This window comes from Macaca thibetana, chromosome 20, assembly GCF_024542745.1.
Source record: "Macaca thibetana thibetana isolate TM-01 chromosome 20, ASM2454274v1, whole genome shotgun sequence".
In the NCBI taxonomy this organism is placed as follows: domain Eukaryota; kingdom Metazoa; phylum Chordata; class Mammalia; order Primates; family Cercopithecidae; genus Macaca; species Macaca thibetana.
Window position 1 is genome coordinate 22,761,733 of NC_065597.1, and position 72,089 is coordinate 22,833,821.

The 72,089-nt window shown below is 41.8% G+C and overlaps 1 long non-coding RNA gene across 1 annotated transcript; it reads right to left on the reverse strand.

Moving 5' to 3' along the window:
• Positions 1 to 17,925: 17,925 nt before the first annotated feature.
• Positions 17,926 to 48,180, reverse strand: LOC126943996 (uncharacterized). The gene is made up of 3 exons (XR_007721925.1): positions 47,487 to 48,180; positions 46,597 to 46,675; positions 17,926 to 19,780 (listed from the first exon to the last, which is right to left on the reverse strand). It is a non-coding gene; the product is annotated as an uncharacterized LOC126943996 (long non-coding RNA).
• Positions 48,181 to 72,089: the final 23,909 nt, after the last annotated feature.

Sequence of the window (72,089 nt, forward strand, 5' to 3'; positions counted from 1 at the left end):
GTGACCATGGATGGAATTGTACTGAAAGTTCTTTCACCGTGGTTTGTTTAACAAAATCTACTGAGTAACACTTCATACGGGGTATGGAGGAGACAAATGTGATTGGATAGAATGATATTTTTTCCCTTTCTTCTTCTTACCATATATATACTTTTAGGAGTACCCATTATTGCTACTATCTGCTACCAAAATGTCGGTGACCAAACTGTAGAAATGAAGAAGGAAAACAGACAGCTTGTCTAACGTTCTTGCTCTGAAACTCCCAAGAGATGAGATTCCATCTCTAAGCAGGAGGCCAGGGACTCCTCTCTCAGTGCAGGAGGCGGCAGGATATTTTTACTGCATTTGCGACCAGGGGTCACAGAGAGGGGCAAGGAGCTGGATTCCCAGAATGGAATCGAATCTAGCTCTCTCCGAAGGAAATCCAGGGTTTGGAAAACTCCCAAGGAGCAATAATTCAACTGAACTAACCTGATGAACCGTTTTCAAATGAGTATGGAGAAATACAGTCAAACATTGAACAGCTTCCTAGAATTGAAGCAACTGGGCAAAGGTGCCTTTTATTAGACCTTTGCAGTACACCCAGAGAACCGGTTAGAGAGCCAGGCTCAGCTCCATCTGGAAGAGAGAAAGACTGGATTTTATTCCCCAGTAGAAGGTTCTCTAGAGCAGTGTGTACGTTTTTCACTTCCTTATAATTATTTATTCAAAACTGAAATATCAGCACATCAAAGTCAACTCCATGCATTGAGTACCTACTCTCTGCCCATCATCTCCTGGGGCTTTTCTCTATCTTATCTCATGGAATCCTCCCCAGATGCTTCAAGGAAAAGATATGACTCCCCATTTTTTAGAAGAGGAAGTCTCCGAGAGGACAGACACATTTTGAAGGCCCGATAGATTTTAAAAAGCAGATCTGGATTCAAATCCAGACAGCTGAGTTCCAAATCTGAAACTTTCTTCAACCCATACTGCTATGACCAGACCCCTTCTAAGGGATGTCAGGCAGCCTAGGGGGTCCCATGAGATTTAGAAATAAAGGGATAAATTGTCCTTTCCTCACCCATTTTCAAGCAAAAATGCTAGGGGAGCAGCTGTGTATTAAAAAGGAGTTGGGGCGGAAATACTGATAATAAAGATAGTGAACTTTCGTTGAGTTACCGGTCAAACATTGTGATAACTGTTTGGTCTGAACCACATTCCTATGAGCTGGCTCTATTACTGTTTCTATTTTTTTATTTGGGGGAATTAAGTTTCAAAGGTTAATTAATTATTTAAACTCAAACAACTAGTACTTCTTGGAATAGATCCTAAATTGGTCTGACTCTCAAATCAGTGTTTTAAAAATACTACTGTAAACTGCTTTCTTGGAATATGGCCATGTGAGTTAGGCGTGGCAGCTATTGTGGTGGTGTTATGGTGGTGGGAACAGCAGTGATGGTGTTGTTTTCATTGTTCTTGGCAGTGGTGATACTAATAATGATAAGTAATTGGTGAAGGTGGTGGTCCTCGTAGTGGTGTGATGGTGTTGGTGGTGGTAGCAGTGGTGCTGGTGGTGGTGGTGTGGGTGGTGATAATAGTGATAATGGTGGTAGCAATGGTTTAGCAGTGATGGCAGTGTTGGTAGTGGTAGTGACAGCTATGGTGGTGGTGGTGGTGTGGCAGCAGGGCCAGAAGTAATGATGGTGGTGGTGGTGGTAGTGGTGGTGATGGAGATGATGTTGATGGGAGGTGTGGGAAGGGCATGGTGATGATGGTGTTGGTGGTGGTGATGGTGGAGGTGGGGGTGGGGTGATGGTGGAGGTGGTGATGGTGGGGAGGGGGTGGGGTAATGGTGACAGTAGTGGTGATGATGATGGTGATAGTAGTAGTGATGGTGGTGGTGGTGGTAGTGGTGGTGATGGAGATGGTGTTGATGGGAGGTGTGGGAAGGGCATGGTGATGATGGTGTTGGTGGTGGTGATGGTGGAGGTGGGGGTGGGGTGATGGTGGAGGTGGTGATGGTGGGGAGGGGGTGGGGTAATGGTGACAGTAGTGGTGATGTTGATGGTGATAGTGATGGTGGTGGTGGTGGTAGTGGTGGTGATGGAGATGGTGTTGGTGGGAAGTGTGGGAAGGGCATGGTGATGATGGTGTTGGTGGTGGTGATGGTGGAGGTGGGGATGGGGTGATGGTGGTGGAGGTGGTGATGGGAGGAGGGGGTGGGGTGATGGTGATAGTAGTGGTGATGGTGATAGTAGTGATGGTGGTGGTGGTGGTAGTGGTGGTGATGGAGATGGTGTTGATGGGAGGTGTGGGAAGGGCATGGTGATGATGGTGTTGGTGGTGGTGATGGTGGAGGTAGGGGTGGGGTGATGGTGGAGGTGGTGATGGTGGGGAGGGGGTGGGGTAATGGTGACAGTAGTGGTGATGATGATGGTGATAGTGATGGTGGTGGTGGTGGTAGTGGTGGTGATGGAGATGGTGTTGGTGGGAAGTGTGGGAAGGGCATGGTGATGATGGTGTTGGTGGTGGTGATGGTGGAGGTGGGGATGGTGGTGGAGGTGGTGATGGGAGGAGGGGGTGGGGTGATGGTGACAGTAGTGGTGATGGTGATAGTAGTGATGGTGGTGGTGGTGGTAGTGGTGGTGATGGAGATGGTATTGGTGGGAGGTGTGGGAAGGGCATGGTGATGATGGTGGTGGTGGTGGTGATGGTGGAGGTGGGGATGCGGTGATGGTGGTGGAGGTGGTGATGGTGGGGAGGGAGTGGTAATGGTGGCAGCAGTGGTGATGATGATGGTGATGGTGGTGGTGGTGGGAGAGGGATGATGATCATGATGGTGATGGTGGTGGTGGTAATGGTGGTGGTGGTGATAGAGGCGATGGTAAGGGAGGGGATGGCAACTGTGGTGGTAGTGGTGTGGTGGTGGTGGAGTGCTGGTGGAAATAGCAGGGTTGTTGCTGGTGGTGGTGATGGTAATGATGATGGTAGTGGTGGTGGTAGTGGTGGAGGTGGTGGTGGTGGTGAGGGTGGGGGTGGGGTGGTGGTTCCCATGACAGTAGAAGTGATAACAGTGATGAGGTGGTGATGATATTGATTATGGAGGTGGTAGCTGTGGGGGTCTTGGTGGTGGTGAATTCAACCTTCCATATAATATCTTCTTTTGAGAAATTCTGAAAAAAGAACACTTCTGTTTTCTCTGTGCCTTTAAAAGTCAATTCATTTGTTTTTTTCCATAGGCTTCAGGAAAGAGGCACTGGCCTTTACTTCTCCACCTCGCTTCACTTCCATGTTGTTGACAAATGTTGTAGTTGCCCAGGATCAGAGGGAGAGACAGACCCTGTGACCACTTCCCCAAAGGCGGCCTTTGGCCACTCCGTGCACTGGAGCACATGACCCTCTGCCTCGCCCCTGCCACATTAACCAGGTGACTGTCTGCCAAGGCCCAGCCCAGTCCAAAGGGAATTGGGATTCAGCGTCCCAAACAAGGCACTGATTAGCTGGTAATCAGGGAGCGATTAGCAGGTCAGGTCACCTGCAGTTCATTGCCCATTGTTCCCTGCAAAGTCCTGGGATATTTGCCACACGGGCTGGCCAGTCTGAATGTCTGAGGATTCCGATGCCTGCAGCTCTGCTGTGTAGATCTGTGATTAGGAACAAATCCTCTGTTCTCTCAGCCCATCCCCCGAAGGAGGCAGTGCGGTGGGTGAATCCCCTTCTCTATTCACACACAAAGGATTTGGGAGAAGAATGGCCTGCTTAGGAGCTCAACAGTGACAGAGAGGTGAGGTCCCAATAATGCACTGAAGAACTGAAAGCAAATTAGCACATTCCTCTTCCTGAACCATGATGACTGAGAGTGGAGGAGCCCAGCAAGTCCACGTCCAGATTGGGATTCTACTGTGATCTTGAGATGTGACCTCAGACAAGATTTTTAACCTCTGAGCTTGTTTACCTCGATTTTAAGAGGGTTAATAATAACACTCGCCTCTTCAGCCTTTGAAGTTCAGATTTAGAAAATGAACATAAAGCAGTTAATACAGTCTCTGTAGCGTGTGACCAATATGGGCTATCACCATTATCATCAGTTATAGTAATATCAATATTTAAAATATCATAATTATTTGAAATACTTTATTTAAAATATGCCTCTGTAACATCACTTCTAAATGAGAGATAGCCCCTTTGTAGGAGGCCCTGATAAGGAGGAGATGAGATAATTCTTGTAAAGCTTTCATCACAGGACCTAGCATGTAATTAGCACTCAATAAATCATAGTAATAATGGTGATCACCGTCATCATTGTTTGTACTAAGTTGAATGCAAAAAACTATTTTGTAGCATTTTTCACTATATTGTAGCATGTGATCATGAAAATTTAGACAAAGCATTTTTTTTTAAGCTAAAAGGAGATTAATGAAATTATTCATGGCACATTCACACCATTGCACACTGTTCAGCTTTATAGTCTATGTGCCCTTCCACCACCTAAAGATCTTGCTAAAACTATCATTTGACAAATCTGGGGTCAGCACAAGATTACACATTTCCAGTGCACTCTCAAGTGATTCCAGGGCTACCAGTCCATGGACCCCACTTTAAATAAACAGGATGTACACTTTTACAATAAAAAATGTGTATACACATTTATACAGAAATACAGAAAAAAATTCCTAGGCTATACTCAAGATGGGGGACTGTGTTTTTCACCCCCTTCACTAAACTGTACTATCTTTCCCAGAAATTTAATAACAAACATCTAAAGAAAACATTTAAAAATGCAATAAACTTTATTGATGCAAGTTCTTCCCTTCTCTTAAAGTTTGTCACACTGCCAGGTTTTCCAGCACATCCTTTGCCAGGTCTGCATGCCTGATGCCATGATTTTCTCCTAGAGCCACACTAGGCCTTTTCAGCATCCTAACCACAAGGAAATCACATTAATGTGTGCTCATTCTGGAGGCTTCAGCTCTCCAAGGAGCAGGTGGGCCTCAGCTCAGATATAGCTGCTGGCCAGAGTTCAGGGCCCAGAGCCGTGCAGGCCAGCCAGGTGCAAGATGGACAGTTATTAACTCAGAGAAGCCCAGAGAATTTCTAAAGTCTGATTCTGGCTGCACTTGGAAAGGGCATTCCAGTTAACATGGTGGGATGCTTTCTACACTTTAAAGGAGCTCAAGGAAGTCCCTTGTACAAAAGAGATGGCTCCACTAGCCCTTCCTCTAAGGGGTGGCCTGAGAGCAGACACTTGTGATCTAAGGGTAGGCGGGCATAAGGTCTTTTCTTCCATTTGAGTCCCCTCAACAGAGACTGGGATACTTACTTGGGTACTTGAGCCCAGTATTGATCTTATTCTCATCAGACTATTTCTGTCACTGAGAGGTTGACAGAAGTCTGAATGAGCATCCAGAGACAGAATTAGATAGAACCTCAGTTGAATTTTGACCTTGCCATTTAATAGCTAAACTACCTTAGGCCTAAACAGTGACTCTGTTTCCTCTTGTGGAAAGTGGAAGTGGCAATGCTCTGGTCTCTCCAGGATTCAAAATTATGGAGCTAAAGATCCCAGTTTCTAGTTAGGTAAAAGCGGGCTTGCAAACGCCAATACTAGTAGTTATTATTTTTATTCGGTGTTCACCATCCTTTGCACCTTAACATACTCCTTGTACCTGCCTAGATGAGCCCCCACCCACTGCCCACCTGAGATCCCTGGTATGGAGTCCCATACCAGGTAAGTAAGTTCAACTTACTTGAACATAAGTTCAAGTACGTTATTAGAATGCTTCTCCAATTTAGTTATGCACAGAATCCATCCCTCTGTGTATCAGGCAGTGGCTAGAGGAAAACAGATACCTACAAAACCTGGGTGGTGGGAGGAGAGTTTACTAAAGGGGTATGTAACTGAGGTGAGGGCAGGACTTGAGGAATAAATAACAAACAGTAGCATGGATAGGGGTTGAGGAGGTACATTCCCACCCAGCTTCTGGCTTTCAGTAGAGAGAACAGCCAACTTGTCAAGAAGGGGGATACCAAGGAATAAATAGCCCGACCTCTGTCTTCCCACCCTCCTGTGTCCTCCTCATGCTTTTGCCAAGATCTTGGCTTGGCTTCTCCTCTGATTGATTTCACCCAACTTTCTGATATTGGCAGGCAGCTATCTTATGTGCCCATGTTACACTTTCATGATAAAGCTGCATTTCCTGAGGGGACACCAATGGATACCCCTCTGCCTGCCATGCAGCTGAGAGGCTAAATGTATGAAAAGCAACACCATGCAAGTCATTTTGAAACTGCTCTGGAACCCTCACGGGGCCCTCCGTTCTAGACATCCAGTCCCACTAGTGATCTGACTATGAAACCCACTAAGAGACTTCCAGAAGAAGATGACCTTTAGAAGGAGAAAACTTTTTTCCACGCTTCCATGGAACAAGAAGATGCCGTCCCTTTGGTGGAGCCCAAAGGGAAGCCATGTAGTTGGCAAGAGAAACTGTTGCTATCATCTATGAAAGGTGCTTCCCAGGGTTCCAGAGGAGGGTGCAGAAGGGGAACAGTGAGTCTGGAGAGACAGACGGAACATTCCTGCAATGCTGTCAATCCATATCTGACCCTCAATTCATGAAACCTTCCAGACAACCCCCCCTGACAGATCCCGCTCTTCTTAAATCTCTCACACACCTTTCTTTTAGCATTTAACATTCGTAACCTCAAATGAATGATTTCTACACGTGAGTCATTTCCTGAGTAGACTGTCAGATCCTTGAAGGCAGGAAGGCAATGTAATACAGTGGGGAATATCCTGTGTCTTCAAATAGTTATGAAGATTAGAAAGGCAATCTAAGCAATATCCTTAGCATATTACCAGGTGCACATAAAAAGTGATGAATAGACAGATTTATGACTATTCATTATTTTTTTATTCTTCCTATCCTTCACCATGCTGAAGATACACCACTATTACACACACCTCCAAAAAGAAAACTCATCATTTCTTATGTATCTTCTATGGGTCATTTACTATGGAGAAGTTCAAGTACGTTATTAGAATGCTTCTCCAATTTAGTTATGCACAGAATCCACTGAAAGTACAGAAAAAAATCTGATATTTTTAGTATGATGTTTCTAAAAAATATTTGGAAAGTAAAATTCTGTTTTACCTCCCAATGCTTATTGCTGCTAAGAAACTATAAAACAAAATAAATTAATACATTTAATGCAAACAAAGCTATATACATTTTGCTTAAATGCAACAGATGATATAGTTTTGATGAAACTGATTCAAAACTTACTACACCAAAGCAGTATTGAACGCTGCTGTACAGGTACATTTCCATTCACCATGCCTACACGTGGTTTGATGACTCACGTGTCCCGTCATTGCTCCCCATTTACACTGGGCACCATGATGTTATTTGGCATTGATTTGACAGAAGTGCATCATTTTAACTTTATTTCCCTTTTATTCTTTTTTCACTAGTACAGCCAATCAAATTAGTATTAGATCTTGCAAACTTTGTTTGCAACCGGCATTAAAATACAATGGCAGTTCTTTAACGGGTCTTCCGGATATTGCAGAAAATGCTTCGTCAATTTTACTTTGGATTATCATTGCAATGAGAGCACATGGTTCAAAAGTTCCAGCAGCAGAGGCGGTTTTCCCACCCTGCCCCTGGAATACGGCATGTGGTTCAGGCATTTTGAATCACAGCTTGTTTCAGGTGGGTATTGTTATCTGTTTTCTATTGGAGGACATTTAGGCTTGGGGGTGCGGCGGGGTGTTCAGTCACTTACCCAGGTTCACTCACCCAAAAGTTTGAGTTTCTACATCCAGTCTTTTGACTGATTGGTCTCATCTTTGATTATTATTGAAGATTAATGCTACATTGACACAGACTGATGATGAGAGATGAAGGGGATGTTGAAGAGATAGAAAGCAAATAGAGAATGAAACATGCTTGACCAGAGATGGTAACATAAACCCTGTCCATGGTGCCCTGTTGTCTTGGGTGCTGCTGTGTTTAGGTCAGGAGCAGTGGGAAGTCTGGAGCCATATGGGAGCCACACAGCCACACAGATGAGGCAGACTTCTAAGTGGGGCCACTCTTGGCTTGTCCATGTTGAGCTCAGCAGCAATCAGACCTTGATGAGTTGAAATACTGAAAAGGAAAGTTCTAGGTTGCTCGTCATCATTTAATCTATGCACCTAGTCCTTGGCATTTCCTATTTCCTGCTTTGGGCTGAAGCTGGACATTCTTTCCCAGAATCCTTTGTGTCAGTCAATCCTTTTGGGATTCAAAGAGTTGTGGGAATGGTGACCTTAGTTCACATCCACATTCCACTGGGAGAGCACAAAGCTGGGGCCCTCTCTGCTTCCAGGAAGTAAAAGAGGCTGTGAAAGAAATGTTGTCAACCAATGTTCTTACTACAGAAAGCCAGGAGAGGTGCTGTTCATCCTTCCAGCTCCAAGTGATGAGAATTTAGGAAATAAATAAATTAGGTAACTTATAGGCACATGTGATAAACTCTCTCTCACCAGGATCTGATAGACTAGTAGTTAATACAATTTTTGCATAGCTTGCATTTCCTGATAATACAGATGGATCTGCTATTAAAATTCCACTTTCCTTGTAGCAAAGTTAACTTTTTGTTATTCTAGAATGGCAAATTGAGTCAGTGAAGTTTCGGGAATCACACACACATCAGGTAATGCCATAACAAAAGTCCTTTTTGCCTGCAGTATATTTTCAGGACAATGAAACCATTCAATCATTGCCCAGAATGATAATTATCTTTTTGGACACATGACCTCATATTCTGAATCTATTAAGCACACAAAATCTGAAAATGAGTGGTATTAGTGATTCTATTGAAATGGATGCAAGGGAACTGAAACAAAATAAAGCCAGCTTTAGTTCTGTAATCCCCGAAAAAAATACGTGCTAAGAGGATGGGTGACTTAGGACACTTAGACAAGAAAAACCATCATGGAAAAATAAAACAGTAGATGCACATGTCTTTTGCCTTACTAGATGTCTGCACTTCATTGCTTCAGGGCACATCAGCTTGGGGTAGAGGTGGGGAGGCAGTTGACTCAGGTGTGGGTAACAATTGTGATGGCCTATGACCGAATTCCACAGTAAAGTGATTGGTACCCCAACCTCTCCTCTGCTCTTTCTGTTTTTTGTAATCATCCTAGATAGACATTAACATTTTCTGCAGAAGCCAACTGACAGAAAGATCAGCTACATCAGAAACAGCTGCTTCCAGTAGTGTCACCTTCATTCTAGGGGCAACTTCATCCAGAGTCTTAGAACACCATTTTTTAAAGACCCAGGTGCAAGTCACACCAAGGTGGGGTGTATTAGAAGATGTGAGGCCTTCCAGTGTAACTTTCACAAACCTTCTTCACTGACACAGACCCATTGGTGATCCAGGTAAGAATACAGGTTACTGGCATCTCTCCAACATAAGTCAGCACTCTGCCTTTCTCCAACATTCTCTGCAGAGAAACGTGAATCTAAATTCATACTATATTCTTCATATGAATCTCCATGTCCATGTCCTGGTCCTCACATTCCATGGCTCCAAAGGTCATTGTTTTTCTTTCTCCTTGAAGGACTAGAAGTGGATTATCAGGCAAATTGAAACCCTGGGCAATTCCCAGAAGTTCTAAGGTGAGAATGCTGATAAAGTGTCTCTACTGTCCATCTTTTACCCCTCTCATGCCCCTTACCTCACCCCCCTGGAGACCTAGATTAAAAATACTTCAGAGCAGGAAACCTGGTTGATGGATTGATCAATCAACCAACAAGTATTTATTGAGAGCACCTAATTCTTGCTCAGCAAATGCTGACAGGAGCAGATGGTGCAGTGACAGGTAACAGAGGACTCTTCAAAGTCAGGTAGAGGACTTGAAACTGAGGCTCAACTCACCGTGTCTTCATTCAAGAGACAGCAGTTGAACACCTACACACAAGCTGCACAGCATGCTTGGAAATGGGAATAAAAAGGGCAGATAGACTTCTATCCCATGGAGTTTATAGTTTATCAGGGTAATAATTCTTTTAAGCACTTAAAAGTTAATGTGCACTACGACTGGAAAACAGACTGCTTAGGCAGCTTACGGTGGTCAAGAAAGTGGGGACATATAAAGTTGTTTTAGCTTTTTGAGGCCTGGAAGGATACAACCACACAGTGACTGGGTAATGTGATTTTGGGAGCAAGATAGATTGAAGACTGGAGAGTGAGTAGCATCCTCCCAAAATTCACGTCCTCCCAGAACCTCAGAATGTGAGATTAAGTGTAAATAGGGTCTTTGCAGATTTAATGAAATTAAGATGAAGTCATATTGATTTAGGGTGGGTAATAAATCCATATATCCAATGACTAGTGTCCTTGTAAAGACACAAGACACAGACAGAGGTAAGAAGGGCAGATATCAGAGTGATATGGCTACAAGCCAAGGAATGCCAAGAATTTCTGGCCACCAGCAGCTGCTTGGAGAGTTGCATGGAATGTATTGTTTCCTAGAAACTTTGGATGGAGCATGGCCCTGCCAACACCTTGATATCAGACTTTCAGCCTCTAGAGCTACAGGAGAATAAACTTCTGTTGTTCTAAACCACCCAATTTGTAATAATATGTTATAGCAGCCTTGAGAAATGAATGTAAGACACAACTGACTGGAGTGAAGAAGATTCCTGGTTAAAGCATATGTGAGTGCTACCGTGAAAAATGAAGGCCAAGGTGAGAAATAATGGCAGGTTTCTATTTGTATGGTTGTGTACAAGATAATAGCTGAAGGCCCTAATGAAATAAACAGAATATGTCTTTTACAGCTTGTTTTATAATAAACAAACCACCTAAAGAGCCTGAAGAGACAAAGATTAAACTTCTCAAGCCATGTCTCCGTTTATGGAACAGAACAAAAAAGAGTAAGCAAGGGAGAAAGCGAACGAGTTACTGACAATATTCCATTGAACTCAGTAGATACTTATCAAGCCTTGCCTATTTCATACCTCTAAGGAATGCACAGTGCGAGTTGGGGGTAAAACTGGAGAATTTCAATCCAAGGGATATAGGCAAAGATTGAAGTAAGCTGAATGAATAGAAACAGTGAAGACAAAAAGAAACAAATGTCCCAGTCTAAGGATGATTAGGATGTCTTTGCAGAGAAGATGACATCTGTAGGGAGGATGAAAGGATCCTTTAGGGTTGGACAGAAGGCAGAAGGGCAGAAGAGAGAAGAAAGCCCAGAGTATACCATCGTATCTCAACACTCCTTGAATAGTCGCTATGTCTAATCTGGTGCCTTGTATAGCACAAAAAGGCACACAGAAATGGTGGAGTGAATAAATGAATGAACTAATGAAATGACCCAGAAGCCAAGAGAGGACAGCACTTTCTTAAGGAAGAGGGGATAATGAACATTGTAAAAAGCCAGAGAGAGGCTGAGAAAGACAAGTATGAATGTCAAGAAACGAATAGGTCAATAGAACATTGAAGAAATAGGAGCTTAGGAGAAGTCAGAGGCAATTCTTAGCAGTTGAGAAGAAAGGAGTGAGCCACGAGGAAGAAAACTTGTGCTGATGAAGGCTCAAGGAGTACGGCTGAAAAAAAAATATGGGAGAGAGGTTAATAAAGAGTGTTTGTGAATTAACGCTGGAACAGAAATTAAATACCACATGTTCTCATTTGTAAGTGGGAGCTAAACATTGAGTACACATGAACACAAAGAAGGGAACAATGGATACCAGGGCCCACTTGAGGGTGGAGAGCAGGAGAAGGATGAGGATCAAGAAACTAACCATTGAGTACCATGCTCATTACATGGATGACAAAATAATTTATATGCCAAAACCCTGCAACATGCAATTTACCCATGTAACAAACCTGTACTTGTATCCCCCAAACCTAAAATAAAAGTTGGAAAGGAAAAAAAGAGTGTTAGAGAGGAAGATTGTGTCTGAAGGTAAAGGATAAGGAAATTTGAGGATGCTGGAGACAGGAGTCATACAGTTTCTCAGGAGCCAGGGGTGGAAGAATAAATGAAATAACCAACATGTATTGAGCACCTACTATATGCCAGGCACTAAACTAGCTATTTTCAAATATCTTTCTGTTTAAGTAATCTGGAAGCTACACTTCATGGGAAGTGTTAGTTTTAGAAAGAATAATGGATTTGTCTCTAATGATGGGAGTAGAGGAGACAAATTAATTTTATAAGCAGATGCGTTGAAAGAGGTATCTTTTCACTCATCAAGTATCTACTGGGGACACCCTCCGTGCTGGACACTGTATAAAGGGCCTCAGATATATCACCTAATGGGAACCTTAGAGCACCTCTAGAATGTTCTATCATGGTTCTCATCTTAGAGACAAGGATTTCATAGATAAGCTCTGTGAAATCTTTGCCAAATTATTTCAACATGCAGGTAATTACTGGTAAAATGATTCAAAGCTGAGTATGTCTGCACAAACAACTACATATGTCTCAGCCTCAGTTTCTACATCTGTATAACTTTTCCTCCCTTGGTTGTTGTGAGCTTGAAGCAAGGAGAAAGTGCTCACTAAAGGACAGTTCTTGTTTTTAATCTTACTTTATTCCTTTGGAATGAGGCCATTGGGTCCTCACTACACCCTCACCCCTCTACCAACATTCCCCATTCTTTTCAGGATTGAAGACGTCCTGGAGCCCCCAAACAGGTGTCAGCAGCATCACCACGTCAGATCAATCCGTAAGCTTGGGCAGGAGATGTCCCAGAAAAGAAGCCATGTTGGGAAGGCAAGCTAAATACACAACATGACCCAAAAGCAAAGGGCGTCTCTGAAAGGGATAATGCAGACCGAGACAATAGTTTCACAGATCAATAGGAAACCTTTAAAGGTCCACTGATGAGCTAGACTGCAGGGGTGCTCCTCTTCTATAAAAGGAAAATAAAAAGGATCAATAAGAAATGAAAACTGATATTAGATGACTGTGATTTACTTTCTGCTACCAAGGGATCTTCTCCAAGCTGGGTCTCTGGTCAGACTTGTTCATTCCCTTCCAATCCCCTATGATGAGATCCCAGGGTGGTGGAGTAAGATAAATAGACATGGAAACAGTCCCCAAAAATGGCTGCAGTAAGGCCATACAGCATACCTAACATATCTACTGGTTAGCATAAAAACAAGTAAGTTGTCTGAATGCAACGTGTTGGGTGTAGGAGGAAAATTGTATGCCTTAAACCTCAACCCATCACCCCTCACTCTTCAATCTGTACTTATGTCTGTGTATCAGCAGTGTGGCGAATTCTAACTAGTTTTCTGGTGCATTTTAAGGATTCATCTACCAACTCTGTGATCTTGGGCAAATGCTTTACCTCTCTGACTCTCAGTTTTCTCATCTATAATTATGTCAACATTATCAAGATAAAATAATAGAAATGATTATTGTCACCTTCCTCATCCCTATCATTATCACCCCATCACTGCCCCAAAAACTAGTGTCAAAATGGCTGAATGCCCACGCGGCTTTATAGGAGGAGATTTAAGAGCCAGAAAGACCAAATTTATTAGTGAGGTTGTCTTGAGCAAGCTGTGAATCTTGTCTGATCTTCATGCAATTCATCATGGACTTGGACAACATCTTTTCTGGTTATTACGAAGACTGGAGAAGACACGTACATCCCTTAGCACAGTGTCTCCTACATAACGAGGACTCAGTATGGGTCCTTAGTCTTTGCCGTAACTCTAGTCTGTGACAGTGTTAGACTAACTTCTTGGTGAGCCCATACTGACCACTGGGAGTCCAAGTTGACTCTGAGAAAACCAAAAGAAAGGCAAATAAAAGGATCTATTTGTGGGAGGGAGAGGGGATGGAAAGCCACATAGTCTGGTTCAGCACGAGATTGAGCGGGGTCTGGGCAGTTTCAGCCCCCCTGGAGAGAGAACATCCCACCACTGCTACCTCTCCTCCTTTCTCCTGCTCTAGTGCAGAGCACACGGCTTCGCCCCTCAGCTGATTGGGTGCCTGTGGGCAGTGCAAAGAGATGTAGGGCTTCTCCTTCCAGCACACAGCACTGGCTACTGGGGGGTTTCTGTCTCCCCCACCCAACCACCTCCACCCTCACCTTGCTGCTGGAATTCTGGGCTCCCTGCATTCATGGTGCAGGATAGCAGGGGCCATGGATCAAGATGACTCCCCTCCTGCCATATGTACTGATTCATTCAGCACTAACTGAGCCCCAGCTGTGTGTGCACATCTTGCTGGACAGCAGAGGACACGAGGCAAATGAAACAAAGTCCTTACCCTGAGGCCATACTACACTGAGCAGTAATCTCGGACATCACAAACTCTCCCCTCCTGGTTTCGTGTTCTGCAGTATCTTCTTTCCCATGTTATACTTGGATTTTACCCCTTCCTCTTGTCTATGTTGCTCAGTGGCCAGTTTTCCCCAGTGGAGGCTGGGGACATTCTCTTTCTACATCCCTGTTTATCTCTACTCTGAATAAGTCAATATGCAAAAGTCTGGGTGTCCAACTCATCCCTCCCAGAAGGGATTCTCTTTAGCCTGACAGCCTATTATACTTGTTGTGGGTGGCCTACAGTGTGTCTGGTGAGGCATACTCAGACTGTAAAAAAGAAAAAAAAATGGGCAGGCCAGACCCCTTTTTTCCCTACTATCTGACTAATAAGAGATTCTTTCACTATAATATTTCTTCTGCTATTCTAATTGTTCTTACCACACTCATTGCCTGATTCCTCTGGGTTCTCTTATATCTCCATTTTGAATTCTCTTGTAGGCACTGTGTCTTCAGTAAGTGTTTGCATTTTGAACATAAAGAAAACCTCTGTGTGTCCATTGCTTTCTCCTCCACTTTTCTTTTCTTGACACGCTAATTAGAAGTGGGAAAGGGACTGACATCTGTTGAATGCCTCTATGTGCTAGATGTTATAAAACACTTCCATGGATCTATCTCATGTAGGAGAAATTAGCCTCATTTTAACAGCGAGGGAACTGAGGAGAGAAAGCTTCAACCATGTGTTCTAGCTCACACAGAAGAACATGAAAAGCCTCCAAGACTTCATGCTATCTGTCCCTTGAAATGTACACATGTGGCTGACATATGCAAACACATGCAAACCCAGGCAGTGTGCCCATGTGACATTCATTATAGAAAGTGTTTCTTTAATCATCTCTCATTCCTGACTCCCACTGAGGTCCTCATAATGGGTTTAGAATTACTGTCTTCTAAGTGATTCTGTGTGCAAAGTTGTACAATGAAAAGGGTACAAATTTGAGCAAATCTAGGGCAGAGAGTAGACCCAGAATGGCTGAAATCAAATCCCAATTCTTATTATTTGGGTGACCTCGGGTTATGGGGATAACAGGAACACCTTCCTCATAGGGGTCTTTCCTCCTTACTGCCTCCTCCTGAGGACTGAGGGTGAGGATTATTTAGGTAGGTGTGTGTAAATCACATAAATCCTTGTTTAGCCCATGGTAAAGCTATCCAAATGGACAATGTTGATTTTATTATCTGTAGTCTTGTTGGCCTTTCCACTTGTTAGCCGTAAGACCCTTGGATACCTCTCTTGACATCTCCGAACTTCATTTTTCCTGTTGGTAACACAGGGGTAATACTTCCCACATCAAACCTTTGCTGGGGACCTCTGATCAGATAAGCCATGTAAAGACACTAACTCAGGGACTTGGTTGTAGCAAGCGCTTTCTTGCTTAATACATGCCAGTTCCCTTTTCTCCGAGAGAGCTCAGAGCACTGCTATTCACTTAGGATCAATGGAAGAAGCAAGAAGAAGAAAACAAAGGAAAAAACAAACACTGGGGGCTACATCACGCTGAAGACCAGCTTCCTGAGGGCAGTTCCTACCAAAGAGTCGTCTGTCCTGAGTAATCAACTGGAGTCCCCCCCACCCCTTTCCCAGGTGGTCCCCCAAACTGGTTGGTGGGTAGTGCTGCAGATGTGGCTTCCTTATGGGCGATGGTGTTGATGGAAAAGATAATTCACGCCTGCGTTGAGCTCTCTCTGAGTCACTCCAGAGCCCAGTGATGAAGGAAGAAAACACCCGTGATCAGTACCACATTTCCAGATTTCATTATAATTTTTAATTCTTCAATGTTGTTTTGAAGAGCAGCATCAAGCATGCATAAGTTTTTGGAGACAGAGAAAAATGTAAGCAGCCACCCTTTGAGTTTGGACTTGAGGACACCCCAGATCCTCTGAGAGATCTGTCTCCTTCCAGAAGCAGTGAGGTGCACTGTTGCTGTGACATGAGAGAGTCCTGCCCCCATGCTCTCTGGAGACTGAGGCTCTCCCTGTTTTATGCAGTTGGGCTCTCTGGACATCATGTGCTTGAGTTCTGCATCTTTTCCCAAATTCTACTCTATTCACTCTTATAATCACCAAGTTCTGTCGATATTATTACTCAAATGTCTACTTGTCTCTTTATGACTACCACCCTTTGCCAAGCAAGCTCCCCTGTAGGAGATCAACGACAACAATCACCAGGCCTCCCAGCAGCCAGATGGAGCTATTCAAAATGTAATGTGAGCTGGGCACAGTGTTGGTGCACACCTGTCGTCCCAATTACTAGGGAGGTTAAGACACGATGATCCCTTGAGTCCAGAAGTTCAAGGCCAGCCTGAGCAACGTAGCAAGACCCCATCTCTTTAAAAACATTTTTTAAAGTCAAAATGTAATGCGAAACTCACTCCTCCCTGTCGATCACCTTCATTATCTTCCCATTGCTTCCCAGGCATCAAGTCTCTGCCCATCTTATAAAACCATCTGTGTTCTCATCCTCCCTCACTCCAATTCAGCTTTCCAGGCTTCTTTGTTTCCCCACATATGCAAATATTTTGTATATTCATGATCTCTTCATCTAAAACATTCCTGGAGCCTGGACAGCTCCTCCCCAAGCCCTTCATGGGCTGGTTATTTTAATTCACACATATCTTGGCTTACCTGTCTCCTACCCAGAAGCCTTCCTTGAGAAGGCTACCTCAGGATACTGCTTTTTCAATTGCCAATTGCTATTCCAATTCTCTCATAGTCACATTATTTCTATCTGCAATGTGATTATGAATGAATTTGATTATTTGCTAGATTTTAGTCTATCTTCCCCACATCACTGAAAGCTCTGTGATGTTTTGTTCGCTTCTGAATACCCATTACAGATGGCACATAGTAGGCACTTAATAAACGTGTGTTGAATGACTGTACAAATGACTGCTGTGAAGTCATTTGGTAGGCAGGCCGTTCTTTTCCCTGTTTGTATAAGGGTGAGGGTGGCTTTGTACACCCATGTGTGCATTTTTGAGAATGGAGGAAGGATATTCCGCAGCTTGGATTGTTCCCTGCTAAAACCCTTCAAGGGCTCCCCATTGCCCCTTGGCTCAGCTCAGTTTGCAAAGCTGTCCAGGAACTGATTCTGCTTTCTTTCCTCCCCCTTTTCTCCCATTTCATTTTTCTACTCCTTCATTTGTGGCCTGTGTATAAGTATATGGATGCCCACTTGGGCTGGCCCCTTCTGTTCTGAATTCTCTACCTTGCTGACACCAGGATCATTTCATGTGAACCCCCCTCCAGAGAGCCTTGTCTGAGCCTCCATTTCATCCTTTTGGGTGAGCTGGGTACCCTCTTTTTGTGCTCCCTGCACTTTCCCCCTTAACCCATAGTCTCCCAAATGGGACAACTCGAACTTCTTTTGAGTAATTTGGAAAAAAAATTAATATATTTATTTTTTAAAATTTATACTTTTGTTCACTTTACAAGTTGCATAAAATACTAGCATGCCATTGCACATGTATTCATTTTAAAAGTGGGACTATAAAGGTATGTAGAGAGTATAGGTTCAAAAATGTATTACAAGGGTTCGTGATCAAAAAGGTTTGGAGAGCATGATGACGTTATACTTTTCATACTGCATGGCATTTGTCTGGATTTTGTCTGTCTATTCAAGATCTTTCAAGGAACTCTTGCGAGAAGAAACAGCATACACAGCCGCAGGTCCTTGAAGGTGATATGGGGATGGTTTTAGATGGTGCACAAAAGGAAGGAGGCTAATGCCTGCTGAGAACTCATTGCCCTTTGAATTCTCTTTTATTCTTCCTCATTTAAATAATGGGGGCTAAAAGTCTCAGCTGTGTGTCAATATGTTTCTAATATCTCTGGGTACCACTTGCTAGTTTCCCTTTATAATAGGGAGAGCAACCTTTAGGCTCAAGCCCTTGAAAATGCCTCTTATCGATATAACCAAAACCCAACAATTCAGCTTTACTTTCATTGCTCCTTTCCATTTGTGGTCAGTAATACTGCTATGATATTTAAAACAATGTATAATTTTTCTCTTGCTAACCATGCAGAGTTTCTTAAAATAAATTTATTTATAAAGAGTGAGTAAATTTTTTAAAATAAGCAAATTATAATACAGGTGAAACTAGATGTTTCAATCTCACGTCAGTTTGTGTAACACAAGGGCGACATAGTCAACATGACCTTTGAAACATAAAGACCCTGTAAGATTGTTTACTCTGGCCATGGCTAAATGTGTGACTATTGCAAAGTTCTTCTCTGAATCTATTGTAAAAGGGATAAAAATACTTACTCAATAGAGTGTTTTGAAGATGAGCATTAATATATTTAAAGACACTTCCCAATGCCTGCACATGATAATAGATATATGTTTATGCAATGAGCAAGTGCATGAGTAAGAATGGAATAAATCTGGGTAAATAAGTCAAGGAACCTGGATCCTCCTTAAAAGTCCCAACCTTCCTAGCTGGAACGAGTCAGACTCTGGAGAGCCCCATTCTCTCCTTCACTAGAGTCCCATTTTCACAGTCATTTGACATTTACCCAGGAGACCTGAGAAAGTTAATGAGTTTTGCCTAGTCCCTTAATTCTCCTTTGGAGTGATTAGTGTGAACAGAGAATGGAATGTGCATGAGACATGGATTGATTTTGTGGCTCTGCTGGAATTCTATTAGAACTTCACTCTCCATTTGAGTAGTCTCTACATAAAACTTCTGCCTTGGAAGCTGATGAGCTCCCCATACAAAGAAGTATTCAAGACTAAAAGAGATGAACACGTGACCCAAGCCCTGACTTTCTGCTTCTCTAAGAAACATTATGTTCATCATCCTGAAAACAAAGACACATTTAAGGGCATCTTGAACCAAGTCTTGAAAGCCTATTTCTAGAAGCTGTGTGTAGGCTATGCAGACATGACTTCACAGGCCAGTGTGCAGTTGCATCCCTATCTAGCACTTAACAGACACAGCTATTTTACTTTTATTTCAAATTGAAAGCCATGTTTTTAAGAAGTCAAACCACCTAAGACCTTCTAAAAGAAAGCAAATGAACTTTTTCTCTCCACATTGTTTCTCATTTTTTTAGTAGTCTATCCAGCTTCTTTCAATGAGAGCTGGATTCCAAAAGGCAAATGTGAAAACTTCCAGGGTTCCCAAGAAACAGTGTCACTTCTGTTGCATCGTGTTGGTCAAAACAATAACAGGAACAGCTTTGATTCAAGGGAAGAAGACTCCTTTTCTTGATAGAAGTAGTGGCATGAGTGTCCAGGAATGGGAGGAATTGTTGGTAGTTGTCTAGGTAGATAATCTAACACACACACACATATAATCCAAATCATGAAATGTAGGACTCACTTTTGCTAAACACCAGGCTCTGCATTAGCATCCGTCACACCTGATTTCTTCAAGGAATGTCTGTGGATACTCCATAGGATCTCCAAGGATAAGGACCTCACGTCCTTCCATTTTGCTTTCATTTCCATTTCCTTTGGAGACAAACACAAAAGAAAGTGGTTTCAGATCACAAGTACTCATGTTTTTGTGTGACTGAAAGGAAGGCCTTTGAGTGTCTGCATGTGTACTTGCGCATGGCACGTGTTCGTGCACCCATGTATGTGTATGTGGCAGGGAGATGAAGGTCATTTCAGACTTTATATTCAGATCTTGAGCTATCCTGTGATGTCTTGTTCTCAATTCAGCTTTTCCTGTCACTAACCCTTTGCCCAGACCATCCCTCACGCATGACTGACCTGCCTCGTGCACAAAACCATGTATTTGCTTTTCTGCAATTAGCAGATCAAGGTTCACCTGCTTTATGCTCTTCATAACGATTCTTCTGGCAAAAACAAGTCCAGCATTCTTGACCCTTCTCTATTCTGAAAGATGTAAGAAAACGGATAGGAATTTGCTACATATAGATCAGGTCATTGAGGCAGAGGAGAGAGGCTGTGTAAAGTTTCAGATCTGGAAAAGAGAAGGCCATGTAGCTATTTGTCAGAATTTCTTTTCTGGCTTTACTTCCCAAAGGGAGATTTCTATGGGTTTGTGGGATAAGATGAAATGGGCCTTCTGTTAAAAAAAAAAGAAAAGAAAAAAAAAAAAAGGGTGGTGCTGTACATAGAGAATAAAATATTGGCCAGGAGCGGTGGCTCACACCTGTAATTCCAGCACTTTGGGAGGCCACGGAGGGCAGATCACTAGGTCAGGAGTTCAAGACCAGTCTGATCAACATGGTGAAACCCCACCTCTACTAAAAGTACAAAAATTAGCCAGGCGTGGTGGCAGGCACCTGTAATCCCAGCTACTCAGGAGGCTGAGGCAGGAGAATTGCTTGAACCCGGGAGGTGGAGATTGAAGTGAGCTGAGATTACACCACTGTACTCCAGTCTGGGTGACAGAACAAGACTCTATCTCAAAAAAAAAAAAAAAAAAAAAAAGTAACAAAATAAAAATAAAAAGTTGAAGAAGAATTTGAGAATAAGATGACAACATAAAGGAATTGTTTACATTTGCATATTTATATTTGGTTTACCTTATTTTTGGCAGAAAATATAAGCACTAAAATGACTGTAACACAGTTCAGTGTCCTTAGCAATATTTTCTCCTTATTACCTCCTCAAGGCTTCATCTGTCAGAATGTAGCCAACATCATTTAACCAAAAGGGGGAAAATTTTCTATGTAAGTCAATACATGTATTACTCCATTCATCAAATATAGAGATCACTTTTTAAACACTGAACCTTAAGAAACAGTACATTTGTGATTGCAGAAACCAGTATAATCTCCCTCAAATTGCAAGCAGATATTATAAAGTGAAAACCACCCTTCGAAAATAAACCCTGATCAATGACACGAAAAGGTGGTTCTTTGTAAAGATCAACAAAATTGGCATACTTTTAGCTAGACTAGTCAAGAAAAAAGGGAAAACTCAAATGACTAAAATAATAAATGAAAGTGGGGACATCATTACCAACCTTACAGAAATAAAAAAAATTAAAAGAGAATACTATGAACAGTTGTATACCAACAAATTAGATAACTTGGATATAACAAATTTCTAGAAACATGCCAACTATCAAAACTGACGAAAGAAGAAATATAAAATCAGGATAGACCTATAACAAGTAAATACATTGAGTCAATAATTAAAACCAACCAGCAATCCAAAGCTGAGGATCACATGGCTTTATGGTAAATTTTACCAAACATTAAAAAAAAAAAAAAATCAGTTCTTCTCACAACTTACAAAAAATGGAAAAAGAGGGAACACTTCTCAACTTATTCTGAGGCCAGTATTACCTTGATGCCAAAGTCAGACAAACAATCACAATAAAAGAAAATTATAGATCAATATCCCTTGTGAACACTAGTGCAAAAATCCCAACAAAATCCTAGCAAACCAACTCCACCAGCATATTGAAAGAATTATACATCATTACCAAGTGGAATTTATCCAAGGAATGCAAGGTTTGTTAAAAATCAATTGATGTAATACATTATATTTATAGAATAAAGGGAGAGAAAGCCACAGGATCATATTAATAGATGCAGAAAAAGAATCGGACACGATCCATCACCTTTCATGTTGAAAGCACACAATAAACTAGGAATAGAAGGAAAATTCCTCAATCTGATAAAGAGCTTCTATTTCAAAAAAAAAAAAAAAACAACAAACAACTAATGTCATACTTAACAGTGAAAGACTGGACATTTTATTTATTAGAAACAGTATACTGATGTCTGTTCTCTCTACTTCTGTTAAATATTATACTGGAAGTTCTAGTCAAAGCAGTTAGGTCAGAAGAAGGAATAAGCACCCAGATTGAAATGAGAAGCAAAACTATGTCTATTAGCAGAAGACATGATTTTATGTAGAGAAAATCCTGAAGAATCTATAAAAAACACTATTAGAGCTAATAAACAAGTTTAGGAAAGTTGTAGGATACAAGATTAATATACAAAAATCAGTTCTACTTCTACACACCAGCAATGAACAATACAAAAATAACATTTCAAAAACAATTACATTCACAATAGCAACAGAAAGAATAAAACGCTTGGGAATAAATTTAACCAAGAAAGTACAAGACTTATGCACTGAAAACCACACACACTTTTGAAAGTAATCAAAGATGACCTAAATAAATAGAAACACATATTATATTAGTGAACTGGAAAACTAGAAAATATTGTTAAAATGACAATAATTAGTCATTGGGGATAATTAGTTCCCAATTAATCTACAGACTTCGTATAACTACTATCAAAACTAACTGCTTTTCTTTTTTTTTTTTTTCTGCGCAAATGGGCAAGTTGATCCTAAAATTCATATGGGAATGCAAGGAACCCTGAATAGCCAAAGGCCAGATGAATAACAAAGTTGAAGGACTCACACTTTTAATATTAACATGTAATACAAAGCTACATCAATCAAACTTAGTGGTACTAGCACAGAGATAGACATATAGATCAACAGAATAGAATTGAGAATACAGAAACAAACCTAAATATACATGGTCAATTGATTTTCAACAAAGTAACTGAGATCATTCAATGGAGAAAGAACAGTCTTTTCAACAAATGGTACTGGAACAATTTGCCATCCACAGACAAAAGAATAAATTTGAACCTTCTACCTTACACCATATACAAAAAACCTGAAAATGGATCAAAGACTTAAATATAAGAACTGAAGTCATAGTATTCTTAGAAGGAGACATAGATATAAATCTTTATGACCTGGATTATGTTATGGTTTCTTAAATATGACACCAAAAGCACAAAAAACAAAGCAGGAATGGTGGTGGAGGAAAGGGAAATGGTGCCACCAGTGCTCTTGGCCTTGGCTGGCTCTTAGGCCGCCCTTAGCACTCATCAGCTTGCTTCACATGTTTGTATGTTATCCTCATGTCTTTCTTCTCACTAGACCATGAGTATCTCCATTCCAGGCACCATCTTCTATTTAGTTCAATAAAAATTTATTAAGTACACACTTCATGGTTAGCATTGAATATAAAAAGGTAATTATAATGATGCATAATAAAAACAATAATAATAAAAATGGTAGATGCTAATACACATTGAGAGCTGGTTTTATGCCAAAACCTTTTCTAAGTACTTTACATATATTGGTTCATTTTGCAATTACGTTGGTGATTGCAAAATGAATTAATATTGGTAATCAAAGCAAAGTTGGGGTATATAATAGGTATTACTATTAGCATTATTCTTGTTTCCATTTTACAAATGAGGTAACTGAGAGGTCAAGATTCTTGCTTGAGGTCCCATAGCTAGTAAGTGCAGAGTGAGGACTTGAAGACCGCAGTCTGATTCTAGGCCCCGTGATCCTGCTCTTGAGGCACTTAGTAGATATTATCTTCTGCATTGAAGTCCCCTAGCACCCCTGGCTCCTTAAACAGAGGCAGACAGCAAGCAAGTATGGGACTGCAGAAAATAAAATGTGTGCATCCTAAATTATCAATCTTCAAAGAAGATCAAGAAGTTAGAGGGTAGAGGCTGGCTGCTTTATTAGTAAATATATAAAACACCATCATTCTGTTAAATTGATCATGAGATCTGAGATTATTATAATCTCTTACCACTAGACTGCAAGCTCCAGGAAGACAGGAACTCTTTTTCTTTAACTGTTTCAATTTTTTTTTTTTAAATTGCTGTCTCTCCAAAACCCAGGACAGTATTAAGTCTTTATGAACATTTATTTACTATTTCTTGGGTAAATATATAAAGGACAACATGTACTGAATGCTTACTATACATCAGACCTTGATCTTAGTGGGGTTCAGGTATTTATTAACTATTTTCTCACAACAACATTATACGGAAGGTATTCTTTTACCATCTCTATGATTTAATAGAGAGGGAATAACTGAGGCACAGATAAATTAAATTTCAGATCTATTCAACCTGAAATTGTTGGAGCCATCACCCAATCCCAGGCCATTTGAAAAAAAGCACCTTCATTGGTTTTTTTGTTTGTTTGTTTGTTTTGTTTTGTTTGAGATGGAATCTTGCTCTATCGCCCAGGTTGGAGTGCAGTGGTGTGATCTTGGCTCACTGCAACCTCCACCTCCCGGGTTCAAGCAATTCTCCTGCTTCAGCCTCCCGAGTAGTTGGGATTACAGGCATGTGCCACCATGCCTGCCTAATTTTGTATTTTTAGTAGAGACAGGGTTTCTCCATGTTGGTTAGGCTGGTCTCGAACTTCCAACCTCAGGTGTCCCACCTGCCCCGGCCTCCTAAAGTGCTTGGATTACAGGTGTGAGCCACCATGCCCAGCCACACCATCACTGTTAAACAATAACTTTATAGCCACATTATGAAGATGAATGCAAAACCTGCAAGAATTGGAAGCTGAAACAGGGACTGTCAGATTATGTGATGAAACTGCCAAAATTATGGCAGTTGGTGTTGTCCCCAGATCCTCAGGGGTACATGTTCACTGTCTCCGCTTGCCTCAAAATTGGTATAGTGTTGTAAAGCTTCCAGCTAGGGTATACGGAACATTCAAAGCAGGACTGTTGAACGTTTGCTCAACATCTCTATTCTTGTGTCTCATCTTTGAGGTCTTAAAGGGTGAGCTTCAGCTTTGAGAAGTGAATGGTTTCCTAGTTTGGTTTGTAGGCTCCAGAATGCACCAGGAGGAGCCTGTGAGGCCCTGATGGAGGGGTGGATAGTTGTTTTCAGTATCTTTATTACTCCCCACATCCAATGGTCTAGGTTCCATTTCTGTTGTTGAATTATATTATGTACTTAAGATACTGAAGGAATTAACCCAAAAGGAGGAGGAGGAGGAGGAGGAGGAGGAGGAGGAGGAGGAGGAGGAGGAGGAAGAAGAAGAAGAAGAAGAATAAGAAGAAGAAGAAGAAGAAGAAGAAGAGGAGGAAGAGGAGGAGGAGGAGGAGGAGGAAGAGGAGGAGGAGGAGGAGGAAGAGGAGGAGGAGGAGGAGGAGGAAAATGTGAGTGCATGAGAGTCTAACATCTTGGTGTCTCCATAAAAATGGGTAATTTGGCACTGTCCACCTTGTTATGTTGTGACTTCTTACATAAATACTCCCATCTTGATATTTCATTGGTGTCAAAGATTTCAGGCTGTGGAGTTACACTTCCAGGGTTCAAATACCATTTCTATTTAGAATTTGGACAACTTATTAGACATCTGTCCTTAGTATTCCCATGTGCTAAATGGGGCTACCCTTCATAACTATGGATCATTTATTGTACAAGTTCCCGGAATCATGGGCAGGCCATGATAAAGTTGGTACAGACTATAAATAAGTGTCATTGATTATTTGTGGTAGTCAGAGGTATGGGAGCTTGATATAATTACAACACTCTCAGAGCACGTGAGAAAAACTGATAGTATTTGCTCCTTGACTTGGGGGTAGAGTTTTGTGTTTGCTTTTAAAGCACTGGGGAGAAGATGTCACCCCTTTTGTCACACTGTTCTATATCCTTCCCCCTCTTCAGTGTCAGTTCATTTGCAACATCACCCTTGGTCAAGCCATGTATTTAGACTCATGGAAGGGGATACATGCGGGCCTATAAATGATAGGTACACAGCCTAGGTACTGAGTTTAGCTCTCTCCTGGGTCATGCCCTGCCCCAGCCTGGCTCCCTGAATGACCACATACCTCTTCCTAACATCAGTCCATATCCCCATCACCCTGGCCAGAGCGCTTTGTCTGAGCTCGCCTTGTCTGTAACAGAGCTAGGTCATCTTCCATGGGTCACCAGCAATTTCTGGTCTCGAGTGTGCAAGTTCCACATTGCCTGGGGTTGCTGCTGTCACTCTATCTCCGTATTTCTCTTCATCTCTCTCTGTCTGTCTTTCAGCTGCTTGACTGGAAGACAACACTCCAAACAGCATCCCAAACCAGCCCTTCAACTCACCAAAACTTCCCTCCTAACTTGTTATTACTCTTTTGTTTCTAACTCTTGCATTCTTCCCAAGCATAGGACTTTACACTCTCGTAGGACTGTCCTTCCTATCTGAAGCAAACATCCCCAACCCACATTTGTATATAACATGTGATGATTATAGTATCTAAAATGCATCAGAGCTGACTATGGGGCAGGCACTCTTATTCACAAGAGTGCTTGCAATTGTCAGAAAAATTGTAACACTGAGACAGTACTACCTCCATTTTATAGATATGAACACTGAGGTCAGGGAAGGAAGCAACATGCCATACAGGGCCAGAAAGAGGTACAGTAATCAAAGCCGGAGGTGTTTGACTCAGGAGCCAATACTCTTTTCTCTCTCCCAATATTTCCTTTATGGACACTGAGACCACCATTAACCATCTTCCCCATATGACCATTTAAGAATGACTTAATGGTATGGGGTTCCTTTTGGGGGTGATGAAAATATACTGCAATTAAATAGTGATGATAGTTACATAATTCTGTGAATATACCAAAAAGGATTGAATTGTGCACTTTAAATATACATTTTATGGTATGTGAGTTATATCTCAATAATAATAAAAGTAACCCATTCATACTCCTATACTCTAATGACTCAGCAAAGTTAGAGAGCGAATGTGAATAATTCATCACCTCTGATGGCTTTCCATCACACTCAGAAAAAGTCCAAATGACTTTCAGACATTTAGCAGACTCTGAGGGTGCCCGACCCTTGTCATCCAGCACTTACCCTTCCTGATCACACCTGCCCAGCAGTATCTCACTGTAAACACCTGCCACTCCTCACCTGGGGATTGTGCCTTCTTCAGAAGAGCCAGGAAGTATAAATAAATTTAATCTCAGGCTCCTTAAGGAGCCTGAGATGGGTGGAGGAGTAAGAAGCCCACTTCTCCTCTCCAGAGGAAGCAGGGTGAGATGTGCTACGGACAGCCCCCATGGGATTGAGCCCCACATGGTAGCCCAGTCAATAACACACCCTTAATTGGAATCTTTCCCCTCCCTCTCTCACTTCTCACTCTCCTTACTGTGCCCTCCCAAATAGCTATTTGTATTCAAAACTTCATCTTGTGGTTTTCTTCCAGCGAGACCCAACCTAAGACAAGGCTTTTTTTTTTTTTTTTTGACATAGCTGCCACCTATCTCTTTGACTTTATCTATAATTTGCTTCCTACCTGGCTAGGTTACACCCCTACTGAACTTTTTTCCCTTTCCAACACGCCAAGTTCATTCCTCCCTTAGGTCCTTTCCACTTGCGCTTGGTCCTTTTTGCCCATACTGTTGTACCTTAGTGGCCTCTTCTTGTTTTGTGGCCACAGCTCAAATGTCACCCTCTAAAAGAAATCTTTCTTGAACTCTGCCTAAATAATCTCAGAGCACCATTCCATACCCAACCAGATCTCATTTGTTACTCCAGTGCATCTCCACATAGCAGTACGTGCTGGAAGTTTTTGGTTTGCTCATCTAGCTATACAGTCTCCACCTTTCCCCACCCTCTTCTGTGCCCAGGGAGGCTGATCCTTATGGACTGCAGTAGTGGGTTCCCTGAATCTCAGGCTTCCAGCTGGATTTAGCTGAGGGAGGGCAGTCAGGCAACAGGAGTACGAATCAGAATAATGATGTCCCCAGTCCCCTTCCTGCTGGGCTGCCATGGATTAAGGACATGCTGCTTCTGAAGGTTGGGTTTGAATCAGGTGGTCCTTTCCTTTAAGCCTGGGTCTGGTAACAGCTCCCTGCAATTGCTAGCTCTGGGGTACTGCACCATCCTTCCTTTGTTCACTGTGAACCTACTCACACCTTTATAAATAGTCCTGTATGAAATTCTCCTTAATGATTCGATTTGTGCCATGGGTTTAGTAGCATGTGTGTGTGTGCGTGTGTGTGTGTGTGTGTGTGTGTGTGTGTGTGTGAGAGAGACAGAGAGAGACAGAGACAGACCTAGCTGTTAAAACTCACAATTAAATAGTTTTATTATTTTCAGCATTTACATTTCTGTTGTCTGACACCTTCTACAAGAATATAAACCCCACAAAGGGAGACACCTGGTATTCCTTGTTCACAGCATGACTGTATTCTCAGTAGCTGAAACCACGCTAGGCATAGATTAGTCACTTAATAATTTTTTTAAATGTCTAATGTATTTATTTGGAAATTTTTAGCAAAGAAAAGCTGACATGTTGCTAATGGATCAGGTTACCTACATTTCTTGGGGTGACCCTCTTTTTCTAACCCTGTTGCAGCTTCCAGGCAACGAGGTTTTCTGAGTTCATGCTTTTTTTTTTTTTTTTTTTTCTTTCAATCCCTTTGGCCCTGGATGCTGTGACACTGGGTTGCAAATGAGTTTTTCTCTGGCATGGATTCAGCTGTAAACTCCTTCTATTACAGGTTAATAAAACCTAGGAAATTACCTCCGAACAGCCAGAAATACGTTGTGGGAAAATGAGGAGACAGTTGAGAAATAAGGATTTGAGTTTTCAACATTTATGTTGGCTTTCACTCCTAATAAATATTTAAGTTAAATTGAATTTTACTTAACTTGATGACTATTTAACTTTAATAGTCATTGTTTATAGCAGTATTTTCAGCAAATTTTTAGTTAAGACTCTTTGGCTCTTAACCGAAATGCATTATCAGAAAACACCTTTCTCTTTCTACTATAAATTTATAACTGGAAGTTTACTCATGTAATTGTCGTGTGAAGCCAATTTCAGTTGTTTTTCCTTTGTAGAAAAACAGATGGAAAAGAACTCCTTTGCATTTGGAATTTACTTGGTAGGATTTACATCATAGGATTAGTTGGAAATCACGTAGGCAGAATGGTGCCCTTTTCCCAAGACGTCCATGCCCTAATCTTCAGAACCTGTGACTTTCCTTGGCAAAGAATTAAGGCAGATGAAATTAAGGTTGTTAATCAACTCAATTTAAAATAGGAAGTTTACCCCGGATTATCCAGGCAGGTCCAATCTAATGACAAAGGTTTTTAAAAGTGGAGGAGAGGGCAGAAGAGGAACCACAGAGAGATGTGATGTGAGAAAGACTCAACCCACCATTGCTGGTTTGAAGATGGAGAAAGGGGCCATGAGCCCAGGAATCCAGGTAGCCTCTAGAAGCTGAAAAAGGCAAGAAATGGGTTCTCCCGAGAGCCTTCAAAGGAAAGCAGTCCTGCTGACACTTTGATTTTAGTGAGACCCACGTCAAACTTCTGACCTCCAGAACTGTAAGATGATAAATCTGTTGTTTGAAGACACCAAGTTTTTGGTAATTTGCTACATCAGCCATAAAAAAACTCCTGTTGAAAGTTAACTGCATTCTCCCCCTAGAGGGGTAGCCATAGTATCTCTCTTCCACACTAGATATCTTTATTTTTGCATGAAATTTCAATCCAGCAAACATGAGCACAGAGTCACTTGGGTACACTTTTAAGTTTCCATTAAGTCATTTATTTTACAAGTATATAGAACATTCCAAGTATTCCCATCAAAATGGGAGGTGCCCATAAATTAAAGTCGATTTAATCTTTCAATTCCCAGCTCTTTTGCAAGAAGCAAAGACGAGAAAAAAAAATGCAAGCACCTAACATTGTGTTGAACATGGAAAGAATATAGACGTGCAGCTCTTCACTTTTTCCACTCAGCAGAGGTGGTGAATTGCAGTACCAGGGGTTGAGAGCCATGAATAAGATTAGACCTGAATTGTGAGGGAAATAGTAGACACCTAGAACAGTATGTTATTTTGAAATTTCATTTTCCTACTTCTTGCTTTCCTGCTTCCATGGTGTAAAGGGAGCCTGTGCTTCTTGACATGTTCCAGCTAGCTGAGACGCTCCGAGTGCGCCAAATGACTCAGTCTCTGGACTACTACCAAAGTTTTTTAGGATTGAATCCTGCTCTTATTTTCTAAGGAACAATGTTTAACTGGTCTCTGTGGCATGGTGTCAACTGACATCACCCTTTAATTGCAGATATGTCACGTTAGACTATCCCCAGTATTGAGGGAAGGATCCCAAGGCAAGTTAAACATTAAGATGGAGGTTGTGGGCACATTTTTTCACACTCCTGGTCAAGGGGAGGGCCCATGTCATGAGGATAGGTATATGTTGAGCCCTCTCAATCTGACCCCAAAAATGCTAAAGCAAGTCACATTTATTAAACAGCTATGCAGCCAGCCAGTATGAAAATCCCTCTGGAGGGTACATCATTTTGCATTCATCTATTTTAAGCAACTCTTGTGAATCAGATAGTGCTCAAAACATACCAAGCTCAGTTCACACCAAAAAGTGTTTTTTTTATTTCTCTTTGTGATTATGAATGTATGTACAATGAATTATGAGACTCAAAATAAGTATTCCCATATGATTGCTTAGGGATTTTGAAATTTAATATCTACATGGAAGATGATGAAGTCATCTGCCCAGTGGCCTCTGAGTGAGCAAGGTCCTGTGAAATAGATCCTGCTCAAACTTGTTTTTAGTACCAGGAGACCAGGAGTGAATACAGGGAGAGCTGACCTTTGTACGGGTCCTTTATAGAACTGTTGTCCAGATCTGATGTCACACAAAGTCACTAGTTGGCCCCAACTTCTGTTTTGCATGAAGAACAACACCTGACTTTATTATCTTAAAATGATGAGAGTTAGTGATCTCTCATACTTGTGAGAACTGAGAGAGGGGATCTACTGAAGGACCCCGGGGAGGTCTTACAAGGCTCTCTACTTCCTGGAGAATGAAGCTAACCAACCTGTAGGAGCCTTCAGAGAGGTGTGGAGACAAAAGCGCATCAACAGAAGACTTACTACATTGCTATTGGGGGTCTTTGGATTTTCCTGAAAAGAGAATTCAGTTCTCTGGCTGAGGGGTACACATTTTCCCCCTTTATGGGCAGATATACAGAAGAATGTAGCACAGAAGCCAGCTCCAAGTAGAAAGCCAAGAGGGGAAAATCAAGAAAGAGTTTATGAGCTATACATGGAATTGGGGGTATGGCGAGAATCAGACAGCAAAATGGCAGACCAGGAAGTGTCCATTTCAAGAAGGTTTTCCAAGACGTGCACAATGTGCACTGGACTAATTTAAAACAGCCTCTTTACTGTGAGTTTTTTTTTCTCAGTCCTATTCTAATGCCCATGTGTTGTTAGCTCTTTGAGTTTTATGGGTATGGTCTTCTGTTCCTAGTGTTTGACTGGTGAGCTCTGATCACCTGTGTCATCTGCCCCATTGCAGCTCTGCAATGAAGGAGGGAGGGAGCCAGGGATAGCATGGGCATGAAGGAGCAGGGGACAATTGCTTGGATGACAACTGCAGAAGGAATAAAAGTAGAGCAAGGGTCACATATAGCCTTTGTGATGGCCCCTTCAAAACCAGCTAACGTCAGCTTTGTCAGGGTCACCCCCCTGGACTAGGGACACTCCTCATAATCAGGACATCGTTTAAATACATTGGACATCATGTGCTGAGAAGCTTGTCATTCGGTGTCTCCATCAGAAAAATCATTGTCCTTTCCAATATAATAATACTTGATTTCAGGCAAAATACTAGGTACTTTCCATGTACTATTTAATATTTCCCTGACAAGCTCTTTCAAAGAAGCTCAGCAAACAACCCAGTAATTTGGCCAATGCTCTCCTGGATGATCTGGCTTTGTGTCTGTTTCCAAAGATACTGGATAAGGCTAATATGTATATTGTTTAAACTAAGGTCAGGTTTGAAAAGGACCTTGATATTCTAATGCTTGTGTTCTATACTTTTGTCACTCAGGATGACTTCATATTCTAAGGCTAAAAGGAGGTACCAAGACTGACAGGATGATCCCCATAGAGTTCAAATAAATTGGTGAAAGAAAACATAATTGTGATCCTCTCCGATTTAGCTGTGTTTGGTTTCATATAATCTTGCTATCTCCCTTAAGCTTAGGTGTGTTCCAGAAGTTTTCAAAGCATGGTTTTTGTCAGCCTTACCAAGTCGAGGTCTTTGAGTGAGACTCTATAAATCTAAACTTTCAGCAGACATTCCCAGGAACACCAACTCACTGAAAAGTTTTAAAATCACTGTTCAGGGGGATAACACTTTAACTGCGGAACCAAGGGTCTCTTCCTCCTTCCTTCCCTCCTTCCCTCCTTCTCTCCCTCCCTCCATCCTTTCTCCTTCCTTTCCTCCCTCTTTCTTTTTCCCTCTCCTCTTCTTTTTCCCGTCCCATGCTTTTTATTTCTTTTAAGCTTAATCACTTCGTCTTTTCTCCCATATTTTCTGCCAAAGTTTACTCTTGTCCACATGCCAGTGACAACCAAGATAAGCACAATGAAATCAAATGTATTAAAGGTAGTTAGATTTAATTACATGATGAAAAATGAATTCACCAGGCTTTCTTTCAGGAAGAACAAGTTATTTAGAAAACTTTCTTGGCAAGTACTTGGGATATGAGCTGAGGCCTCTAGGGGCTTGATATGAACAGCAAGGCTCTGTAGGGGGCAGACAGGAATGTGTTTATTGCTCCTGAGCTGAGGAGAGATAGGGAGGTTGAAGCCCAGGAGGTGGGAGAGGACCAGAAAGATCAATTGGGAGGGGCTTATAAACCACGATGTGGCTATTCCCAGCACGCTCTCAAAATTTAAAGTATATCAAAAAGGTTTATAAGATTTACATTAGTGGAGATTTTGAGTCATGCAATGCAAGCTGAATTTTGTATCCAGGTTGGTAGGAGAGAAAAAGAAAATTCAGGGAGGCACAAAGAAGCAAGTGGGAGTGAACCTCAGGAACACACAGATTTCTGGGAAATCCCAGGGAGGGCTTCAGCTTGCTTACCCCAAGCCATGAAATTGGGGTCTAAGCCAAGTTGAAAGATCTCTTAGGAATTGAGTGGCTGCATAATTTGTCAGAAAATCAGGACACTTTTGAGAGTTACAGCGCATGTTTGAAATAATCATTGAAGGACAACAGGCATACACTGGGGAAAATGGCCATTCTCCCTAGAAAGGCCTTTGATATTTTGGGTTCCTAGGAAAAAGGAGAGAAAAGGTTTGTGGAGGCCATTTAGAAGGTTTCTCCTAGACCAGGCTCAGGCTGGTAGGGATACAGATGAAGTGAAAGCAATTTGACAGCAGCTGGAGAAGCGCAGGAAATGAATCACAGATGTCTCCACTTCTGTGAGAAGATTAATTTTCATGTGCTTAGGTAAAAGATGATAGCAAATTAAGTTTTGATAGGAGTTAAAAGATACCCAGGTAAATTACCAACACTGATAAAGAAAAAAAGGATAAAAGAAAGATGGAAGAAAGGGAAGAAGAGAGTAGGAAAATAAGGAAGAAAGGAAAAAAGAAATGAAGGCAGGAAGGCAGGAAGGGAAGGAGGAAGGGAGGGAGGAAGGAAGGAAGGAAAGAAGGAAGGAAGGAAGGAAGGAAGGAAGGAAAGAAGGAAGGAAGGAAGGAAGGAAGGAAAGGAAGGAAGGAAGGAATGTTACTTTGAGGCTGTTTGTTCCTGGCTGTTTTTCTGGGTAAACTGACTGTAGAATTCAAAACTTTGCTTTGAGTGATGCATCACAGAACTAAGACATGGCTGTCAAACAACTGCTCAACTAAATGGCAGGCAGTGTGGTAATGTAAAAAGAGATGAGGCTTTGAAATCAGGGAAACCTACGCTGCAATCCCATGGAAACAAGACGGTAGTAAAACAGAGTTGGCTGCATGGAAGAAGAGTTTCTCAAGGAGAGTCACAGTTTCCAAAAACACCCTCTCCTTTTGCTTTCTACCACAAATCCATTTTTTAAAAACCCTGTCTATTGTTGCATCATGTAAAGACAGTCAAACAATATCACAAAATTTTCAGGATTTCTTTGCAATGGGTTTCTTTCCACTGTAAGCTTTATGGCACACATAGATTTCAGTGTAGGGGTTACAGAGGTTTCTAAGAAGCAGACAATTATTCTCCAAGTAGCTGAAACTGAAGTTCAAGGGAAGATCCTGTGATTTCTTGGTGGGAGAGATGGCACAGATATTGAAGTGCTATATATAGAAAATCATCACCAATAACATCAAAAAGCCCAAAGCATTCAAGCAGGAAAGCCATATCAAATGTCACAAGAGAGAATGTTCCAGGCTTGAGAGGTTAATTTGCAGTTGGACTTCTCACACAGGCAAGTTGATGGAGCACTTTCCTGGGGTATGTTTATCTGGACCAACACAGGGAAGGCTGCTGGTCTAAGTTAGATCACACGTGCAGAGGCCTTGCAATGTACATATGAGGGGGAGGTGGGGAACCATGGGATGGGTAAATCAAGTGAAGACAGGGCCAATGGCCACAGTGGGTCACTACCGAGCAGGGTAACCACTTGTTGAAGCCACCAGACTTGAGCAATAGTGGTATATATGTGTCAGGACTAAAACTGCCTTTCAAGTCCTTGCCTAGGTCTTGTCAAAGCTGGAAGCTCTATCATTTCAGATCTGCAAGCAGTTTTCTGCTAAAAACTACCCCTTTGGAAACATAGTACTCTATTTTCTTGTCTGAGAAAAATTACCTGGATGGGCCCTTTGGTGGTGCACATAGAAAAAACCAGCATTGTCCAGGGTCCTTGGGGAAAACCTATAAGGAGCCATGAAACCGAATACACATTTTTAGAAGAAGTTTGGTAACTTAAAATGGAATGTTTGACTGAGCCATAGCTCTGTTTTCATTGTCAATATTTTGTGGTGGAACAGAAGTGGCGCTTTTTTTTTTTTTCCCCACTGAGATTCCATTTGCCTTGTGCCTGTGTACCTGGGATGGTCCTTGGTGGTATTAGTGTGTTTCTGTTATAATGTATAATCAGAAGATGGCTGGTGAATACTCCTGTCATCTTGAAAAGGCATGGTGAAAAACAGAAAGTAGACCATCCTGGGTGAAGACCACCCTAAACCATTGTGTTGATAATCTATGGGCAGAGTTCTTGAACATTTAGTGGCTCAGCTTGGAGAACTGCCTGGATGTCACACAACTACATTCTGATCACCTATTTAGCGTTATGTGTGTATGTGTGGGTGGTGGGTGTGGGCGATGGGGAAGGAGATGTGTTTTCTTGAAGACAATGGAATTCCTCATTGTCTATCATTCAGGATTGAGGTCAATACTAGGACAGAGATAGAAAGCGGTCTTAAACATGATGCAGGAAGCACAGTTTCTGCCCTCTGCATCCCATGGTGAGTAAGCATGGACTCTGGGACTAAGATACGCTTGAGATTATTGCCTAGAGAGAGAAGCTGCTCTCCCTGCATGGAGAAGTTTAGAATGCACACAGTGAGGCAGCTCTGTGAAGACCTCATGAGGAAGTGGGGGTCTAGGCCTAGGGTGGGGGTGTTCTAAACAGACTCACCGTTAGTTGCAAAAATTGATAGATTCTTGTTTCCTTTCATTTACAGCCCCAGATACAGTCAAATATTCCTTAAAAAAAAAAACAAAAACCAACTCAACCAAGCAACATCAACAACAAAGTTCTAACTTTATGTAGAGGAGGCTTTGAAGGGAAGGGAGGGAAGGGAGGGCAACTCCCCAAACCTGACCCCCGAGTTCAGCCTCGTGGGATAAGCACCCACCTGAGGAGGGTGAGCAGAGGTCTCAGCAGAGTGCAAGAGAAAGGAGGACAGGGCAGGAGCCACACAGATGCCACAGAAGGTTTAGGGCACCGCCACTCTCGACACACTAAGGAAGAGAGAGAAACTGGCAAGCGTGGGGAGCTACAGCAGCCGAGCAGGTGAGGTGTTGTCATTCACATCCCATCTCTAGCTCGGTGACCTCATTTGGACTTCTAAGTTGCTGCAGTTAATGCAATATACAAATTACAGCAACAACCATCGTGATGATGTAAAATAATGATATGATAACAGTAATACCATGATTGCCGTCTTTCAAACAAAAAACAAAAGACGTACTGCTCATAAAATCTTGAACAATTGTAAAATGCTTTTCTCACTCTTCCCCTCCTATCTTTCTGAGCTGACTGTTCCCTATAAATGAGTCATTTCAATAGGAATGTTAATGTATTTGACATGTGTCAACATCACCCTGAAAAAAAGAAGATGTTGGATTGTTTTACTGGCTCACACAGTGCAAAGAGAACTGACAGTGTGTGTTTGTCTGGGCCTTACACTTATGAGGCATATACAAATCTAGCATCTCATGGAATCCTTCTGTCAGCCCAGGAATCCACTCACCACCTACGTTCCCGCTGTCTCTCCTTCGAGTTAAAAATGTGCTCTTCATAGACTTGGTGTTCTTTCTTCAGAAACATTGATGGAGACTTTACTGTATGCACTAGGTATTGACAATATGAGAATAAAGTATCTACCACAACATGTGAAGATAGTAATATAGAGACAACACACGCTAATGCACTTGAAAATGTACTCTGCTTGGCTGGGCACGGTGGCTCACGCCTGTAGTCCCAGCACTCTGGGAGGCCAAGACGGGTGGACCACGAGGTCAGGAGTTCAAGACCAGCCTGGCCAAGATAGTGAAATCATGTCTCTACTAAAAATACAAAAATTAGCCAGGCGTGGTAGCGGGCTCCTGTAATCTCAGCCACTCAGGGGGCTGAGGCAGGAGAATTGCTTTAACTCAGGAGGTGGAGGTTGCAGTGAGCCAAGATCATGCCATTGCACTCCAGCCTGGGCCACAGAGTGAGACTCCATCTCAAAAAAAAAAAAGAAATATACTTTGCTCTTAGGTAACTTTGCTTTTAGGTAACAAGTATAAAATTTACATATAATGGCATTGGTCACATACGTGTGCTGGCTGTATACTGACTATTTTTAGACCTATTTCTTGGGAATACTGAATCCTGAAAACTATATTTCCCCCATTCCTTTAGGAACGGGCTCCTGATTGGCTTTAGCCAATGGGAACCAATGGTTAGAGTGGGAAGGCGAGAGAAAGAGAGTAGCCAGGATATTTTTCCTTTTCTTGTTATGCTCTGATCAGCATCTCCAGCAAATGCTTGTCTCTCCTCCAGAATTCCAGCTCCACCCAGAAAGCCTCTGTCATCCATGCTGCTGCCACACAGCTCCGGCTTTTGAGTTTTGAGAAAGCCACATCCTTTTGTCTCTCCAGCCCTAGAAGAATCTAGTTGCTGCAAACCTGTGGGTTGCTTCCTCATACCCTTTAATGTCTTTGTACCTTATGATATGGTTTCCCATACTGAATGTTTGCCATTGAGCTCTTAAGCTTTGATTTTTCTTTCTGGCTGGAACATAACTGATCTAGAACATCTAGAACATTCCAAACAGCAATACACATGTAGGAGTGAAACGTCAGTGTGCTATTATCTAACCGGCTGGTACCTCTTCAGTTTGTTTCTTGGTGGCCTGAAAAATATTCTGAAAATTGCATGGACCTATAGGTATTGTTTCACTCAAGCCTTCTGGGTGTGAGTTTTCTAATAATATTGTTGGCATATGTATGAGCGATTCTTGATATAAACAACAACAACAAAAATAAACTGGGGGATATACAGTCTGAAGGTTGGAGGTAGCTGAGAAAAAGTTTTCCAGATGATCCTGAACTTTGGTGGGGAGAAGCTTGTTGAAACCAAAAAGAGATGGCAAATCTCAGCAGAGTAATTGGCTTCTCTCTTAGATCACCCCATGGGCTTTATCCAGCTGGGGTATTTTTTCTTCTTTCATAAAACAGGCTATTTTGCTCCCAAGTCACATGGAAGCTTGGTTAAGATGCTTGGATTTCATGTTCCCTTGTTCACCAGACTTGTTATATTTGAAAGAGAATTTGGTCTTGTCCTTGAGGACTTGGCTAAAGAAGATACGAGGCCTGGCTTTTCTGGAACTTCCAGACAAGTTGCACAAAGGCAGTAATGACTCCTAGGTTGAAAGGATAGGAGGCTGCAGGTCTCAGTGTGATTGCGCTGGGTGACCGGGACACACACACACACGGTCTACTGTGCCCAAAGAAACAGTAAGGTGAAATCAATCAAGGCTCCATGGTGAAGACTTGAGTTTCTCAGGTGCTAGCAGGAGTGAGACAGACTCAAACTTGGCCAAGAAAATTAGCAATGGGCGTACCTCATAAAACATTTAAGTTCAGGCTCATCTCAATTAAGCCTCCCAGAGCCTCAGGTGTTTGTCCAAAGCTTACCTGGGCCTGAACTCCTGGAACCAAGCAAGTTTGCTGGGGCCTGCAAGAACATGCTTCCCCATGAGAAACTTGGCAGTAGGAACCCCCTGTCCTCATTCTCATACCCAGTCTAAAAAGAACCATGTGAAAACTATGAAAAGTAGGTTTCAAACATTTCTAAGCTATGAAAAATCTGGATTTAATTTTAACCAGCTATATCCAAGTCTGGTGTAAAAACTCAAAAGTTATCTCTCTGTCCCAGGTGAAGCTGTTACTTCTACAATATGGAATCATAATCTCTCCATTGGACAAACAATCAGTGATGGGCATTGCCTAAAATGTTGTCCTCTCTTTCCTGAACTCTGGGCTGAAAACTGGATTGGTGTAAGCTAGATTTGGGGGTCAGATCCGGTCAAATGAAGTTAGTTTCCTCTTACTTCCTACAGTCATTAAAAGCCTTTATCTACGATTTTTAGTAACAATGATAATGACAATAATAATTGACATTAATGGAACCCTTACTCTATGCTGGGCATCATGCTAAGCATTTTACAAGTGATTATCTCGTTTTATCCTTACAGCTACACTATGGGTGGGTACTGTGATTATCTACCTACATGGTAGAGACAAGAGATACAGGTTCTGGGAGGCTACATTACTTGTCTGAATTCACTCAGTTATTAAATGGCAGGAATTAAACTTGGGTCTGTGGTTCCAGAGCTCATGCTTCTAAGCACTTTGCTGGGTGAGTCTCTGCTGAGATACTCTTCATGAGAAGGAACACAGCTATCTAAATAAATTATTCTGTTAATAAGATAATGGGCATGAAAATGCTGTGAGAACTGCAAAGTCTCTTAAAGGTTAAGAATTAATTATTACAAGGAAATTCTATAGTGTGGTAGGAACACCAGAAAAAGGAAACTGGAAAGGATATTGATCATGAAATTAAAAGACTCGTATCTCAGAAGCCTATCAGTGTAATGATTATGAATTTGTAAAACTTAAGTATTCAAGGCCTGGAAGGAAGAAATATGGTGAAACAGGGAAAAAGATTAATTTGTGGGGAGGTATGAAAATGAGGATAAATCTTTCTTTCTTTGATTCTGATTTCAGTGAGATCATTTGTACAAATCTTAAAACCAAAGCACAGACTGTACGAATCCATGTTGAACACTGGACTTTCAGGACTACTGTACGGCTAACCACAGCCCTGCAAGGCCAGGCTCAGCATGTCACAGTTTTGCCACTGAACAGGACTCTTCGGAAAGATCGCAAACACTACATGGAAAATGACTATATTCTTTCTGCAAGGCCACTCTCTTAGACATCACCCTAACAAAAAGAATTATGGGTTGGAAGAGGAGAAAGGATGCAAAGTTTGTGCCTTGACCTAAAAAAGGTCATATGCACCTCTACTGATTCTTGGAAACATTAACTGCAGTGGATCTCAAATTCTACTGTGCATAAGAATGACCTGGTGACCCTCTAAAAGTGTAGATTTTCTGGTTTCACCCCTAGACCATGTGACTCAGATGTCCAGTGAGGCCAGGAACTCCTCATTGTTAACCTGTGCCCTATTTTAACAAGCCCTGCTGGGAGTTGGGATGTTGGTGGTCTGCACAGCACACTGAAATAGAGGAATTCCCTACTCAAAGACCCCTTTATGTCCTGATTACAATCTGCAATGAGATTATAGAATCATTAAATCACGATTAAGCCAATGTGGAGACTGATATTTGTTGTATGAAACTATTACTGATTGGGTTTGTTCTTAGAAAACTAGACTTCCAGGGCCGGGTGCGGTGGCTCAAGCCTGTAATCCCAGCACTTTGGGAGGCCGAGACGGGCAGATCACGAGGTCAGGAGATCGAGACCATCCTGGCTAAAGTGGTGAAACTCCGTCTCTACTAAAAAAAAAAAAAATACAAAAAAAAACTAGCCGGGCGAGGTGGCAGGCGCCTGTAGTCCCAGCTACTCGGGAGGCTGAGGCAGGAGAATGGCGTAAACCCGGGAGGCGGAGCTTGCAGTGAGGTGAGATCCAGCCACTGCACTCCAGCCTGGGTGACAGAGCGAGACCCCGTCTCAAAAAAAAAAAAAAAAAAAAAAAGAAAAGAAAACTAGACTTCCAGAACCGTGGCCAGGGTGAATTTGGGGCAGACCCTATACCCAGCCCTATGCAAGAACTTTTATCTATAATCTCATTTCATACTTAAAATAACTTAGGGAGATTAGTGTTACTTTGCAGGTGAGGGAACTAAGGATTAGGACAATAAATACCTTCAATGAGGTCACGTGGCTAAGAAGTACTGAAATCAGGATTCTAAATCAACATACATATTTGACCCTTTTCAGTATACCATGCAACATCTAAACTCCTGTCTTCAAGCAAAACATGTCACGGGTCGATTGTGATTGGAGCAACTGTAATTCAGGGGAGAACTTGGACATTATGGATGAATTGATTAAATTCACATTGCCGCAGTCCGCCCTTGGTACCTACTGCTCTTACACTGGGAATTTATATCCTAAGGACTTAATCTTTTTCCAAGTGGAATCCCCGGGTTCAGAGCCTCTACTCTGGGATCATCCATGCTATCTTTCTACTGCTGGGGTAGCCTCTTCCTCTACTTCCCCATTTGGGACTGAAACTGATGGCTGTCATTGACTAGCCCCCATGACAAAGGATAAGCTTAATATATCCTGTATCCTGGTCTTGACTTTGTCATGATTATAAAAATGGGGAAAGCTTACCCTTTCTGCAATTATAATTATTCTTTTAAAATATTTTAAGAATATTTAACTTTTATGATGACAAAAAGGGCAAACAGTGAAACATAGCAAATAAACCACTAAATACATAGTATGTCAAGTAGTAAACATTGGTGTAGAGAGGAATAAGCAGGGCAAGAAAGATAAGGAGGGGAGAAAAACTAATGTGTATGTTACATATATATATATAAGTTATACACGCATATATATCAATCCATATTAATATGTAGATACTCTGGAAAACATTGAACACCTTTTAAAAATATTACTCCTAGTTCTACTACATACAGATAACCAATGTTAACAGTTTGGTCTATTTCCTTTTGGGTTTTTTTCCTCTATATTAAATTGGGATTACATCCAATTCGCTTTCATAAGGTAAGCTGCATTTTTTTACCTAGCATGTCATAATCATTCTCCCATGTCATTAAGATTGCTTTGAAAACATGATTTTATATTTAAAGGTTTGCTAAGTACCATTGTAGGAAGGCACTGAAATTGATTAAGTCATTTCCTCTGTTATTGGACATTTAGATTATTTCTCATTTTTTCACCCACATAAATATCCCACGGATGTACTTTCTTACGTATAAATCTTTATGTGTATATCTAAACATTTTCTTGGAATAAATCTGTGTTTTTGAGTTTGTTCCCCCAGGTTCTTGATGTTATTTGCCCAGTTGTCCCCTAGAAACAGGGTGAAAACTCTGCAATTCAGTGATCTTGCCACTCCAGGGCCAGCAGATCCTTTTATAAGCTCTCCAAAGAGTTCTGTTCTGGGCTTTCATTGAACTGATCCAATCTGGTCTAGTTCTCCCAGGTCCAAGAATACCTACATGCCACTTCCCAGAGTGATGCTCCCAATGACCCTTCCCATCCACACCCTGGAGTGGAATATCTCTTCCCACAGGGGTGCCTTTCCTAGAGACTGGAGGGGCAACCGTCGTCCCTTCCCCTGTGTTTTGCTTGAGTGAGTCATAATCTATTCCTGGCCTCTCAGAGCCCCCCTCCAGGATGCTGTAATCACAGCACTAACCTGTGTTCACATTTCCCATTATTGAGCAGAAATTCCCCTGTGCCTCCACACAGCCTGGCTGTTTCCTAATGACCCCAGCTCCCAACTTCTAATGGCCCCATCCTCATTTCTCCCAAGAGCCAGCTCTTTCTGCTAGTGTTTTAAGAATCCTGATCCAGACGAAAATCCTCCCATGATGTCCATCTGGTCAAATTGAAGGTGATGTAAGCAATGAGACAGAGAGACGGGTGTGTCTGCATCGATAGGACAGAGGAACCTCCCAGGACTATCCATCTTCTGTCTCCTCCAGTGACATCCAACTGCCCTTCTCCTAGTCTGGGATTTGGGGATGACAGACAACATCCCTAATTGCCAGTGCCACACTATAGAGACGGGGTGGGTGCTGGGCTCTGAGCATAGCCCCCGCTTCCAGCCCTCATAACGACCTCCTGGAGATGCTGCTTCTTTCTTAGTGCACAAATCCTACTCAGAAAGTGGATGTTCCCCTTTGCACTTAATCATGTGGGAGATTTAACCCTTGGAGGAAATGGTAGCAGGGACAGCAGAGACTTTTGTGGATGTGGATCTGTTCCAGGGTTGGAGCTGTTTGTTCTATCTCAAGGAGAAGGCCCTCATCCACTCTTGACCTCAACTGCAGTTTCCTCAAAATGGATAAAATGCTGTGCTGATGTAGAGAACGGCGATCAGAAGTGATTACAAAGCATGCCGCAAGCACAAACATAATGATTGTTTTAAAAAAGGAAAATGTTATCAGCACTGGACAATGCAAACATCTCCTCTATTTTTTTTTTTTTTTTTGGTTCCTATGAAGCCACCTGGGGATCAAGTTTTCCATTTCTCCCTTCCTTGATTAGGGTGGGATAAGGTTCACATGCTTCCATGACCAACTGCCAAGTACATGGGTTTTATGTTAGGCAACTATTTCTGGGAAGAGATGGGTAGATGGTGAGGGAGAGAAAGTAGAAAAAATGGTTTTCAGTTGCAAACTCAAGAAGTTACCTCTGAACTTCGATGTAATAGTTAACCAGTAATTAAATTATTAAAACAAAAATAGCCTTCTCTCCAAATCCCCAAGGAACTGCTAAAGAGTAAACTAGAGCTCTTGTAATGACGGTAGCACAAAACGGCAGCAGGACACTCCAGAGAGATGCGGGTCGGGAAAGCTGCCTGCTGAAACTCCTGGTCACCTGGATGTTGAGCTGCTTCTAGCACTCCTGCCTCAATCAGGTTTAAGGAGAAAGTCATGTGTTAGCTCAAAAAATCTGATGATGTTCTCACTGGGTTCCAGGAATTCTGATAGAGCCTGGAGGTTCGGAGGTGAGTAAGCTAGAGAAAGTTCCTCGTTTCATGGAAATTTCGTTCTAACGGAGTAAAGGAAGATCATCAACTGGTAAACAAGCCAACAGACACCATAATCTCACAGCCTGATAGCTACTTGAAAAAAATTAATAAAGGTCATAAAATGTCAACGTTGTTAGCAAAGGACTGAGAGTAAAGTCTGCTTCTCTGCCTTCCATTCCATTCTCAGGAACCAAAGACAAATTTTTGAAGGGAAAATGTGATTATGCGTAATCACTGGACTTTGGCATTTCATTACTGGCCCTTTAAATATCATCTTCTTTCCTCCACGAAACTGCGCATATCGTAAAAGTGGAGACAGGGCCGCTTTTTCACTTCACCCCCTCACTGTTGCACATAGTCGGAGCGCAGTAAATATTTGTTGGATGGATGGATGAATTAAAAGAGGATCTATTTGGTAGTGGTGGAAGGGACTGCTGTGACTGATACTTAAGACAGGTGCGAGCCAGTTGGTGTCTATCGAGGGAGCACCCAACTGGAGAAGCAACATGAAGCAGAACATAGGTTGCCTGTGGAGTTAGGAAACTGACTCTAGGTTTGGCTCATCATTGGCTCCAAATATGTCAACTTCACGGCCCTTTCTGCTGCAACCCCGGCATAGGAGTGTGGATAGGTAAACCTCAGAGCAGCAATTTGATGGTATTAGGCCTAGAAGGATTTCCATTGTTAGGCCATTGAGAAGAACGGTCAATTCAATGACTTAATATTGCCATTTAGAATCCCAAGAATGCAGGAGAGATTGTAGGGTCAAGAGGAGATGAGCCTAGCCCTCAGGGGTTCTTAAACACTTAGATTATGGTGTTTATGAAGCTACTCTAAGTTCTTCCTTTATTTGCAGAATTGGCATAATCACCAAGTAATGAGCTTTGCTGTTAGTACACCTGATTCTGTTTATGCCCATTACCTTTGCTTAAACATTATATCCACATCATTCCTAAAACGGTTATGTTTCCTGTTTAAGTCAATTGGAAGTCTGAAGGCTAAAAGCTTGTTTGAAAAATCAGATCTGAAAGTCAAACTGGCTTCATCAGTGAATTTCCTAAGAGAAGAGAGATTCAACTTCAGGCTGGACATGTCAAGGATGTTAAAGATCAAACACTGGCAAATAATTGAAAAAAAAATGTTTGTATGAAATGCTGCCTGAACCTGACATTTTGTGAGCCTGTGACACAAAACATTCATTTGGTGAGCTGTCAAAGAAGACTTTATCCTCATGCATCCATGACAAATACTTGGGATGAGGATCCAGGGGATTTTCTAGTCCTTGGTTTTCTCATCTGTGAAAAGGGGTTGAAAAATCCTATCTTCCAGAATTGTTGTAAGGCTTCCAAGGAGTAATACTTAGGAAATACCAGGTTCCTAGTCAGCACTTAATAAATCTCAGTTAAATTTGAATCTGAACTCTTTCAATACAGGGGCACTGAAAGTTTAGCATTTCTCAATAATATAAGCTACCCTGAGCCAAGGCAAAAATCAGTAGGACTCCAACGTTCCCACTCCCTGATTATGGAAGCAGTGAAAAATGTGTTGATTTTATCCTTTTGGTGAGTTGTACACCCACCTAGTAAGACCAGGCCTAAACATATGGTCCCAATTTCTTGTCTCAAGGGAAAGACCAGTGTTCTTAGAGAAGCTAATTTTTACCAGTCTCTGTAAAAAGCAATTTCCCATCCATGGAAAGTGGATTGGCCTGAACAGGCTCTGTTAACTGTGCTCAAGGCAGATGCCAAGCCCAGCAGAGGGCATTTGGCTGTGCTAGCTCTACTTCTATCCACTCTCGTCTCTAACCTCTACCCTCTGTCTATCTATGAGACCTCACAGGTCTGTTCCTCTATGAAGCCTGTCTTGATCGCTCTAATTGGGTTTAAGTCCCGTTAGCACACGTTGTCACTGTGTCATGAACATACATCCTTGTGGTAGTGTTAAGTTTGGATTTGTGAAGGTTTGGGTAATACTATTTCTCCCACTTGACTGTAAGCCCCGTCTGTGTTGGCTCCCTCTATCCCAGTGCCTAGCAGAGGGGCAGAACACACTCCACAGGAATACTTGTGGAAAGGAGAAAGAATGCTTGAGAGGCTGTTGGCTGAAAAGAACACTGAAAGCAGGAGAGACCAACCATTGTGTGGATAGGCGTCTCACCGCACCGGGCAAAGCCGGGCAAACAGAGGGAGTGGAGGGCTACAACAGGAGGGATTTAGGACAGTGTTCGGGAAGAAAGCTGCTTTGCAAACATCCTTTACAATTCAGGGCTGCCTCAAGAGTTACAGTGGGATCCTAGGGAAAACAGCCAGCAATTATATCAGCCTCTGCAAACACAATAATCTGCTTTGCTCCAATCCCGATTTTTATTTTCCATAGGTTTTAAAGAAAAGTTAGAAGATAAACTTTACGGAGAAAGATTATAAGCAGGGTTCTGGCTAGGCTTTTTAAGCTAGGGGGATTTAAGGAAAGGAGACAGTACTATCTCTCTGAGACCAAGTGAGTCTCTGGGGATGGGTGGAGCCGAAAACCTCTCACTTGCTGGGCGATACTGTCTGGTGTTGACGTTCAAAAACATCCCCTTTAAGTTATCAAAGGAACCATCTTTTAGGTGCTGTCTGTTAGGGTAGGAGGTGGGCACGCCAAGGTCTTCTCCTGCTTCGAAGGAAAGAAGGAAGCTAGCTGGGGCCTTTCTGCTGAGCGTGTTAGACAACAGCACAGTGAGTACAGACACGTTTCCCTTGAATGCCAGGCTCAGAGCAAGGGTGAGGGTGGCACACAGGCATCTGCTAAGCTGAAAAAAGTCATGCCAGCAGGGGCTTCTTCACCAGCCAACCCTGCTCCTACCTGGCAGGCCACTTCCCAGGCAGTTTCCAAACAAAAAAACAGAAGAGATTTCATTTCTCACTTCAATTATTATTATTATTTTTTTGGCTTCTGCATTCCCAGTCCCTACATTCTGAATAAACAACCTTTTGTTGTAAATGGATAACTTGTAAGCCATAGGCACTCAGGGAGGGCAGAGAAGCTAGCTAAGGAGGGGAAATCTGTGCTCCAGGACTGGGCCTGCCTACTGTGTTGTTATGTGACTGGGCTACATGTGTCTCCACGTCTGTCTCCGCGTCCTCACCTGGAAAGAGGGATAATTTTGCATGCCATCTTGACAGCCACAGTGGTGAAGCCATACAAGATGAATTAGAAGAAGGCACCTTGAAAAAAAGAAAAAAGAAAACTGTGTAAGAAAAAAAAAAACCCACACACTTTGTTAAATATGCTCCACTTGATAATTCTTCATAAAATTAGAATCACAGTGACTTCCAGTATGCAGTTGAGTTTACATGAAGTCTGAAGTCACTTGTTAAAGAAATGCTTTTACAGGCTTGCTTCACCGGGCAGAGAACTGGCTCTACTGTCTCACAGATGTGGGACGTGACCAGCTTCGATCAGAGTGGCCTTGATCCAGTTACTTTTCCTCTGTGAGTTGTAGTTCCCACATTAGTTGAGGAGAGGCTGCTGAGGTGGATGTGTGTTGCAGGATGAAGATAAAATGTTCCCCAAAGATACAGAACACATATCTTTTCTACTCATTCCTGGATTCTTGAGGAAGATCCGGTTAAAATGCAAGTGTTAAATACAGTGATGGGGCCGGATGGGCCTAGGGTGATAAACATGCTTATTCTGAGAATTGGTAGTTATGCATAGGACTGTATGGGGCTGGCGTAGCCCCAGCGGCATAGGTTCTACTGAGACCTATCCCCAGATGGGAGCCATAAGCACACGGGCAATTGTACAGCCATGCAACCACACCAGTAAGTGGGTAGAACCAAGAGCTCCAAAGCTACACAGACAGGTTCCATTCCTGCTTCTGCCTCCCCTGCTCAGTGCCTCTGTTCACCCATGGGCACACCAAGCTCTGAATAGGATGAAGCGTGGCAACTACTCAACACAGTATCTGGTACAGAGTAAGCCCTCGGAAACGATAGTATTATTATTAACAATAGTATTATTAATCCGAAGTACCTGGGGCTGCATATATCTCAGTACTCTTTTCCTCCTGGGCAATTTCCATTTTCTAAACCGAGGTCCTGCTTTTTCAGCAAGGAAACTGCTAAATGCTCCCGCATCAGCGTGTGCGTGTGCGTGTGTGTGTGTGTGTGTGTGTGTGTGTGTAGGGGCAAGGGGCTCAAGTGTTGGAAGTGGCCCAGCGCGTGTGTGTGTGTATGTGTGTAGGGGCTGGGGGCTTAAGTGTTGCAGGTGGTGAAACGTGTGTGTGTGTGTGTGTGTGTGTGTGTGTGTGTGTGTGTGTCTCTCTAAGGGCTGGGGGCTCAAGTGTTAGAAGTGGTTCAGCGCGTGTGTGTGTGTAAGTGCGTGTATGGGTGTGTGTAAGGGCTGGGGGCTCAGGCACTGGAGGTGGCTCCGCGTGTGTGTGTGTGTGTTCAGGGGCTGTGGTCTCACCTGTCTGAGGTGGCCCAGAGGCCGGTTAGAGACTGGGAGGGAGGGCAGAGGCAAGAGAGTCAGCGGGTGCTCTCGCGAGAGTTCACCGAGTTGGTAAAGTTATTAAAACACAAAATACACATTCGCACCAGGAAAAAAAACAACCCCCCGCTCGTCCCGCCCTGTCCCTCCAGGCTGCGCAACGCTGGAGGGCGATGGGAGCGCCAGACAGGTAGGTCGAGCCTAGCACGTGAACCTTCCACCGGCCCGAGCTCCGGGGCGCCGCGCCCCCGGCCCCGCCCCGCCTTAAAAAAAAAAAAGAAGAAGAAGAAGAAGAGAAAAAGCCGCAGGGAGAGGCGCGGAGGCCGCGGCGTCCCGGGCTCCATCCGCGACCTAGAAGAGGAGGAGCCCAGACGCCCCTCGCGCGTCATTGGTCCATCCGCCTAGCAACAGCTGCGGCCGGACCAATGGGAGCCGCGAAGCGGCCGGCCCCGCTCCAGAAACATGGAGCGGAGACGTTCGCTGTCCCAGCCGGGAAAACAAACCAGTGGACCCTTCACATCCCAGCGCTGACTTTTCTTTCTTACCCTGCCTGCCCTCCCCCTTTCCCTTTGCAACTTGTCACCAAGTTTAGTCCCCAATGCATGCTTTAGTCCCCAAATTCTGACGCGGACGGAGGGCCTTTTCAGAAGGTCATCTCTTCCCACTCAAGGGGGAAGTCTCGTTAGAGTCAAAAGAACGGACAGTTTGAAAAACATTTGTCAGGTTTTCGAATCTCTCTTGGTCTTCAATTACAATAGCTTCACTTTTAATATATAGTGTGTTTTCTGCAAGATCTGTGCCCAAAAAGAAGGGCGATTTGAAACACTTACGTACCGGGCTTTGACCTCGATTTTTGTTTGTTTTCTATGCTTTATTGCATTTAATCCTCGAATTAACCGTAATTCGGAGAGTGGGTTGCCATGTCTCCGTTTAATAGATGGGAAGTTGAAGTTCAAAATGGTGAGTGCAAGTGTCGGAGAAATTGTGGTGGTTAGTACATGGTTCGACAGGATTCAAACCCAAGCCAGTCTGATTCCCAAGACACTCTGTTTTCCTGATGCCAGGTACCTCTGCAAGCACTTTTCAGAACTGGCCATAAAGAAATTCTCTGACCTGCCTTGTTTGATTGTACGTCCTGCCCTATACTGGAGAGGAAGAAATGTTACATAGAGAAGCTAAGAAAAATTTGGACAGGCCGTGCTGGGATTTCTGCCCCAGTCTCTTGCTCTTAGATCAGACTGTTCTTTGTCCAACCCTATTTCTACCTGGCTATCCGTGCTTCATCAAACCTAAGCATAAAAATATACCCTGGGTATCTATTCTTACCCTGGGTCTTTGGGTCTTCATTTTGAGGGCTCCCATGTCACATAAAGCTATGATTAAGTAGATTTGTCATGGCTTTTCTTCTGTTAATGTATTGTCAATTCATTCAGCAGACTCAGATTAGAAACTTCAGGGGGAAAGTTTGAACTTTCCTAAGGAAATGGTGCATATTGCAAAAATCGAATCCAGACTCTCTGTGTGTTATTCTCAAACCCCAGCTGGCTTTGTGGGTGTGTGACCAGCCCAAATGCACAGGTCCTGTACTTAGAAGGTCTTACACTTGGTTTACTGCTCTGCTGTTGCTGTTTTGAAATTCTTAATACGATTTGAAGAAGAGGCCCCGTGTTTTCATTTTGCACTGGGCCGGCAAATTATGTAGCTGCCCCTATGAATACAGCTTATTTAAATGTCCCAGAGGAATCTCACGTTTTGAGAATGTAGAACCTCAAGGAAAGGAGTAAGGTTGTAAGCTGGCCGCCCCCACCCACCTCACACACACACTTAGACTTCAGCACACACCCTGCAGTTAGTCAGTTTTATGACACTATAACTGTAATTTGAATCCCCAGTCTATTAAATGGGAGTGTATATATTTATGGCGGTGTTTATGTGTGTGTGTGTGCATGCACACGTGCGTGTGAGAACTCAGAGAGGGAACAGAGGTTTGGGGCATTTACAATGCACAGATACAGCCCTGGTTATTGACTCTATCCTTTCCCTTTGGAGACATTACAGGGGATTTGGACAGGCCCTGCTTTTATGAAATACACTCTTAGGAGGTTTTGGAGTGCCTGTAAACACTGGACTGTGAGTGAGGTTGGTGTGATGCCAGCTGTCCCTGAAGGGAACAAGCCTTGAATACACTTCCACTGGGCCTGGCAGAAAAGCCACATATTCTTGCATCTGTGTTACCCTGAAATCCAAATCTTCTTTTCTAGTAAAGATAGGCCTAGTTTTTATTCTCTGGATTGTGCTGATCTAATTCACGTAGTTAAGAGATGAAATGATAAGTAAATCACCAATGGCGTGAAAGTCTGAAATAAATGAAGAAAGCCGGAGTGTTTCCCTGACATTTAGTTTACCAACAAAGATAATCACACTCTGTGGCAGGTGTAAGGGACTCTAAGATGGCTTTGAAACCGTCTCCAAATTTTGGAGCACTTTATTTGGTGTCGAGGGAAACTGAGGCCCTGAGAATTAGGCTGTTACTGCAGGTTATACAGCTAGGCGGTAGTGATATGTGGGTTAGAATCCACTTTGCCTGACTTCTGACCCAGGGCTCTTTCTTGCTTTTCTGTATGAACAGAAAAATACCATAAAACATTATGTAATCAGTTCCTGTGAAGAGAGGTTATTGACTTAATAAATAAGCACATGGGGTCACAAGGGAGGGTTATCAGTGGTTGCTGTTTGCTCCTGTTTCGTCTATATCATCTCATTTAAGAGAATATTCTGGATAATATTGAGAGAATGGAGACAGTATTGTTTCCATTTAACAGATGAGGAAAGTGAGGCACAAAGTCGTGGAGTAACTTGCATAGGGTCCCTCAGCTTGTTAATGGATTAGCCAAGATGTAAACTCTGTTATTCTTCATTCCTAAATAGCAACATTAAACCATTCAAATTATCATGGAGCCATGCTAGTCCATTTTAATGACAATATAGATTAAAGAAATGAGTCTCGTCCTACCAAACAGAATTTAACTATCATGGTCATCATTAAGCTCACTTTGGGTCATTAATTGCTCTTAATTCAGTTTTGTCTCAAGTTTTTTTGGGGCTTTATGGTGATGATGTGTTACTCCCCTTTGACATTGCAGATCAGTTTAAAGTGTATTTGATGTCGACTAAAAATCTCAGTCTAGCCAAAATATAAGTCTAATGATTTGCTTGGTGTTTCAGAAAAAAAAACAATGATTAGCAAGTGACTTTGTTGATTAAACCATTTGGTTCTAGGTGAAACTGGCAAATGTCACCTGGGGTTTGTTGCAGAATCTCTGAGGTCTCAAAGCAGATCTGCTGATTCACAATCCCTACGGTGGTACTCACACTGGGCTGCACACGGGAATCACCTGGGGAGCATTAAAACTCCTGATGTTTGAATCCCACACCCTGAATTTCTGATGGAGTTGGTCTGAATGACAGCTTGGTCATCAGGAGTTTTAAAAGCTCCCCCGTTGAATCTAATGTGCAACCGAAGTTGCGATCCATAGGAGGAACTTGGGAAGCTGTGTGTTTAGTAAGCATCCCAGGTGATGGTTCCAATCAGAGGAGTTTGGAAACACTCCTGCAACTTACATGCTCTGTACAAACCAGGAGCAAGCACTCTGACGGGCTATTTAAGAAAAGTTTGTGGGAGAGAAGCCAGAGACAGCCTAGAGATCGCCTACAACCAGGCTCACCTGGCATAATTTGTGTATTTTTCTAGGAAATAGAGTTTTGAGTGATGAATTGAAGAGAGAAAGAAAGAACCAGTCAGAACCTTGAAACCACTTCCCATTAATTCTATCATACTCTTATGCAGTCACCCCTTCATCCTCCCAGTCTATATTTATTGGTCATCTATTATATACTATGAATCACTTTAGTAAAGGGCTAGGAACCCAGTGATGAAAAATCATATAGATACCTGGGATCTTGTAATATTTAAAATGCTTTTGGCTGGCTTAAATGACTGAGGAAAGTCTCGACTGAATTAAAATAAAACAAGCAGGATAGTATATTTGCATCCTGGCCCTTTTCATCATACTTATTCTTTCTCAGAGAAAGCTTACACATAATGGCAGCAAAATCCATTGAAATCCTGATTTAGAAACACTTAGCAACCCTTGTCAACAATAAGTCCCATGATATTTTTAGCATCTCATCAGAATTAAAACAAATAAACAAACAAACAAGCAAGCAAAATCTCTACACAATGGAGCAATCTTGGAGAGGGAAAATTATAGCTTACTGATCAAGTTTTAGGGACGGATTTCTAACCGTGAAACCATAGGCGGTAAAAGTACACGGATTGCAGCCACTCCTGGGCAAAGAGAAGTGGACCAGATTTGGAAGGCAGTATTCCATCCTGAGTAAAGGAAAGAAGAGAGCTTTTCTTCCTCCCTTCTTATCCACTCTTCTTTCCCTGAAAGATTTCAGATTCCAATATTCATTTTCTAGTGTATACGTATTAAGTGTCCAGTTCATACTAAGACAGTCTTTTTTTTCGAGATGAAGTTTCACTCTTGTTGTCCAGGCTGGAGTGCAGTGGTACCATCTGGACTCACTGCAATTGCTCCTCCCGGGTTCAAGTGATTCTTGGACCTCAGCCTCCTGAGTAGCTGGGATTACCAGGAGCCTGCCACCACACCCGGCTAATTTTTGTATTTTTAGTAGAGACGGGGTTTCACCATGTTGACCAAGCTGATCTCAAACTCTTGACCTCAGGTGATCCACCCGCCTCGGCCTCTCAAAGTGCCGGGATTGCTGGTGTCAGCCACTGCGCCCAGCCATACTAAGACACTTTCAACCTTAGCATGTCCAGTGCTCAAATCCTGTCTGGTGGTGCTTTTATACCTGGCTTCGAAGAAGTATTGAATAGCAGGAGGTACATAATCTAAGTGATAATTTTTATTTGCATTTGTAAGAGATTACTGGTCTAAGTTTTTATATTCCTGTGATTTAGTGCAGGGGAAGAACAAGGCAAAAACTAAACCTTTTATTGAACTCCAGTAAGACCTCTTCCACGCCTGCTGTCTGGAATAGCTTGGGACGGGGCACGTGTTCTGTTCCAAGGAGAGTCTGGCGTTTTCTTTTATGTAAGTGTCTTATAGGAACAGATCTGCCTGCTCCGCGTCTTGGAATGATAAGCAGGTATGAACAAGTCTGGTGGCCCCAGGACATGTGCATACCTACATGACACTGAATGTCCTCAGCAAACCTGGGTGTTTTTGCAATTCCCTGTGTTTCAGAGCCTATGAACTATGTAGGGGTGTCCAAATCAGCAAGCATCATCCCAGTGCCCGAAAAGATGTTCTGTTTCTAGGAAAAAGCTGAAAAACTCCTCATTCAGATTAAGAAGGAGAGAGATTGAGAGGGAGGGTCTATTGGAGGCAGTATTTCTAATGCCAACTTGTTTCTCCTGGAATCTTTGTTGGAGTTTTGTGGTCCAAAACCCAAAGTGATATCCAGGTTATAGGTTAAACTCAGGAGCTACATTTTATTGTGGATGCATGGACAAGGAGGTGCTAGAAGTCAAACATCACCATATTCAACCATACCATTAGAATTGCATCTCATTCCTCACTGAAACCCCTTCATGGGAGAACATTTGTTCTAACAGTCATTTATTTAAAAGGAAACATTCTGGTCTTTAAGGAGAAAAGGTATTGAATACTTTAAAATTTCCACTAAAGTGCATTTTCCAAAATTCCTATTATATATATATGTGTGTGTGTGTATATGTGTGTACGTCTGCATATTTATATACACACATATGAATACATATTCATATATACAAAATTCATATTTATATATAAATGAATAAATTCAGCCTTTTATTTTCTCCATATCTGAAATTAAGTAAAGATGTTCTAATTTACAAAATAATATTAGTCATCATAAATTGAGCTTTCGCACCTTATGATCTTTGCAAATGATCTTTGGATGTTCTAATTTCTTTCTTATTCCCCCTTTCTCGTTCATCTCTTCCCAGCCAGCTCCCTCCATCTCCTCTTCCAACCCTTTCCTGCCTCTCGCTCCCACACAGACTTGAAGAACCAGTTTCTCTCCTTGCCTTTACTCCAAAGCCATAAACTTAAAATAAAACACATGGCCCAGAACAGGGTGCTGTCTTCAGTTTCCTTTTGTCTTCTCCTGATACTTTGTTAGTTTTGGATTCTGCCCTGCAAACTCCAAGGGCACACTTTCTAGGTATGGAGAAAACAGGGTGTTTCCTGCTCCCCCCACACCTCAGCAGAATCTTGCTGAGTGTGTGGGATGCACCAACTCAGTGGTGCAAGATTTGATTGGAAGCAGCTGACGAGCCCCAGCCATCTGGTGAGTGTGCTCACCAAACAGCCTGTCCCTTGTGGTTGCTTAAGAAAAATATTTGTAGTCTCTGGGTCACACTGCTTCTCTTTTGTTCTCCTAAATGCTGAATTTAGGCTTGCCCTATCCCAGTAGGACGAGACAAGGCAAATAGAAAGAGGGCTGCAAGCTCATGGGAGAGACTCCGGGACTGTGCACCCTTGCGACCTCATATCTCAACATTGACCTTCTAGACCCTTCTGTTTCGTGCACGTGGGGATTGATAATCCCCTTCCTGCCCTTCGCAGATCATTGTCTTGGGGCCTTTTATAAGGCAGAGCTTTGGTGTTACCTTGTAGTAGGGCCACCTCCGTGTTCTTTTTCAGGAGACTTTAAGCTCCCTGAAGGCAGGCACGTGCTCCGATCAGAGCCTGGCACAGGGTAACCACTTAATACATATTTTTAGGATACTTCAATGCATAAGTGAGTGTTGCCTCTTTCCTCAGCCTCTCCATCCTACTTAAAAGTGGAGAAGGGAGGTTTGATCAAAGGACACAGACTTGATTTTGGAAGCCATGGATTCACTACATCCCCAGCATTGTCCTTAGAGAACCCCCTTCTTCAGAAGGTACCAAGATTCACTCTGGGGACTTCCAATATCAAAGATACCCTTAGATTATGGATGCTCCTACTGGCCAGATGGGCTCCAGTCTCAGGGAGTGAACATGCAAAAGAACTCTCCTCCTTAACATTTGCCTGGTTGGGGACCCCCTTTAACCTGGTTATAGTAGTGAGAGCTTGGCATGTGGGCAGTAAGGCAGGCTTTTCTTTGTTATATGCATTCTTAAAGTTTATTAAAAATTTATTTTTATAATTTTTATTAATAAACTAAGAACAGTTTTAGATTTACAGAAAAATTGGGCAGATAGTAGTGAGTTCCCATATTACCCCTTTCCTGCCCCCTGCATACAGTTTTCATTATTAATATCTTACATTAGTGGGGTGCATCTGTTACAATCAGCAAACTAATATCAATACATTATGATTAACTAAAGTCCCTAATTTATTCAGATTTCCATGTTTTTTCCCCTAATATCCCTTCTCTATTCCAGGATCCAATCCAAGAGTCTACATTCCAGTCAGTTGCTATATCTCCTTAGACTACTCTGAGCTGGGACAGGTTCTCAGACTTTCCTTGGTTTTGATGACATTGGCAGTTTTGTGAAATACTGGCCACTAATTTTCTAAATGCCCCACCGTTGGAATTTTTTCTAATGACTTTCTCATGATTGGACTGCATTTAAGGGATCTGGGGAGAAAGACCCCAGAGGTAAAGGGCCCTTCTCATCACACCACATCAAGGGCACATACTATCAACATGATTTGAAATTGTTGCCATTGACCTTGATTACCGGGCCGAAGTATTGTTTGCCAGGTTTTCCCACTGTATAGTAACACTTGTCCCCTACCTTCTATACTGTACTCTTTGGAAGGGAGTCACTGTAGCATATGTGTTTTTGTTCTCCAATGTGAGTACAATGATGTCATTTCTCGAGGGTGTGTATTGCAATAGTTTTATGTGGTCTTCTATATGTATGTCTCCCTATACAGATAATGGATTCTCTATGTGTTTTTGATGTTAGGTTGGTGCAAAAGTAATTGCAGTTTTTGCCATTAAAAGCAATGCTTTGCAAATTTTATAAAATACAGAGTTATGAGCAATACTAGTTTGTGTGTGTGTGTGTGTGTGTGTGTATTGTGAGGTCAAAATTACATGCAAAAACTTAATAGATTTATTTCTGTTACATTTTAAGAAAAAAAAAAAGGTATGGTTACCCTGTATGTACCTAATTATTTTAGAGTATGTTTAGCTAAGAAAAGGATGGCTATGTTGACAAGAGTGATGTAATAATGTTAGCAACCTCTGACATTTATCAGGTGCTTAGTAGGACCAGTCCTGTGCCAAAGATTTTACCTGCATCTTATTTGATCTTATATCAACCTTTGAGGTAGCTGAATGGCTTTGGATCATCCACTTAACTGCTCTATTTTTCCATTTCCTCATTAGCTATAGGGAAATTAGAGAAATATCTACCTTATGAAATTATTATGATTATTATGTGGAATGAATGGGATTGTATATGTATGAGTCTCAGATAACTTAATAACCAGCCTAAGGTCACTCAGTTAATAAATGGGAGAACTGTGGCTCAAATCCAAGTGCAAATCATTCCATATCCATGTTCGTGAACACCCTACTGTATGCTGTATGCCCTCCTGGATAAAGTACCATCTCTTTTGACTTATTCTGGAAAAGGAAGGAGTAGGAAAGGATGAGACTGGGGACCCAAGGATGCAGTTTTCTGTTTTTTCCTATCACCACATAATTTTGGGGTAGGGTTGGCCATGAATCAGAAGCATCTGTTGAATACGTTTTTCATGAACTGTCCTTTTTTTCCTCTTCTCAGAAGAACATCCTAGCACATCCCAAGACCATGACCTTAAAGCTGCTTTATTTTATTCCCTCCTAAAAGCTGAATTCGTGGAATCTTCTGAGTGAACACTCATCTCCTTCCTCCCTTGTTTGGCAAGTTGTTGGTCAGTCTTCAAAGAGCCCATCTTCCTTGAAAGTATGATATGCCTCTGTCACTAGTTTGATTTGGAGAATTGCAACCACTAGGCATGAAGCTTAGATGTACCCTGAAGTTGAAATGATCTCAAAAAATTCCAAGATAGGTGTGTAAACTACCACCACCCCTGTGGGTTTATGATGTTGACTTGTTTTAATTGTATGAAACTCCCCAGAGACAGGGAAGGAAATCATCCTTCACCTTCCGTTGCTGAAAAGCATGCTGCAGAGAAAAATGGTGATTCTTAGCAAAGATGCTAGGGACAAAATTTCTCCTTGGAAACCCCGAGAAGCAGAAGTTCTTTCTCTTTCTCGGCAATCTCAAGGTAGCTTGAGTTGTAAATACAAACTGGTTGTAACTGTCCTCCTGAGTGGCCTTGCAACCCATGACCAGAACTGGTCAAAGATTTTTATTTCACCTAACCACAGGGAGGAACATGAAGGCACGGCCACTAGGTGTTTAATCAGCAGGTGAAGTCAAGCCTTTTATTCTTTGTATACTGCAGTCAATAGAAAGTTATTGCTTAATTAACCCCTTTGAATGAATACCTGATAATTAATAAACCCATAAAGTATACCCTAAGGCTTTAAGTTGAAGAAGGCTCCCCTCTTCAAGTGGAAAAGAGAAGAAAAAAAAATCATGCTGAACTAATGGGAAAAAGTTCCAGTAGAAGGCAAAGCAATTAGGATTAGTGAATTCCATTTCATTTAAAGTTCCAAGATAGAGGAGCCATTTATCTAACAAATTAATAATGGGAGTGACTTGCCTAATATAGTAACAAGTCCTTATATTTTATTAGTGGAAATCCAAACCAAGTAATTTAATGATAGACAAGCTTCCACATATATAATTTTTTGTTAGGCTTTTTTAAAAAAAAATGTCGCCGTACTCAGATAGTTTTAGATTTATGCATCGCTTCTAAATTAGTCCCCACTTCAGTTTGGAATGATACATTTAATATTATGGCTCTGTAGAAAAAAATCAATTTTTTTTAGTGTTTTCTTTCATTTTAAAGAGCTTCGTCATCTGGCTAATTGTGTCGCTGTAAAAAAATAGAAGAGTTGAGGAGGTGGTTCATGTTTCCCAAGTATCATTAAATTTGCCGTGTGTTACAAATGGGGACTACTGGGGGCCTGTTGAACGCGGGAGCTGTGGGGTAGAGCAGAAGGGAAGGTATTAATGTAGGGCCACTAAACAAATCTCTCTTTCTAAATTGAGAGAATATATGAGATATATCCTGAAAAATGTTTGCAGTAGCAATAGTGTGACCGAGATCCACTGTGGTCTTGAGTTCTCGTGGAGCCTCTTGGGTTTGCCTGAGACCCAAGGCAGGTGAGAAAGCCCTGAGACTTCTGCCCCTCTGATCTTCTCCCCAGATAAGGAGGAATTTATTAATCATCCAGCAGGTATTTACTGTGCCCCTGCTGTATGTCAGATATTTGATGCTAGTCCTTGCCTTACCCTCAAACCAATGGGGGAGCAGCTACAATAGCCTCACTTGGCCTCTGCTCTCAAAGTTTGCCTCTGCATTAAATTCCTAGAGAGGAATATGCTTCAGTGTGAGGAAGGGCAAGAGCACTAGTTGAGGGACATATAGTTCAAAAAAATCAAAGATTTTGGAGAAAAGCACAATGGCACCCAAATTCCATCAGCCATGACCTTGCACAGGGCTGAGCCTCAGCTTCTATAACCTGTAAATCAGATATTTTCCACATAGGCTAGTTATTGTGTTGTACATAAATGTCTGATATATGGTGAATACTTAGAAGTCCTGGAGAATCAAATGAGACTACAGTGAAAATGTATTTTGAAAGTCAAAAAAATACAGTATCAATTTAAGATACTAAAAATTTTAGCAAATGGTGGGAGAAATATATTACTTGAAAGACAGTTGAGATATATTTATTTATTTGCTAGCTATCTATTTTGATGCCTCTCTCCTTTGATTTTGCCCAGTGACTAATAGCCTTTTTCAATTGCTTCTTTTCCACTTTCACTTGCTTTACATATGCAAAATCTTAGAGGAGTCCCAAAGTTTGTAAATACCACCACCACCAACAATAATAATAACAGCTCAGCAGCACTAAGACTAAATACCATACCAGGCACCCTGTATGGATCTTTCTAAAATAGTTCTGACAACCCTAAAAGAGCAATATTATTTAGCCCATTTTAGAGATGAAGAAACTAAGGCTCTGTCTTTCTAATATAATCTATTACAAAGACTTTTATTAGTAATAGTGAACATTTATAGAGTATTTAAGACTATATGACAGGCAGTTGATATTGTCATCTTGTTTATTTCTCATTTATTCATTCAATAAATATTTAATGAATACTAGGTAGTCATAGTGGCCCAATCAGTATAGACTGGTCAACAGGAGAGAACTCATAAACCCAGTCAGGAGATAGTATAGAATAACACTATGAGGTAGGTGCTATTGTTATCTTTAGTTTATGTCCAAGAAAAATGAAGATATGATTCAAATCCAGATACTTCACTTTTAACCATGACACTATATTGCTTTTGAGAAAATTGCTTGGGATCAAGAGAACTGCGACCCTGGGGATGTCATGGTTGAGATGAGCCATCCTCCTCCGAGTCTATAAGAGAATTGGGTCTAGATAGTCAGTGTGACTGCAGATCATCCTTTGCCTTCTCAGGAGGGGGACCAAGGCTCTGAGGCAGCAGCCCTCGTTCCTCCATTTGCCACTAATTACCATGTAACCTTGGTAAGTCCCTCAGTTTTGCTGTGCTTCCCTCATCAGCCAAATGGGGATAGCCATACCTGACTTAGAAGAAGTCCTGGAGAATAAAACGAGACTGTAGTGAAAATGTATTTTCAAAGTCAAAAAACACAGTATCGATTTAAAATACCAGTAATTTTAGCAAATGATGGGAGAAATATATTGCTTGGAAGACAGCTGAGATGCTTTTATTTATTTGCTAGTTACTCTATTTTGATGTGTCTCTTTTTTGATTTTGCCCATGACTATTGATGACACATATATAAAAGAAAAATGCTCACTGAAATGGAAAATAGAGACTTTAAACATGAAAGTTCAAGATAGATCAGATTGATTGTATTCATTTTTTTATTTTTTTTGCCTACTTCTATTAGCAATAACTGGTCCTGTACTGCTAAATATCTAGTTGAAAATATCTTAGCAGACACATTCTACCTCTACCTAATAAATGAGACTTCCTATATAGACTGTCTGATAGTTGTACAAAGGAATCAAATGCATATATCTAACCATACACAGGTACTCAAAGATCAATTGTATTCAATAATATAATGGATGTGTTTTTCATCTTTAAAATTCCTGCAAGAGTAGTTATTCTTCACAGATTAAATTAGCAAAGTAGGAACAGATGAAGTCAATTGTCAATTGTTCAAATGCAGGTACATATTATAGAGACAGATCACAACCTTGGGGGCTGCTAATGTGAGAAGATAAATCCCTCCTCATAAAATGAGTATTAGTAGCAATCTGCACCAATGCTTTTAATTTCTCATATCCTTGTAAATCTTCAGAGCTCAAATGAGGTGCTTACTTCCTATTCACTCAGATCAGAAGGTTTAGAATCATCCTAAAAATCTCTTTTTATTTTTTCAAACCTGCTTCATTTCATTCTCAAGAACACTGTAGCATCAACATTAAACAGAGCTAGTTAACGGGGGTTTTAAGAAAATTAAAGGTGCGGCCAAGTCTAGACATCCCAAAATAAGTGGATGGGGGGGTACATGATTTTGGTCCAGTTATTTCGGCCACCTTCTTAATGGACAATTTGGATCGCTGCACAGTCAATCCGCTTAATTGCATCTGTGTTGGCCATTAAAACAAATTGAATGCGCTATGGCCAATTTGGTCATGTCATAAAGAAATGGCCTATAGGGCCCATGGAGATGCAGAATTTCAGCCATTATTCGATTATATCTGATCAATGGAGACAGTCTGTATAGGAAACCCAGGAGCTAAAGTAGATCACACAGGAGGCCCCAACCTACTTTGCCGACCATGTTATTAGGATCCACTGTCGACAGCAACAAAATTGGCCAGGTGGTTGACAAAGCATCACTTTACTTTGTCCTGAGAAGAGAAAAGTCAGTGCCCCATGACTTTGCCTAAAATATCCCATCAGCAAACCAACAGGTCATCTTTTCCACTTTGAGTCCTGAGTAATTTGAGAAGTAGAAAAAAAAATACAAAATGTCCACTGCCTGTGACCTCTAGTGTTGGTGTAAAAATAGACCTTATGCTGCATCCATTGTGATTAATGCTGGGTAGAGGTAATTTAAGAGGGGCCTAATTTTCTTATTTTTTTCAGATCTCATCTCCATGTACTTTACCTTTCCCTGCACCTCTGCTTATCTGAGAGGTCTCAAGATCATCATTTGAGACCTCCACTTCTGCTGGGTCTGTCATCTTAGATCACCTTGATCTTCAGCATCTTTGTGAAGTTGAACAGGGGAATGACCCTTATTATAGGTATTTCTGGATTATACTTTATATATTTAAGCCATAATGTAAGGAATAATTGTGGGTCATATTTACTAAACATTTGACATATGTTAGGTGCTATTTGGCGTTTTAAGTATATTGTCTTATCTAATCCTCATCTGACCCTGTGAGGTAGGTTCTGGTGTGTTTACCGCGTGGATGAGGGAGCTGACACTTAAAATTGTAATCACTTGTCAAGGTCAAGGTCATTCAACAGGATCAGAATCAGGACATAACCCCTGGTCCCTCTGGGTCCAAAGCTTGTAGTCTCAAGTACTGTATCATCCTAAGCACCATTGATGATGACTCATTTCAGGCCGGCTTAAGGGATAAGCTTTCACCAATTTGTTCTTATAAATATTTACTGTTTTCAAACCATGTGTTAGACATTGTGGGAGTACAGAGTTGAATGAAACACAGTCCTTGCTTCTAAGGAATGTACATCTAGTTGGGGAGATAAACTTGCAGTGTGACAGTATGAGTTGGGTGCGTTCGGTCTGAACAGACAGCAGAGCTCTTTCTTTGTTGCCTTGCTGAGTGATAAGCAAATCTGCTCTCCAACTTCTGCTCCCTCAGCCTGTAAAGAGAAGTGTTCTCTGCCAGGGTTTCCGTGTTCTTCTGGAACTTAGCAATGTGATAGGAACCAAAAAGGGGCCACCACCTGGAACCAGCAGTGGAGGTTTTGTCACCATTCTAATAGGGCCAGAGACTGTGGGAATATAAAACACTGACAGTGGACACTGAGAACCACTGTGCATGGCCCAGGCAAGTGAGGGCTGAGTCCTGGTGGATTGTGAGAAACCACGGGAAAGTGGCTAGAGCCACCTCACTCACTCCAGGTACCTTCTAGCAGTCAGTGGCCTTGCATGAGTTGATTAGAGGATAAATAAAATGTGGCACATATATGCCATAAAATACTATGCAGCCATAAAAAGAGAACAAGGTTATGTCCTTTGCGGTAACGTGGATGGAACTGGAGGCCATTATTCTAAACAAACTAACACAGGAACAGAAAACCAAATTCTTCATATTCTCACTTAAAAGTGGGTGCTAAACACTGAGTACACATGGACACTAAGAAGGGAACAACAGACACCAGTCCCTACTTGAGGGTGGAAGGTGGGAGGAGGGTGAGGATTAAAAAGCTACCTATTGGGTACTATGCTTATCACCTGGGTGACAACATAATATGTACACCAAACCCCACCACCAGTATTTTACCTATATTACAAACCTGCACATAAGCACCTGAACCTAAAATAAAAGTTAAAACAATCATAAATAAATACATAAAAGGCAAAAAAAAAAAAGAAGTGTAAAGAGCCATTATCCAAGAAGAAGAAGAAAGAGGAGGAGGAAAAGGAGATTATCTTTGGAAATTTTCTCATGGAAAGAGATGAGACTTGCTTCTTACCTCCACCATCATATCCTGTTTGTTCCTCCTAGGGAACCTATCACCTTATCCATTTCATCTTTGTCAATCCAAATTCTAGCCACCAAAAGCAAATCGCCTTACTTCCTTTGTGACAATTTTTCTGATCATCTCAAGGAGAATGGTTGGAACATGTCTTCTCATTCTTTCTCAGTTCCTAATTTTCATTCATTCATTCAGTCAATCAGTCAGTCTGTCAACAAATATTGAGTGCCCAGTAGATGCTGACCATTGTGCTAGGTCTATAGCACTGAGTCAGCGTTTGCTCATTCAGTCACCCAATGACTTCTTATTCTAACAGACATCCTTAAAAGTGATATTTGGATGAGGAGAATCTACTATATGCAAGATCACAGTGCAGCATAGACAACAACTGTATATGCTAAACCTAAATTCACAGAGTATTGGTATAAACTCATGACATAAGAGAAGACCCAAGGCCAAAGAAACTTCAGTTAATAGAAGAGAGTAGAAAGGGCATTTTGCATGTACTGGAGGAGCTAGGATTCTCTAATTAGTTCAGTTATTTATTTAGAAAAGAAAACATGGAGGAGAATATGCAATGCAGTAATAGTTTCTTAGCACAATATCAGGACAGGTGGACTAAACCAGTCCAGATGCCTTCTGGAACAGGAGAGGGGAGCTTTTAGGAGTGCATAAAGGCCTTTACAACAGACATGAAGTTTCAGAAAGAGAAAACATTTCACCATTTTAGGACTTATTCCAAAGAAACACCATATAGCCAAATAATTTTGGAGACCATTTAAAAGAAGAGGACTGCTCCAATATGATGGTATCCATATAAGACAGGTCTGAAAGTAAATAAAAGACGGTAGAATGAATGAAGTCATTCCAAAAGAGTAAAAGGAGAAGAAAAAATCATGCACATGGCAGAAATACAGAGGCACTAATAAAGTATTTGGACTCAGTGCGGACAGATGAGAGAGGTCTCTGGTTGGAGAATTAGATTTGAAAAGAGGAATAGCGAGAAAGGGAGATGATAGACTTATATCAGGGGGACAGTTGTATGGAGACACCAAGAGAAGCATGCTGGTTAGAGGTTGAGTGTTGGGAGAGTGGAAGATGAATCAAGGGCAGTGAATGAGAGTATGTATTAGTTCCAAGGCTATTGAAATAACAGTTTCCATGTCATTTCCTCCACCACTAACGTCACCACTGACATCACCACCACAATAACTATCACCGTCATTATCATCGCCACCATTATCATCACCACCATCATTTCTACAACTACTGTTGCTACTACCATCACCATCACCACCACCACTATTAACATCACCAGCATCGTTGCTACAACTACTATTGCTACCATCACCACCACCACTATCATCATCACCATTACTACCACAAACACCATCATGCTATCATCATTGCCACAACTACTATTTCTACCACCATCGCCATCACCACCATCACTACCACCATCACCATGGTTACTACCACCATCACCACCACCACAACCACTGCCATGCTCACCAGCACCATTGCCACACCTACTATTATAACTACCATCACCATCCCCACCATCAGAGCCACCATCATCGCCACCATCATTGCCACCATCATCATCACCACCACCACTACCACCATCATCATTACCACCATCATTATCACTATTACCAGCACCATCACCATCACTACCACCACCACCATCGTCGTCACCATCATCATTGCCATGACTGCTATTACTACCATCATCACCATCACCATGACCACTACTGCCATCAGCAGTATTATCACCATCATCGCCATTAGCACTACCACCCCAAATTATTGCTCCTCTGCAGACAGAGACAATTGTACTTCTTTCTTTCTGATTTGAATGCCTTTTATTTCTTTCTCCTGCGTAACTGCTCTGGCTACAACTTCCAGTACGACGTTGAATAGCAGTGGTGACCATGGGCATCCTTGTCTTTTCCTGATCTTAGAGGGGAAAAGCTTCTAGCTTTGCACCGTTGAACATGATGCTAGGTGTGGCTTGTCATATATGGCCTTTATTATGTCGAGATACATTGCTGTTGCACCTGATTTAATGAGCGCTTTTGTCATGAAAGGAGATGATCTTTGAACGGCTGCTATTTTCGTGGACTCTTTGGCCCTCTCTGGGTGCAGCTTAAGTCTTCAGTAAGGACCCTAATGAGTAAATTCTATGCAGCTTGACATTCTTGTCTGAATAATAAAAGTTCTACAAACCAGGTGGCTCCAGTAATCTGTTTATTATCATTTCTCTTTCCTAGTTAGAATTTATCATTTTTCGTGTGTGTGAAAAGGAGTCTCTTCATCATTTCCAGGCTATGTTATACTTCTGTATCCAGAAACTCTTGACTTCGAGAGCCTGGGAGGTGTGAGAGCATTTGACAGATATATAAGTTAATGAGAAGAATATTTAGTCTATTTTTTTTAGATGGGAACGCTAAGACCCAAGAACTTGAAATGTCTATACCTAACTGCAGGTGAATTTTTTTTTACAAGAGTTTATATTAAGTGCCCCATGGAGACTTAGAGGACTTACATCTCTCAATGTTTTGAGATTGACCAATTTTAAGTTAGAGTTGTTTCCAAGAAGAGGAAAACATAAAGAAATTATCAACCTCTCCAGCAGATAGATAGTCACAGCTTTCCTATAACACAATTTAAAGGAATCACAATTTGTAAATGCACAGATTACAAAAGGACTATTCATCTTATAAACCAAGATGCTGTAGAACTAATTTCAATTAAAGTTTTGCGAGTGAATTTTAAATCACATTGAATTAAGCAACAATCAATTTACATGCAACTTCTAGCAAAAAAAATTACTATGTAGAGTAAGAGACACCTGTTAACTTCACTACCTGAAATCCATTGCCATGATTTTTACCCATGATATTTTCTTAGGACAAAGTGTTAAAAGATTTGCATCTTTGATTTCAAGCTGTTTCCAGGACCCTTTTAAAGAGTAAAGATGTTGTTATAGCTTCAGTTGTGTGTGTGTGTATGTGTGTTGTGTGTTTGGCAATAGGAATATTTCAGGAAGAATCTCTAAGTTGATAGAGTTCAGAAGAGCAGGATATTCTGAGACGGTTTTTTCTCTCTCTGAGTCAATAAAAAATCAGGCCATGGTTCTCTTCTTTCATCATCTAGAAAATAAAGAACACTATTTGTCTTTTAATCCTTTGGAAAGATAAAAAGTGGGTAAAAAGATAAGGGTTAGGGTCAAGAGACCTGTATTCAAGGTTTGTGCCCTATCACTTAGTTGACCATGGATGAGTCCCTTAACTTCTCTGAATCTTAGTTTTCTTATCTATGAAATAGAGATAACACTTGGTGCCGTTAGGATTAAGTGAGAATGTACTAATGTTCAAAGAGTATGTAAAAGTCGAACATAGTGCCTGACATAAAATTGATACTCAATAAACTAACACAAAATAGACACTCAATAAACATGTTGAAAACATGGAGATTTATGTGTTCACACTAATTGGTTTAAGTCTTAAACCCAGGAAAAAAATCTGAACTGCAACATGCAATGAGGAGTAAACCTTGTTTGCTAACTAAATGTTGAGATTTCAAAGAACGCTCTCCTCCTCAAACCATTTCGCCTTTGAAGAGACCCACATATTTCTCATGTGAGCAAAATGGTTCGTCATTCCTTAAACCCACACTACTTGGAGGCCCATGGACTGAGGTGTGATTTCTCCTTGGTAGGATTTTTCTTGTCAAATGAGGCCAGATAGTGCATTATCAAAATGACCCATGCTGGTGCTTGGATGATATCACGTCCCTTGAGAGGAGGGCAAGCAGATATATCAAACCTTGGGCATCCCCAGGTTTGGCTCACTGCTAGTGAATCCAGGGCACCCAAACTGGCTAGACTGGTTCCAGAGAAATAAATCAACCTGAGCAAGCCATTGTCCAGGGATGAGTCTGGGCAAGAGGTTGACTTTTCTGGCTCCCACCCTCCTTCCAGATTGTCATTTAGAACCAGCTCAGGCATCCTGTCTGACTGTCCTCTCTGTAAAACCTGCAGCAGATCACCAGAGCCACAGAAAACCGCTCACCCTGCCAATGGAGACCCTCCTGTGAAGATGCCGGGCTTCTCTTTGCTAACACATGGCTTCTGCATCAATCAACCTTTCTCCTCAATGTTGCCTCACCACCCCAATTTGTGAATCACTGCCAGGGATCTTTCCTTGCAGTTGTTCCTCAATCGCCACCCTTCCTGTCACCTGATCTAATTCTACATTCCCATCAAATACTGCCTTAAACATCCCCCATTCTATTCATAGGATGTCTTCAGCTCCTGCCTGCATTGACGTTTGACACCCAAGCTCCTATTGTTGCAGTTCCACCTCCATTCTTGGATAGCTCATGCATAAATTGGGGATAATGATGCCAACATCACTGGATTTTTATGAGAATTAAACCAGATAATTTTGTAAAGAGCATCTCAGAGTTGATAGACTTCATTGCGTTTGACTATGGAGATGGTACGTAGAAAGTGCCCAACAAATAATAGCTGGTAACAAGTACTTTAAAAATAATTGAACCCACTGTCATAGTCGGTATTCTAGGTAATTTGTAGCCAAACACACGCATACCTCTGGAGAGCAAGGAATTCATCATAAACATTTGTATCCCAAGTACACAGTATGTGCTCTCAATATTTGTCTACCAACCTCTGATAACATCTGGATTTGGATAGTAGCATTTGTTTCTTGCTTTTATACATGATTTGTTTCTTGCTTTTATACATGAGCGTGTGTCCAGTGCCAATAACAGCAGTTAACATGGACGAATGCTTACTATGTACCCATTCATTTACTTGCCACAGCAATGCTGTGGATTGGATGTTATTTTATCACTAATTTTCGGATGGGTAAACCGAGGATCCAGTTTATATCATGAGTAAACAGTGAAGGTGATGTTCAAACCCAAGCATTCTGGCACCACAGTTCAGGTTCTTAACCACCATGTTGTCTCTCGACTGCCATAGCATGGCATGGAAACCTTTTCAAGACCGGGTCTCCCCATGCTGTTTCAGATTCTCTTTCTGCCAGCCCTTTGCTCAGTATTTTTTTTCTTCCCCCCTGTTATATGGAACCCTTAGTGGTTCTCTGGACACAATTCTCCTGTTCATGCTTCAATCAGATTGCCAGAGAAAATATAGCATGCCAAATTAAATTTGAATTTCAGATAAACAATGAATACTGTTTTAGTATAAGTCATGTCCCAACTATTGCATAACAAATACTTATACTGAAAAAAAGAACTCATTATTTATCTGAAATTCAAACTTAGCTTGGAATTCTGTAATTTTGTTTTCTTTTGTTACTAAACCTGGCAAGCTTCTGCTTTTAGGCCTTTGCTCAAAGAGCTCCATCTGCTTGGCAATTTTCTGTGCCTTCTCCATCATGCACTATCTTGTTCATCCTTTTAAGTCTAATGCAAAGGTGAGTTCTCTGATGAGAATGCCTCCAGTACCTCGCTGCATTGTAAAATCCATCACTGGCATTTCCAGTATTACTCAGCATTATAAACCGAATGCTAAGCTCTCCAAGGCAAGGCCTATGGACTCAGCTCTGAATCCTCAATACCTGGTGAGACATGTGTCGTGGAGAAGGCATTCAATACTGAGTCATGAACAGAGCTATGGAGAAGGCTTCCCAGTTCTGCCATTCCCTGTCATATATTTCTCCTTTATCTTTGAAATTCTTTGAAATGCACCAAAATTCCTGCATAGAAATTGCTTCTCTCTCTCTGTATTTTTATTTATTTATTTATTTATTTATTTGAGACAGGGTCACACTCTGTCATTCAGGCTGGAGTGCAGTGGTGGGATCATGGCTCACTGCAGCCTCAAACTCCTGGGCTCAAAGTGTCCTTCTGCCTCAGCCTCCTGAGTAGCTGGGACTGTAGGAGTGTACCACCATGCCCAGCTGATTTAAAAAAAAAATTGCAAAGACTGGGTCTCACTGTGCAGCCCAGACTAGTCTTGAACTCCTGGGCTCAAGTGGTTCTCCTGCCTCGGCCTCCCAAAGTGTTAAGATTACAGGTGTGAGCCACTGCTCCCAGCCAAGAGTGTTTCTTTTTCTCATTTTGAGCAAAATATATCCAGTCATTGTAAGATGTCTGAACCATATTAACGCCTTGTATTAATCTCCTAGGGCTGCCATAACAACTTACCACAAATGAGGTGGCTTAAAACAGCAGGAATTTATTCTCTCACAGCTTAGAGGCTGGAAGTCTGAAATCAAGGTGCCGGGAGGGTCACACTCTCAGTGAGGTCTCTAGAGGAGGGTCTGTTTCACGCCTTTCTCTTAGCTTCTGGTGGTTGCCAACAATCCTTGGCTTTCCTTGGCTTGTAGACACATTGCTCCAACTTCTGCCTGCCTCCATTGTCACATGGTGTTCACATGTGTCCTTCCATCCTCTGCTTTCTGTACATATCCGTATCTCACATGACATTTGCCTCTGTGTGTGTGTCTCTTCTCCTTTTCTTTTTTTTTTTTTTTTTTTTTTTTGAGGCAGAGTGTCGCTCTCTTGCCCTGGCTGGAGTGCAGTGGCTGGATGTCAGCTCACTGCAAGCTCCGCTTCCTGGGTTCACGCCATTCTCCTGCCTCAGCCTCCCGAGTAGCTGGGACTACAGGTGCCTGCCACCTCACCCGGCTAGTTTTTTTGGGTATTTTTTAGTAGAGACGGGGTTTCACTGTATTGGCCAGGATGGTCTCGATCTCCTGACCTCGTGATCTGCCCATCTCGGCCTCCCAAAGTGCTGGGATTACAGGCTTGAGCCACCGTGTCCGGCCCCTCTTCTCCTTTTCTTATAAGGACACCAGCCACATTGGGTTGAGGGCCTACCTTATTCCAGTACAATCTTATCTTAACTTGGATCGTGATTATATCTGCGAAGACCCTATTTCCAAACAAGTTCACATTCACAGGTACTAGTGGTTAGGACTTCAACACACATTTTGGGTGATATAGTTCAACTCACAACAACCCTGGACAAGTGACTTCTCCACTCCAGGCCTCCATTCCTGCATCTGTAAAATGGTCATAATCTTGCTTATCGCGCTGAAGTCAGGGATTGAATGAGATCATGCATAGTGCCTCCTGCATTGGAGGGCTGTGCCTATGACTTCTATTCCTGTTTCTTTCTAGTCCCCTGCTAGCTGTCTGCAGCATGAAATATTGACAATAAAGGAAGTTCCAGCAGGTAGAATTTTGGCTCACAGAGGCCAAACAGAAGCACAACGTTCTATGTGTTCTTTCAGAGCTCGCTTCCTTCCAGCTGGAGGACTTTTCCTTGTAGTGTAATCCTCTGCTTAACTTACTCTCATCTGTGTAGGACGCAGGGGCTGGACATGTGAACTGACTTTAATAAAGGTTTCGGGTGATTCTAGGACACCAGGCCGAGATGTGTGTCTTTGGCAATTTACCCCTGTCATGAGTGGTTATTTTTTCATGGTCAAAACAAATAAATACATAAAAAGTGCCTAAAACCTATAGGGAATCAAGTTTCCAAACTCTGTTCTTGCGGCTGACTTCTGAATCATAGTGTTATAATTAAAAAAAGAAAACACAAAATTGCACTTGGCCATGAAACATAAATTGTACCTTTGTAAAGGTCAAATACTAGTTGTGATTAACCAGACGAGTCACACTTTATCCTGGTTAAAACAATACTGAATTTTAAGACTGCTTATAGGATTTCCGCACCCCTCTACCCGACCCTCTTTCTTGCAGAAGTTTACAGTTGGAATCTTATTTGAAGTGGGGTTTTATTTTTATTTTTATTTTTATTTTTTCAATTTGTGAGATGATTTCCATTGGTTTGGCAATCTGTGCTTGAGTGATGCTATATAGCATTATCAGGGTGCCGACAGCTGCTCTGGCATAAACAAGTGGTGATGCGTTGAGCTGGCACATCCGTATGGTTTGGAAAATAAAATAAAATAAAAACATTTGTTATCATTTGGAGTTTTTGAACACAACCAGCTTCAGCACAACTTTAATGCCTCGCATGGCTTTCTTTAAAAACTAAATAAATAATTTTAAATGAGAACATTTTGTTTCGCTAGGAAGAGTGGTTTACTGTGTGGATGGGGAGAGAAGCCTCGGTTTCCAGCAGCTGTTGCTCATCTTTGGCCCGGGGTCTCGTGATGGGTCTGCTGTTGGCTAAAGCCCAATGCTGGATCAGTGGAGCTAATGGAATCTCCGTCTGCTTATCATCTCAGACACTGCAGAACATTGGCCCTCAGAAAATCCTGGCTTTCTAACCCACTTTCTCCCCCATCCCCTCCCTACCACCCCAGGAAATTCTCTGGAGGGCTGCTCTGGAGGCAACAACACCTAAAAATTTAACATTGGTTCTTTCTTCTATAAAGCTAAGCTCAGGTTCAGGTTTGGTATTAGAAGACTTTATGCTTTTATGCGGTAGTAATAACAATGCCAGCCACTAATAATTATGGCGATCAGTGGTGACATTATAAAACGCTTTTTTATTTACAAAGCATCTGGGCATATGTAGCCTCATTTGGGGGGTCTCAGGTGTCAATCAATATTCCTATTCCACTTCCTAAAGATGTGATATTGGCGCTTCCCACGTCTTAAAGGCGTAACCACTCCCATTTCACATGTATAAAATGGGAACTGGGAGTTCTACCCCGAGGGCTTATCTATGACTCTTTTGGGTGACTGGCAATACGAACGAAAATCAGACACACGCTTAGACATCTGCAACACCCACAAGATCATATAAAACGCTTTTACTTTTTGTGACAGGACTTTCGCTCCTTGTGACCATATAGTTTCTTTCCATTGATCGGAAGTTCCACTGGTATCTTTTACATGCCTTCATGCCATTTCTTAACAATGAAAAATAAATGAATAATTGTATAATAAACACAGATTTTAAAGTGGACGGTATCTAAACTCCAGTAGGCAAGGACCTAATTGGTGTTTTTCATCCTGTTTTCCTAAGGCCTGGGAGAGGGCTGGCACTAAGTGTTTTTGGACAAGTCATCTCGCTTCTCTGAACTTCAGCTTTTACATGTATAAAATGGGGACTGGATTTCCTATTCCAGAGTGCTGGCACATAATAAGGACTCAATATATATGAATTAAATGAATGAATAAATAGATATGTACTCTAGGGGTAGGAAGTGGATAACTGTAGATGTTATGCAGAAGTGTGCTGATAAATTAGCTTAGTCCTGATTGGTAATCATGGCCGATTTCACG